Genomic DNA, 72,089 nt, shown 5'->3' with positions numbered 1-72,089 from the left:
TAGCGGGTTGTGGGTTTGTAGGGGAATAGGGTGAGAAGTAATTTATAATTAATTAAATATGTTAATTTATTTATTGATATTTATTAAAAATTAATTGTTAATTAAGTATTAATTTGTAAATAAAATATAATTGGTAATTAATTTTAATTGATTAATTGATAATATGTTAATATTAGTAATTTATTTTCTGTAGTGGGTTGTGGGTTTATAGGGGAATAGGGTGGGAAGTAATTTAATTATAATTAATTAAATATGTTAATTTATTTATTGATATTTATTTAGAATCAATTGTTAATTATTATAATTTGGTAATTAATTAAAATATAATTGGTAATTTATTGTAATTGATTAATTGATAAATATGTTACTTTTATTACATTATTTTCTGTAGTGGGTTGTGTGTTTATAGGGGAATAGCTTGGGAAGTAATTTAATTGTAAGTAATTACATTTATTTTTTAAATTTTGTGTCTAATTTGTATTTATTTTTATATTGTAAATTAATTTATTGGTAATTGGTAAATAATTAGTATTAGTAGGTAATTTTTTTTGTTGCAATTTTAATTGATTAATTAATATGTTGTATAAAATTGTAAAATATTTTAATTATTTTGTAATTGGTATTAATATTTATGTTATTTATATTTATATATGAAGTATTTACTTTCCCTACTATTGCACTCACTGGAGTGGGAATAGTAATGTTTACCCCTACGCTATCCAACGCTTTCCCTACTGTTGCACTCACTGGAGTGGGAATAGTAATTTTTATCCCTATGCTATCCAACGCTTTCCCTACTGTTGCACTCACTGGAGTGGGAATAGTAATTTTTACTCCTACCCTATCCAATGCTTTCCCTACTGTTGCACTCACTGGAGTGGGAATAGTAATTTTTACCACTACGCTATCCAACGCTTTCCCTACTGATGCACTCCCTGGAGTTGGAATAGTAATTTTTACCCCTACGCTACCCAACGCTTTCCCTACTGTTGCACTCACTGGAGTGAGAATAGTAATTTTTACCCCTACGCTATCCAACGCTTTCCCTACTGTTGCACTCTCTGGAGTTGGAATAGTAATTTTTACCCCTACGCTATCCAACGCTTTCACTACTGTTGCACTCTCTGGAGTGAGAATCGTAATTTTTACCCCTACGCTATCCAACGCTTTCCCTACTGTTACACTCACTGGAGTGGGAATAGTAATATTTACTCCTACGCTATCCAACGCTTTCCTTACTGTTGCACTCTCTGGAGTGGGAATAGTTATTTTTACCCCTACGCTATCCAATGCTTTCCCTACTGTTGCGCTCTCTGGAGTGGGAATAGTAATTTTTAACCCTACGCTATCCAATGCTTTCTCTGATGTTGCACTCACTGGAGTCGTTACAGTAAATTTAACCCATTTGCTATCCTACGTTAAAAATATTGTATATGTTTTGTAAATAATATGTATATATATATATGTATTAAAAATATCTTTTTAGGACCTCGAGCGACCGCGAGCAAGCAAAAAATTATCGCTGCACCACGCTGCGCGTGTTCGCACTGTGCTACGTGCAGTTCGCGTAGTGCGAAGTAGCGCAAACTTCGCAAACTATACGAGTGTAGCGTAGTGCTTCGCCCAGGCCTACTTAATACTCATTAAATCAGAAAGGGCTCAAGAGACATGAACGAATGCTATCCACAGGATCGGGGTTGTAACGTAATGGAAAAAGGTTATCATGAATGGGCAGGGTGGGGGTTTTTATTGTCTGCGTCGCTTGAGGTAGGAGAAGCTACTGCCCTCTCTGTTTGCATGCAGCTTCTAGCAACTCAGTCTACATTCCCTACCTCCCACCCCCCGCTGCCCACATAGAGAAACAAGCATTTACAATGCAAAGGTTTCGCTTTTGTAAAAGTTAGAGCTTTTGTCATTGCTCATGACAAATTTTCTTGTATATGTTGTTGTATAAATCTGGTGAGTAAATGGCATCTAATTGATAATGACAATAGCTTAATGTTTTTAATTGTGAGTAGTGAAGAGTTGTATTAGAGTTAGTAGTAGAGAGTGAGTATTATAGTTATTTGATGGTAGAGTAGTAGAGAGTGAGTATTAGAGAATGAGTAGTACAGTAATAGGGAGTGCTGGTGTGAGAGTAGTAGAGTGAGTATTATAAAGTTATTATAGTTGTAGAGAGTAGAGAGTGATTAGTATAGTGTGACAAGAGTATGAGAAAGTGAGTATTAGAGTGAATAGTAGTGAGTAATAGTGAGTAGTTATTGTTATTGTTAGAGAGTGCGCGTATTAGAGGAGTCGAGAGTGTGTCAGAGTATTATATTTAGACATAGAGTAATAAAGTTATTAATAGAGAGTGAGTAGTGATGTGTACAGTAGTGTAGTTATTAGGTATTTTTGTGAATAGTGTAGTGTGAGTACAGAGTAGTTGAGTTAGTAGGCAAATTTAGTGAGTTATAGAGTATGAGAGAGTTTTAGAGAGCGAGTATTAAAGTGCAAGTAGTAAAGTTTGAGTAGTTAGTGTATATTGAAGAGTGAGTAGTAAAGAGTGAATATCCGTCAAATATGGAAGATGAGCAAGGATAAGTCGAGGGTGGGAATGGAAGGGGTTCTCTTTGGGGCCCACAGGGTGAAGTAGAAGGGATGCAGACAGTCTCCGGCAATCCTGCAACTGGATGCAGATTGGATTTCCGGGGAGGCATGTAGGTGACTGCCAGCACTCACAGCCAATCACAGAGAAAGGTGGATAGCTTCATCCAATCCTTATTTAGAGCATCCTAGTGTGGCGGCAGTAATGTCAAGTGTCCACCAGACATTAAGAGCCAATCAGGGCTAGCAGACCCGTCTAGTCACATCCTGTGTCAACCATGGATGTGTGTTTTTCACAGACTTTAGGTAGAAGTCCTACAACCCCATGAGCTACCCTGGTAGACGATTTGTTCACGAGGTGACGTCGCGTGCCGGATAATGCTGTGGCTGGCTGGACCTTTCTACGGTGTACAGTGAGACAGCCCATTTCTCTAGTATGAGCCACCTAAAACAGAACTCCTGTGCCTACCAAAAATTAATTTTTCCATTCTGCAATTCCTTTGGTTCGAATTTGCGCTATAAGTGCTGATGTTCATGATTAAGTGCCGAAACCACCGGCTCAAATTAAGCGCAGACTTAAATGCTCATGGGAACCAGTAGTTCTAAAACAATTTGGGGGAATAAGAGGTGAAAAAGTGAATGGGAGAAAGAGTAGGTTTTGGGAGGAGAGATGGCTGAGATGGGGATTCTTAGAACAGGCAGGTCAGTTAAGAGGGGAAAAATAGAAATACCAAAAGGGATGGAAGCTGAGAGGTGCAAGTAGGTAGGATCTTATGTGAGGAGTACAATGTTCGAAAAATATATGTATACATTATGCTTCATGCTAGTTGCTAAGGTCAGATATGTAACATTGTAAATGCTGGCCTATCCCTATAAAGCATACTTCCCCCCTAGTTAAGTTGTCATAATTGTGGTGTCCCACCTAATGATACCTATGCCTGGAGGAGCGGGGGAGTTCTGATCTTCTTTGGGCAATTTGAGAGTGGTGCACTGTCCAATACTATATAACATGGAATTTGCTCAGACACCTGATACTGCTCCTGGGGAATTTCTGACTACTGGTAGCATGGGAATGATTCATTTTTCCAGCCTCGTACTGCTTTATAGCTGTATTCCCATCCACACTTTCAAAAAAATTGGTAGACTGGTGTAGTCATTTTTCTTAAGGTTTTTTAAGTGGGGTGTATTTTTCTGCCATTTTTGATGTGATGGGTTAGTGTTGGTGGGATTTAGTTACAAATAATGTAACTCCAGGTGCGACAGAGCTGCAAGAGAGGGGCATTGCTGAGGCAGAAATTAGGAGGTTCATTATTACTCTAAGGTTAAGTTGTTTCAGAATGGTGGCAATACTTCCGGATGGACAGACCGACTTGGGGTATCTAGGAGGTGGGAGGAAGTGGAGCTGATATGTTCAAATGCACTAGCAGATATGAACGTTTTGGAGGAAATGTGATATTAGGAGAACTAGGAGTAATGGTAGATCCTAGGCAGACAGATGTCTGAGGACTGGCTGGCAGGCAGGTCATTTAAGTAGGAAGACTGCAAGGAGCAACAGGGGTGGAAGCAGATAGCCACTGGTGGAAGCTGATAGGCACAGGTGGATGGGATGTTAGGGGAGGGGTGGAGTATTATGACAATATACGTATTAATTGGGTTTCATATTAGTCTGTAGGTGATACCACCTGGCATATGATAGTATAAACAAAGACCTATCATATTAAGGTGATGTTTTTACTAGTCCAGGTCTGATTGCATGTTGGGCGGAGTGTTATTCTCAGGTGGGAGGGTGGTAAGGAGCCAAAGGGATTGTGGCAATGGGTGGCTGGTGTTTTCAGATTCTAGAGTACCGGGTGCAGGAACACTGGGTCCAAATTTGCCAGGTACAGAAACCCACCTGGTAAAATCACATGCATTTTCCACACCTGGGCTGTTGATATGAGCACAGCTCATCTCCCACTTGACTCCCAACAACACCACAAGAGGGAAAGCATCAAATGTCCTTCCCATTTGTGCTCACATCCTGCTCCAGCCCTGACCACCTACAGCCCCCCTCTCCTATTTACCAGGTACCAGCCAGTGGTAAGCAGGAGCAGAAAAAGGCCCTGAAATAAACGTGCAGAAAAGGACCTAGTAATTCTGAGTCTTCACAGTCATTCTCCCTAAGATGGACAAAAACTCATACCAGTGCATTCAGCTAGACAGCGGGCGCTCATTAACTCCGTGGGGGCCCTCAGTACACATGAATGACTGAATGTGCGTGCAGAGGTACCGTGCACAGCAGAAAGCCTGCATGCAGCTCCTGACCTAGATTGCCGCCTCTGAAGTCTTAACGAGCAACAAGCTTTCTCACGCTGATTTGCGCTAGGGCACGTAATACCATGCCTGATAAATGAGTTATTCGGAGGTGAGAGATAAACAGCCATTTGTAAACTGATATAGGGTGATTCAATGTAAATGTTCTGCGGTTGCTTGCGCGTTCCTTTCAGCTGCGAGCACATGCACGGTGCAGCTCATATGACTAATAACGTTAGAGAGATTGTGTTCCCCGGCCGGCGGGGGAAGTAAAGTACAAGCCAGCTGTTGTGCCTTGAACGTGGTGTGCTCGCGGCTCACGCGCGTCCCGGGCCTTCGCTTGAGCAGGACTGGTAAACAACGCACGCGCATGACAACAAGCAGGGGCAGCCCAAGCCACATACCGGGCGTTCTCCCGTACAAACCGCGCTTTCTGTTCTGTAAGCCAGGCGCTTCACGCATGTCAGTGCGCGGCTGACTGAATGAATGTGGGTGACGTTGCAACCGGAGAGGCCTAGTGAAAAGCGGGCTTCAAAGCTTTTCCATAAATATGATCATATGGCATTAACCAAGTTCAAGGGATCACCAAGGGTGCTTTTAACTGCACTCACGTTGCTCGAAATAGGAAAGAAATTGGTAAAGGCTTGTGAGGTTTAAATGAGAGAATTAAAAACTTTATAGAAAAGCAACGTTCCATAGTCGTACGACCCTAACATCCTAACAACACAAAGTACCTAGCAACAAGTGCGTGATTTGATTACTTATTTTGTAAGTTTTACATAAAGTTTAACACGAGCACCAGTTACTTACATTATGCAATGCCAAATTCATTCATATTTTATTTTAGCACGAAGATTAAGCGATTTGCCCAGAATCACGTGAAGTTAGAATGTAGCATGCCGTAAATGCTGTGGCTGGCTGGACCTTTCCACGGTGTACAGTGAGAGGGCATCACAGGTCCGTAACAGAGTTAAACGGGATCTTTAAATGCGGAACTTTCAAGCCAGGCACAAACTATATTGCACCTAATGTCTGCTCACCGCTACTTCAGGCACACATTTTGAGCAGTCGGGGCAGGGCTGGAGGGAGGCGGCTGCGTGTCCTCGGCTCTGGCAGGGCAGGGAGAGGCTGCAGGAGGTTCCAGACGAGTTTGTTGAAGAAAGGAGCATTTGAAGACAGGAGGGGGCAAGAAGGCATCGGACTGAGAGGGAGGTGGAAGGGACGGGGAGAAATTGCCTCGGGCAAAACTGAAACGAGCTTGTTTTAAAGTAAAAGTAAAAGAAACAAGCCAATACGTGAACCCACCCACCCGCCCCAGCTCCTAGAAACAAATGGTGGCCGCAAACATCCTGGGGAAAAAAATAAGCCAACACCCACCGCTGCATGAGGGCGGACCGAGAAAAAATCACCGGAACGCCCACGAATCTGCTCCGAGAATTACTGGCAGATCTCTCTTCCAATGGCTAGCCTCCATTTATAGAGCTAGCCAATGGAAGAGAGAGGCGGGTGAAAGCCCCCTACTGCAAAACATAAAATTTCAACTGTGCGACACTGCTTGCGCAGTGAACGCCAGGCGAAACCTAAAAAATCCATTGTCTCTGGCCAACACTGAATTATATCTCCCTTCACATTAAAGACACAATTTGCTTTTTACAGCCGGTCTATAGCTTCTAAATTTGCACTCTAGTGACACTTACTGACAAATTTATAGTTCAGATCAGGGCATATAAATAATTTAAATAAACCCTCGGTTGTTTGATAAACCTTCTAATGCATTTGAATCACTGTTGACCTAAAGCTATTATCTCCTACATCTGTAGCAGCAACTCCAGGACAGACCGGGTGCTCTGATGCAATAGGGGAGTAGAACTGCTGAACTGGGGGGAGGTGATCTCAGGATGATGTCTTGAGCCTTGTGAGTTTGCCCTCCTTTAGAGATTAGGAAGGGAGTCATGCCTATTCCCCTAGATTACAAACCCACTAGGAACTCAATGTATCAGAAGCCAGCATATAGGGAGGAAACCAGACAATGGCCACTGGAGTAGCCAAGGCCAGCATAATGCTCCCATCTTTTGTTCTTGTCACTTTACAATATTAAGTGCCCAGGTTGACCTTGAGCAAGTGGGCAAGGACCAACAGAGAATTGGCTGAAAGGATGGTGTGCTTCCCCATTTTTAGGTCAAGCATAGGCAGCGCATGCACTGTCTCTTTGAGACATGCAGTATTCACTCTGTGGGCTTACCACTCATCCATTGCCTTTTTTTTGTCCCTTCAATTGTTATTCAAAAATGCTTGCTTGCTAGTGGTTAATCTCTCCTCTTTCGACCTCCTTTTTGTGCTTGGTTTCCTCCCTCAGAGCACTTCCCAATTACTGTTAACATCACACTTCAGTGTTCATTTGGGGGACTATTTTTTTCTTTGATTCCTGCTCATGCCACTGTTTGTCCATCTTCTGTGGTTTAGTTTCTGCATCCGCCACTTAATCTTGCTGTCCCGTTCAAATACCGAGATGAAATGACAGATGCTTCAGAAGCTGTTTTTGGAGTGCCTCTTTCATTTTCTCTGATTTCAAAGTGTGAAGCTGTTCTTCCAATCTCCTCCTGCTTCCCTACTTGTTGCTTTAGTAAGCCATGTCACCTGACCTTCAGCAGACCAACCTTACAGTAAAGTTAAGGGCAAGACTTGGGCAACACCCGTTGCATTTTCTCTGACACTTATTTATATAATGTGAACTCGAGCAACCCGAAGGTGTTGGAGCGCTTTACATGAGCGCTGCTTACATTACACAATATTTGATTAATTTTGCGGGGCATTCTTATAGAGCGCGAACTCGAATGACCCAAAGATATTGAAGCACTTTACAAAAGCACCAGTTACATTACAGAAGGTCAGGTTACATTTTTTGTTTTTAGGTGCACAAAGGTTAAGCCATACCGATGCCGCCCCTATTTATTATTTACCCTCTACCTAACAAATGGGAGTAGCATTCATCCCTCCCACCTCCTCCCATGCCACTGCGTGCCCACCCAACTGCCTCTTCCTGTCCTCCTCCTCCTCCTCTACGAACACTTATTTCAAAGCACATTCACAGCAGCTCGACAGGGACTGTTAGGCATTTTTTATTATATAATGTGAACTTGAGTGACCCGAAGGTGTGGGAGCGCTTTACATGAGCGATAGTTACAGTACATACGGTCAGATAAATTTTGGGGGGCATTTTGATAGACCCCAAACTCAACTGACTCAAAGGTTTTGGAGCACTTTGCAAAAGCGCCAATTACATTACACAAAGGGCCCTTAGCACTGACCGATTCTGTTCCGGAAGGCATACGGAGAGATAGAGCCCTCCAGAGTCGAATGGGACAGCTCTATGGAGTAGGTTTTCCAAGCAAACAATTACGATGAACGATTTGGACTGCCTTTATGATTATTTTTACCTGGATCAAAAAGGCTGCGGTAATTGGTCTTTGGGGGCCCATAGCAGGCCCCCCTTCTCCTGAGGCCCTCAAAATCATGCCTGAGGGGGTACCCATGGGTCCGCCTTTTCAGGCCATGAACAGTGCGGCAGGCACCAAAGGGTGACTTTTGCCAATGGGAGCCTGTGTACGCGTTCAGTACAAAGACTCCCATTGAAGTCAATGGGAGTCCGACCGAATCATATCTGGATGCATTCAAATGCATCGTACTTGTTCAGTTGGACTCCCCTGAATCTAGTCATATGGAAAGCGTTGCTGACACAAGTCGTTCGGTTTGATTTCTGAATGAAATCGGAATCGGGCCCAAAGTCGTGTTCAATTTTTTATTTTTAGGTGCACGTAGATTAAGTGATGCTGATGCCCTCCCTATTCATTATTACCCCTGTACAAGACAATGGGAGAATGTTGTTGTTGTTGCTATGTCCATTGCTCCTATACCCAGGGGGCTGGGACAGAGGGCGGGGCCGAGGACTTGCTGGTAAACGGATGGTGTAAGCAGTGTTTTGAATGGAAAACTGTAGAGAAGGGCGCCTGGTGAATAGAGGCCTGGGTAAGAACCAATGTGACGTCTCCACCATTGTAAAGTACGTCATTGCTTTTTTTCATAGACTGTTCAATACTCTAGCGATGAAGACGCACACAGAATGTTATATTGCTGTTGACTTGTTTTGGTTTAGTGGTGTCTTTGATTGCATAGTGGGGTGGCTGGGGTTATAGTGGGGCAGTTGAGTGTAGAATGTGAGTGGTTATGAGCACAATGGGTTAGATTAGAGTAGAAAGGGGTGGTTGACTACATCGTATTGTAGGCAACTGTTGAGTAATGTGAACTATCTGTACATTGCGGCTGGGGTTCTGATTTTCAGCAGGAGAAAGTGGTGGTGTATTTTCAAAGGGTCGCAAGAATGTTTTCTCTCACATGCTCTATGTTTAAGGAACCCCAGATCCACCTACTTATCACACTAGTAAAAATGAAAAAGGTTGGTAACATTTTGAACTTTTTTCCTATACATTTCGCAAATTTCCATAAATTTTTTGTTAAATTACGCTTTTATAACAAAATGTGGTTTGCCGGTATATTGTTTGGCTTTTTTCATACCAGTGGACACTTCGAGTAAAACAAATCTTCAAAGATAATGACATATAAGACTATAAACCACATGCTAACTGATTTTATTGCAAATATTTAAAATGAGATGTAACTGTGTATTAGTCTATTGCTGTAAATTTATTTTTCTATTTTTGATGTACTTTTATGGTTCATAAACAAACCGAAATAAAGTTAAATTGATGATGATGATAATGACAAGAGCTGTTTTGAAAATAAATCTAAGTTGGCGAGATATTTTGAATGCAAAGTAGTCTCTTTCATGTCAAACTTACGCAAAGTTTGTTTTTTCGTGTAACGTGAATTTCGGAAAGTATTTCCCCAGCGTCGGCGTTCCCATTCCAAATCAACTTTAACTCAGGGGCCATTACTTGATGATGCGTGTGCCACTGGTGGGAGCCGGTGATGAGATTAAGGTTGGAGTTCTACGAGGTGAGGTTTGGCGCCTCCACAACAGGCAACAAGAAGATTTCTGAAACATCCCCTAACGCGCCGTAGAAATATCTACAGGTCACTCATGTCACCTCATCCTCCAGATCCTCCACTCAGGGTTTCAAAACACCATACAGAAAAAATGTCTGTGATCAAGGGATGGGTCAGTCCTTAGCCAAGTTGGCCAGACCTGGCATCATGGTGCATTGTACTTTTTTCAGAAGGAATCTCCTGCTTAGTGAAAAAACACTTATTGCTACCAAGAAGAAAAGTATAGCTGTAGCCTGGGCCCTAACCAAATGTCAATGTTACGACATAGTACAGGACAGACTGCACATCACCCTATCAGGTGATTGGAATCAGTTGGGAAGACAAAGGCTACACTTCTCTGAGGAGGCTTGGTCGACACACAGGTGGAATACAACCAGCACCTCCGGTGCTAAGTGAATTGTGGAGGCTTGGAAGCGAGGGCAGAAAACACTTCTCAACTTAGACCCACCAAGGGTCTACCCCTTCTTGTGGAGGAAGGAGCTCCCCTGGCATTCCATGGGAGCTTTCATATAATTAAAGCAGGTGCTCACAGAAAGTTTATTTGCATGATGCCCCTGTATTTCAACCAGTTCATCTCGGCATCTTGGCAGGACAAGCAGGCCTTTGCAGGGTGTTAGCTTTGGGCAGCAGCTACTGGTACCTGTGTGGGAAGGCAAAGGCAGGCAACTATGGGAAAGCCCAGGACCCGTTTGTGCTTTAGGTACCAATTTTAAATGCACAATGTGCCTCATTTACAATATTGTGGCGCAAGGCAGTTCCTCAAGGTGTCTTGCTGAGCTGCCCAGCATCAAAAGAAAAGGGCAGGAATGCGCCATATCTATTAGATACGGCGCATTCCTGTCCTCTTTCACAGCGCTGGCACACACATGGCTGCCATGCCCCAACACAGACACCATTACACCATGGCGCAAGGGTTTCTGCATTGAAATCAGGTTGTGCTTGTGCAAGACTGGGCACCTTCCATCACAAAAACAACTGGTGCGCCTGCCCCGGACTGGCGTAGGGTTTTGACGCATTCCCAGATTCATGCTATGTTGTAAATCTGGGAAGGTGTCAAAAGCCTTGAATGTTGAGCAGAAACACCCACTGCAATACCCATGGCATGCCTCCTCCACTGCGTTGTCTCACAGAATATCCAAGAGGCCTTGAACAGGCATGCATGGTGGCTTATCGTGGCCTTGTAGATATGGGTAAGCCCAGTGAACCACTGAAACGTCAAGAAAAGTGACGTTCTGGCAGTGCACTGAACTTGTAAATAAGCCCCTATCTCTACGAGTCCAAGATTAGCCACACAAGGTTGCTTGCCGTGGCCCCGTAGATATGGGTAATCCCAGAGTGGCGTCGGAACGTCAGGAAAAGTGACGTTCCAGCAGTGCACCTAGCTTGTAAATATGCTCCTATGTGTCTTTGAGCTGTTTTCTTTCCAGGGAGGGGAAAATGCCATTTGTGCACATATATAGAGCGATGGACTCTCTTGGCTACCCAAAGCTAATCACAGTACTCCAAAAAAACCTATGAAATATTAGGTTTTGTCGACTGCATCAACCTTTCTTATAAGATGAGTGTTGAAAATGACCCTTTTTGCAGGGTTATGCCCTAACTTTTTGCTTCTTCCTCCTTTATTTTTCCTGACCCGTGGTTGTTGGCAATAGGACTCTGGGCACTTTACCACTGCTGATCAGTGCTAAAGTGCATATGCTCTATGTGTAAATTGTTATTGTGATTAGTTATCCATGATTGGCATATTTGTTTTACCAGGGAGTCCCTAGTAAAGTGCACTGAGTGTGCCAGGGATGGTGATTCAAATGCTACTGATTGTGCCACCCACATGAGTAGCCCTAAAATGGTGCCTCAGGCCTGCCACCGCAGTGCCTGTGTGCAGTTGCTAACTGCCATGCTGTTTGTGAATTGACTGTCTGGTTTGTGAGTGACAGGGCTGGGGGATTCCAGGAGACAGAATGAGTCCGCCTAGTGGTGAATAGAGAGATCTGCATCTAGATTGGAGGAAGGAGTTGCACCTGGGACCTGAATAGGACTGTGCCTGCCCCCCACAGTGCTGGCTCCACCCCCTGTGGTGCGTCTGATGTCTCTGCCCTGCACTGTGAAAGTAGAGAAGGAATCGTGTCAACAAAGTGCTCCAGGGCTGTGTTTCCCTCCACAATGCTGGCTCCACCTCCTGTGGGGTGTCTGATATTTCTGCTCTGCCCTGTGAAAGGAAAGAAGGAGTCATGTAAACAGAGTGCTCCAGAATTGGTTTGGACCGGTCTCAGAGCCCTACTGCACAAAGGGAACACAGACTTTTTGGGGTATAAGTACAGGACCCTAGACCACTGAATTTTAGATCATCCTGGAATCAAGACGGAACCTTTGCCAAGGAGAAAGCTGGAAGACTGAAGAGGAAGGACTGTCCTGCTGTGTGTGTGTGGGCTGACCTGCAGTTGCTTTGCTGCCAAGGGGAGGGGAAGGACTTTGCTTTGTGCTGTGTCCCCTTGCTTGAAGAGATCTCCAAGGGCCTGAGGAGAGCTGGCCTCCTGTTAAGAAGTCCCAGGAACAAAATGACTTCATCCCCAGCTTCCCCCTGAACTCTGCTGAGAGAGTTCTGCCCTTCCTAGAGTGCTTGATCCAATTGTGGGCGTCTGGAAGTTGTGCCTGCTGTTTGGGAATCTGGATAAGGAGAAACTAAAACAATCTGCAATTTTCACGCATCGCTCACTTGCGGAGCGCATCCCCGACAGAGCGAGGAAATTCCCACTGCTGCAAAGATCGAGATTGTCACAGCGCCTGCCATCGCTGGGTGAGATTATCCAGAAAAGTTCAACCGGTTAAAACTGTCCGCAATTTGGGCATCATGATGGACAGCAAGTTGAGCATGGAGGCTCAGGTGGCGAAAACGGTGTCCTGCTGCTTTGCCCTTATCAGGTTCCTTCGAAGGATCTTACCGCTACTTCCCTCTCAGGCCCGGGCTTTAGTGGTCAGGTGTACTATCTTGAGTAGACTAGATTACTGTAACGCCTTGTTGCTCGAGTCTCTGAGTCTGCTGATGGATAGACTCCAAAGAATTCAGTCCGCCGCTGCTAGGCTGGTCCTTGGCTGGCCTAGAAGATCCTCTGCCTCAGCCGTGATGGCTGAACTCCACTGGCTCCCTCTTAGGCAGAGAGTACAATTTAAATCCCTCTGCCTTGTTTTTAAAGCCCTTCATGGGTTTGGTCCTAAATCACTGCAAGCTAAATTTGTTTGGAACACTCCAACCAGAGTACTCCATTCAGCAACGGCACGTCTAGTGAGAGTACCTAGATTTAAGAAAGCTAGGGCAGGGGGTAGATCCTTTGGAGTTGCTGCTGCTAAACTCTGGAACAGTCTGCCCTTGGAGATCCGTCAAATTGAGGAACTTCTCCCCTTCAGGAAACGTGTGAAAACCTGGTTGTTTCCTAAGGTTTAACCGGGTGTTATCCTGCCCCTCCCTCTGTTTGCCACTCTCTATGGAGCCCTTAGCGCCAGGATGCCTGTAAGGTGATAGTGAGCTTTATAAATGTCTTAAATAAATAATAAATAAATAAATCTAAATAGATCGCCGCACCGCTTGCTTGCGGACTGCATCACGTCACTGCAAACATCGGCGCAGAGCTGTCGCATCGAGGGTCTGCGAGAGGAGAAGATCGACGCTGTGCCATGCATCGTCGCCGCACCTGAGATCGTTGCCGTCCCGGAGATCGTCGCATCGTGCCTGTGGGAGACGCTTCCTACCGAACCTGCGCACCGGAATCCATACAAGGTATCGCCTCCCTCCCCATACAGACAGGATTCGTTGCAACACGTCCGCTGCGTCCAGCGGGGCTGTCGCATCGCCTCTCCAGGGTCTCAGGAGTGACGCATCCCTCGCTTCCATTTGGAACTTTTATCGCATCTACAGGTACTTTGGGCCAAACGTGACGCAACTGTGGATTATTTTAACGCAAAACCTAGAACTCTTTTAAAATCATATTCTTGAACTGTGTATGTTGGATTTTTGTCGTTTTGGTCTTGTGTAGTTTAGATAAAGATACTTTATTTTTCTAAACTGGTGAGGAGTTCATTTGTGGTGTTTTCACTGTGTTACTGTGAGTGTTGGTACAAATACTTTACACATTGTCTTTGATAAGCCTGTCTGCTCGTGCCAAGCAACCAAGGGGGTGAGCAGGGGTTATCTAAAGAGTGTATCCCCCTTACCCTGACTAGAAGCAAGGGTCCCTATTTGGACAGTGGTACCTACCTCTGCCAACTAGAGACCCCAAGATCTAACAATGAGAATACCAGCTTCTGGTTACAGTGTGCCCTTTGGGGTCTTATTATTCAAACAAGAGCCAGTCTCATTATACTGTAGTCCACCCTTCAATAGTACAAGAGAAAAGGACTTATGAAGTGCCACGTTAACCAACGATGCATTTTGATGCTAAACAGCAACACTGGATAGACTTGACGCAAAATGTAAGCTTAATTAATGTAATAGATGTATCTCCAGAGCTTTCCTAAGAGAAGCATGACAAACGATGGATTTGATTCCAATGGGAAGATTGTTCCATAGTTTTGGACCAAGCAGGAAGCGAAACTTCTCCCTGACACTAGCTTTACTTATATGTGGTACAATAAAACGTAACAGGGTAATAAAACAAAGAGACACTGATGGCAAATATTGCTGAAAGTGGAGAGCAAGTAGTGATTATTTTGCCATTCTAAGCTAGATGCATGGTTCATAGAGCCTTGAAGACCACACTAAATTTAACTGGGAACAAATGAAGTGCAATGCGAGTCTGTGAAACGATTTCAGATCTTTTCAAGTCACAGATGGTCTGTAAAATGTTGAATTTGCTGCAGTTCTGATTATCCAAAGTCAGAAAGCCCTAGATAGAACATGTTGCAAGAATGCAACCTAGAAAGCAAAAAGGGTGACACCACTTGTGCAGGAAAGACAATATATTTCTTAGCAATCTAAAGCAGAAGAAACCAGATGATGTTAATATTCTAGTCGGGGTTCCAGAGATAAGTATGGCACCAATATTCCCGAGAGATTTAACCTTAGATGACGGACAGGGAAGGAGAATTCCCAGGCGATTTTGGGCAACAAGAGTCCTGCCACACCTCAGTGTTGTTCTCAACCAAAAGGATCTTGGTTTTGCTGCCGTTCAGTTGTGAGTTGCAAGACATCCACTTCTGACACTTTGTCACTTTATCAGCTGAACTGGTTACTGATTGGTCCAAAAGGATAATCAACTGAATATCATGAGCATAGGAGATGCCTGAGCAACCGAATCACCCAACAAGCTGGAACAGAGGCTGGGTACCGACATTAGACATCAGGATTATTTTAAACTCAATTTCCAGTAACTTAACTGAGCTCTGCGCTCCAGAAACAATGAATGAGGGGCTTTACGTGGAGAGAGCAGTCCTTTAAGCCTGCAGTCCATGCCTGAATGTCAGTGATCTCAGAAAGTAGACAGAGGAGGCAGGTCCTCCTCCGAGAATGTGTTAACCCTGTATAGAAGTATGTGATCTCTGGCTAGGGGGAACACAGACGGGCAGCCCACTCATATAGGTATCTCTGCGCTGCTATTTCACTGATTTGTGTTTTTTCTTTCACTTAATAATCATTCCTTGGATCTATGCGGAACATAAACAATTCATTTTTAGTAGTCAAAAAGACAGTGCTTGGTGATATATATGGGGCATATTACCAAGCAATAGCGATAATTATCGCTATTGCTTAGTTAGAGACAACATTTACCGCTGAGCTGCGGCGATTTTTACCGCAAATAAACCTTGGTATTACCAACGTTTATCGCAAATGCGATAAAAATCGCCGCAATGCATGAATATCGCTGAAAAGTCAGAGATATTCATGCATTTCCGAGCTAATGCTCTTAGCCATGTTATCCACCTCCCATTGGATAACATGGCTAAGAACTGCTCAGGGCAGGTGTTAGCATTTGGAGATATTCGCGCTTAGCACGAATATCTCCAAAAGTTGGTAATAGGAGATAGCGATGTTAGCGACTGTTTGTAGGTCGCTATCTCCTACTAGCTGTCGCTAACTGGTGTTAGCGCTTCTAGGTAATAGGGAGATAATTTTATCTCCGCTTTCTTGGCTTTTAAAGCCAAAAAAGCGGAGATAAACCCCCTTGATAATATGCCCCCTATGTTATTGCAGTCAAAGATTATGAGTTCTTAGTTTTATCACCGTTCTTCCTTTTCTTAGGGTAGTGTGCCGTCTTCACAGTGTTGGTTGAGACAGAACCCCCCGAAAGAGCCCACTAGAAAGGATCCTTTTGGGTTTGTTTTCAATTAGATTCATATAAGCTCCCGGCTCACTGCTAGCCCTGTTCAGCAGGAGTCACTGCAAGAGAAGTAGGAGCGTCTCCCTGCCCCAGCTCTCTCCAGCAGGTGTCACCGTAAGTACTGGGCTCTTTATTTCTAGGGAATGTATTTTTACAGAAGCACTCCCAAACCTGACCAGTAGATGTCACTGTTAGAACAGTAATGGGGACTCATGTGATGGAAATGTGGGCCATACGTACAAATTTTATGAATTGTGATTTCCTAAATGTCATGCTTTATGAATCACCATTAGGAAATCGCAGCCCTGATGTAAAAACACCTAGAAGTTGGAAATAGTGATTCGTGAATATTAATGAAGTAGGTCACAGTTTGTGACCCATTAGGCAATGCAGCCTTCCCAGAGATGGTGGCCTGCTGGGGTCTACAGACCACCATGTCGTTGATTGCTTTTAAATAAAGTGATCTTTTTTTTCAAATGCAGTCCGTTTTCCTTAAAGGAAAATGGGATGTGTTTAAAAGGAAAAAATTTAATATTTAAGTTTCTTTTTTTACGAGTGGGCAGTGCCACGGACCACTGCCTGCTCTTAAAGAATATATGTATCAACATTCACTAAGGAGAAGGGGTTCCACAGGGACCCCTTCCCATTTGCGAATGGTTACCACCACCATTGAAGTGTCTGGAAAAAATAAATGTTTTGCAACTGTAATCTAATCACAAAAGATTCATAAATGCCACTGCGAAAAGGTATTAGGAAGGGATACCCTAAACACGCCCCTTCCAAATAGCAACTCGCTAAGCCAAACTGATAATTGGTAACAGGTTACCAAATTACAATTTGACTTTTATACATTTTTAAAAACATTTTTGTGGCCCCAAACTGCTTGATTCTGTGAATCGGGCTGTTTGCGACTTCAAAAAAGGTTTTGTACATATGGCCCTGTGTTATTTCAACAGCACTCCAGCCATGGCCAGTAGGTGTTAATATAAGAGCAACACTTTGCACTCCTTCTCCAGGGGCTGTACTACTTCAGCAGCACTTCGAGCCCCTCCAGCAAGTGGCTCTGTATGAGCAGTTCTTGGCTCTCACTCTCAAAGGGTGTTTTTATTAAGCAACACTCCCAGCCCCGACCAGCAGGTATCATTGTGAGAACAGTACCATGGTTTCCCCCCCCCAGGGGTAAATTTACATCAGTGGTGCTATCAGACCTGGCTACATCGTGTCATTGTAACAACAGCACTTGCCCAGTCCTAGCGCTGTATTATTTGAGCAGTATTCCTGGCTTTGCACAGCAGACGTGCTGTGTCTCAGGATTCTCAGGTTTAACACTGTGTCATTGTAAGATCTGAGCGTGGCTCTAGCCTCTGAGCAGTACCGGCTCCCCTTTTCTCTAAGCAAGTCATATTCAAAGTACAGCCCAGGGACCGCCTGCGGCCCCTCTGACCTTCACTTGCAGCTCCCAGATTAACAACAGCACTAGGCTGCTGTTTACTTCAGAGAACACTAACATTCAGAAAGATGCAGGTCAGGCTGGCAGAGGAAAAGCAGTGATGCGGTGTGGGGGGAAGTCGACAGATGACGGGATAGGTAAAATCAAATAGGTGAATAAAAACACTTACCTTACGCTCGCTGCATCGCCGACACGACGATGCAGCGAACGCAAGGGAGGTGGTTTTATTTATTTATGTATTTATTTCTTTAATATTACCTGTCCTGTCAACTCCCTGCGCCCCCACCCAATACCCCCCAACCGCCCCATTGCTTTAACATGTGGCGGCCGCACCTGGAAAGATGTTAAATATATGGTAAAGATTTTATTTACAAGCCAACTGAAGTAAAGGAAAATAATCAAATAACGTATCCTGCAATCTTTAACCACCCACAAAGCCCCACACACATCCTGCTAGCATCATTGCTGATTTCCTGTGTCCAGTACGAATGGAGTCAAGGGCAATCCCACAGTAGATGAACCAAGGTTCCCTTAGCCCTGCAGCCCCTTCAAGACTGTGCACCATGGTCTGGGTTCTCTGTTTCATTGAGTGATGCATTACAGGTGGTGTGCCTCGCCCTGTAGTACATGTGCCCCCCTATTGGGATATTGTAAACAGGAAAGTGAATTTAAAGGTAGATAAACTGATGGGGAATTTTTCATGAAAAAATTACTTGGGGCAACTGCTAAGTGCCCTACAACCCCAGGCCTACACAGTCTATATGCCAGACCTTAGAATGGCTGTCCTGGCTTGTCCCCTGGAAGCATTGAAATTGTGTGCATATCAAACCTACAGTAAGTCATAGCTTCCCAGTAACTCCAGAATGGGTGCTGCCAATTGATCTCCGGACTGAAACCTTTAACATTATGCATAGCATGGAGTTGAATCAACTTGGCCCATGCCCGGTGGAACTTTGATGGAAATTTCGATGAACCTTTGACGATGCCCCCTGGGCGGATACCAAAACTGTTTGTTCTTACCTCGGTGCACGAGCAACCTTGGCCGATGCCTGGTGGCGCTGTCATATGCAGCTATAGAAGACTCTGTCCTTGGTTTCACCCCCTCGGCCATCACCTACCCAGCCGGTCATCTCACACTGTTTTCCTCGTTTCCCTGTTGTGTTTCCTTCCCTCCCCCTCCCCTCCCTCTGTGATTCTTTGATTTAATTGGTGTAACTATGTAACGTGTAACTCACTGATCCTCATGTAAAGCGCTCTTATACCTCCGGGTTTAGCCAGCGCTATATAAAACTTTTCAAATAAAAATAAAAACTAAATAATTGCTGCCCTCGGGCTCACCACGCTTTGTGGCCCATCGGAAAATGTTTGTGAGAATGTATGCTCTTAGCCGTTTTACTTCGGTAGCACTCCCATCCCTGGCCAGCAGATGTCACCATGGGAACACTACTTGACTCTTTCGTTTTACCTCCATCAGTCCGAGACATTGTCTTTCCTCTTTGTGCTGGCTCCTGGTGAAGAGCCCCCTCTCTCTGCCATCGCTAGCACTGCACTATAATATTTACCAGTGATCCTCCCCTCCCGCCCTCCCCTCCCCTGCACCCCGAGGAGCTGGCAGCCAGCTTTGAATCGTTTCACGCCCTGCTGTATATTGTTGCAATATTTTAATAAGGCTGCAGCTTGTGGGCTGGTGCCTTTATTCTGCGAAAGGGGCTCTGTGTTGCCTGGGAAACACAGGGAGGGGAGACCCCGGCGTGGGAGAACCGAGGCGAGGGGTGGGTGTGAGAGGTTCTGTGGCACATATTAGCAAGAACACAGTAAATGTGGAGGGTACATCGGACAGAACAAGCCCTGGAGGGGGGAGAAAATAAGAAGGAGAGTTTGAGGGAAAGACAAAAAGAAGGAAGGAAAAGACGTAAGGAAGATAGAGGGAGGTCGGGCATGGGAAAGGAGGAAGGGAAAATGGAGAAAGGAGTGCGGAAGGAGAAGGGGAGTTAGTTGTGAAGGGGGGTTTGAGGAGGAAGGAATGATAGAAGGTACGGAGAAATTAAGAAATGACAAGGCTGCGGGGGGGGGGAAGAAATGAAGAAAGCTGGGTTTAAAATGCAGGAGGAAGAGAGGAATGAACGAAAGATTGAGCCATTGGGGCAAGGAAGGATGAGAGGAAGTGGTGGAGGAGGGAATGGAGAAGTGAGGAGGAAAGATGTTTATAAAAAAGAAAGGCAGGCAGGAAGGAAGAAATAAAGAAAATGGGTGGCCCGGAAGAGAAAGATGGAGGGGAGAAAAAGAAGGAAGGGAGGAGGAGAGGGTTGGGTGTGAAAAGAGAAAGTGACGGAAAAGTAAGAGATTTTCGAGCTGATACAGAGTAAGAAAGAAAGGGACAGATTTATGTTGTTAATGCGCCACGTTTGCGTCACGCAACTGCGGCGTAAACTTGGCGCATCCCTACGACCAATTTACAACGTGACGCATCTAGGCAGATGCGTCACGTTGTAAAGCCCTGCGCCACATGTGGGCGTTCCGGCGCAGGTGCGCCTCGCAAAAGTGGCTGAGTGAAATCTATAAGATTTCACTCAGTCACTTACAGGCCAATGCTGCATCAAAACCCTGCGCCTGCTTGAAGCAGGCGTAAGGCTTGAGGCAGCATTGGACAAATAGGGCACCCCCGAGCCTTGCTGGAGCTGCGTCGCGCTTGCGACGCAACTCCAGCAATGCGCCACCTTTACGGCACAGATGCGTCACGCATCTGTGCCATTTTTGCACCATGGTGCGCCGCATTGTAAATGCGGCGCAGCATGGGTGGCGGAGCTGCGGCGCAAAATAACTGGTGCATCCCGGGGGATGCGCCAGTTATCATAAATCTGCCCCAAAGTATTGAAGGTGAGATTAGAGAAAGAAAGAGGTACATAGAGAACAGGAAGATGGGTCACAGTGAGTAGAGAAGTGTACACATAACGTGAGTAAATGGGAGAGGTGGAAGAAGGGAAAAGTGGAAGAGGTCGACAGAAAGGAAGACGCACAGCCAGGAAGCAAGCATGGAGAGAAGAGCGGAGGAGTAAAAGGTCGACATGTCTAGTGCACTCATGGAGTGATGTAACAGTACCTTTTTATATAGCACTTCTTTCTAGACGTCTGACATTTTTAGCATATAAATAGAGGTGGTTTGCCACCCAGTTAGGGGAACTCAATTTACTAGGTTCAGAAGGACGGAAGACTGAGTCAGGCTTGTCGGGATTCAAAATTGTGACCTGCCAATCACTGCATGTTTTGTCTGAGCAATCAAATAATTGAGCGAATCTGGCAGAAGTTATTTTGTTTATTAGAGACAAACAATTGTAAAGAGGCACAAGAATAGGAAGAGAGGGGTAGGGCTGTAGTTTGGTGTCTAATTTGCTATATGCTGCCCATTTATCATGGATATCGAGATTCTAATCCCAGATTGTAATAGAAGTAAAAAGAAGACATGTAATGTAATTATGAGCAATTCACCCTGTCCCTCCACCAGCCTCAAATGTACTATCACCACTATATGCCCCTAAAACATAGTTCACCTGCTAGTTTATTTTAATTGCAAAAAGTGCAGATAAAGAAAAGTGCAATGCCATCAGTCGGTTATACAGTAAAAAAATATTGAAGATCTGACAGCACTTCTCCAATACCAAACCTGCTTTACCTATTATGCCCACCGCTTCCTGTAGAATCCTGCAATGTCATCTTTCGAAGCCCTATTGATGGCAGATCTCACTGACATACTCAACTCCGTGAGAGACACTTCTCATGAAGATGATTTCTTACCCCTCGTCCTCCATCAAAGCTGTGGGAATGCTCTCTCAAGATAGACCATATCCACCCACCCTTAAAGAAACTTGCACTAGACCCCATGACCTTGCCCACTACTGGTCCATTACTCACCTATCATTAATTGGCAGGATCATTGAAACAGCAGTCTCCGTTCAACTCCAAGATCACATTAATGCCAACCATCTCCTGCATGACTACACAGAGGATGTTATCTTATGTCTTGTAGATGATGCCCTCATAGCTTTAGATGAAGATGGTCCCTGTCTCCTGATGGTGCTGGACTGCTCAGCTGCCTCCGACACAATCGACCATCTCACCCTCGTATGCATGCTCGAGTCAATGTTATCCACTGGCAATGTCCCTCTCTGGTTCTCCTCTTACCTTTCCAACCAACAGCAGTTTTTTCAAATGGGCACTTTCTGTTCACGACAGTTCTCCAGTATTGGGGTGTCTTTCATAGATTCACATGCCTGAATCATTCCCCGTCATCGGAGTGGGAGTCCCACGGTACATAAAAAAGCATTAATATGCAATAATATCCTTAGAACGGTAATGTGTTTTAGCCATGTTTTTTGGAGTGCACTGACAGCTGTTGATGATTGTGCCAATTGAAAGAGTGGCTGGTGCACTGTCAGCTGTTGGTGTGTGTGTGTGTTTAGTGAAAGTTGCACTGACATTGTTTGTTGTGTGCGTGGGTGTTTAGCGGCACTGATGCATGGTCGTGTTTGTTTTTGGTGAAAGCGTACATTGATGGTTGTTGGTGTTTGTGCCTGGTGAAAGCATTCATTGACGGCTGGGGTGTGTTGTTGTGTGTGTTGTTTTCTGTGTAGTGGTGAGTGTGTGGTGGTGAGTCTGTGGGGGTGAGCCTGGGGGGTGAGTGTGGTGGTGAGTGTGTTGTGGTGAGTGGTGACGAGTGTGTGCTGTTGAGAGAGTGAGGTGTGTGGTTTGTGTGTGTGTTATGTGTGTGTGGTGTATGTGTGTGTGGTGTGTGTGTGTGTGTGTGTGTGGTATGTGTGTGTGGTGTTTCCTGCACACTCACACACTGCCCATACACATTCACACACTGCTCACCCGCACACTCCCAATGTCACCCTGCATAGTCACACACTGTTTATTCTGCACACTCACACAATGTGCACCCTGCACCCTTACACACTGTCTCTGCAGTCACTCTGCACTCACTGTCACTCTACACGCACTCTGCACTCATTCACTCTGAATCTGCACTCTGATTCTGCACCCTGCACTCTGAATCTGCATTCTGAATCTGCACTCTGCATTCTGAATCTGCACTCTGAATCTGCACTCTGAATCTGCACTCTGAATCTGCACCCTCAAACTGCACTCTCAAACTGCACTCTCAAACTGCACTCTCAATCTGCACTCTCAATCTGCACTCTGAATCTGCTCAATCTGCACTCTCAATCTGCACTCTCAAACTGCACTCTCAATCTGCACTCTCAAACTGCACTCTCAATCTGCACACTGAATCTGCACTCTGAATCTGCACTCTGAATCTGCACTCTGAATCTGCACTATGAATCTCTCCCACCTTGTTAGACAGGTTCTCCGAGGCCACTTCTTCCGGCTTGAGGAATGTGCAGCCTGCTTAATAGTGTCGTGGTACTCGTAAAGGGCCTATGAGCGCCATCCATTTCTTGCCCTCGTGCTGTTTTCGCAACTTCTCAAGATTTTACCTTTGTTGCTCTGGTGTCATCACCTTTTTCTGGGAACCGTGCAGTGCACCCCTTTTAATTGCAAGCGGCACATATGAACTTCTAAGCATATCACTTTAACAGTGCACTGGTGCAAAAACTACTGTGGTTCTTTTTCAGTTTGGGTGACAGTAGAGAAAAAAGAATGTAACCAATAAGGCATATTACAGTAACATTTTGTACCGGAAATAACGATGGTAAATCTGCACTCTGAATCTGCACTCTGAAACTGCACTCTGAATCTGCACTCAGAAACTGCACTCAGAATCTGCACTGTCATCCACTTCACTTAAAACGCCATATTTCTACCGACTCAACTGGAGCACAAGTATTCAAAGCTTTGGTGAAGCCCCACATTAGGTCCTGCTCTTCAAGGCCCAGGATGTACCCTGGGTAAATAACAATATAGTCACATAAAATCTTATTAAAGTCTTAGCTCCTGATCCCTTTATAATACGAAAATATAGGCAGATGGCCTTTATTTTTCTCTCACAAAGGTAGAAACCCTAGGTAAGGCAAAAAAGAACACTGGTGATTTTACACAAATGCTTATTCAAGCACCACATCATGGAAAGTCCGGAAATTTGAAACATAAACAAAATTACTATATTTTTCTCTAAGAAAATAAAGTGCAACACATTCTTTGGCAGAACGTCTACACTTTGTACAATATAGGTGTAATTACATTGGATAAACTCCTCACATGCATTTTAATAGAATGCTGCAATCGGAGTCACACTCAACGAAGCAGTCGTAATCTACTGATTCCCTAGCGTGTTATATTACCTTCATATTGACTGGGTATCTCCTGAACCTGAGGCGACCTTGCAACCTAAGGCACAAAGGTGAGAACAAAGAAAACTACAATTCCCATGTGACATCGCGGCATCTGCCAAACTACCTGCGACGGATGGGGAAGAGGAACAAGAAGAGTGAATGCACGAGCTTGTATTGCTACTGCTCTGGTGTACCGGCGCTCGCCTGTCTCGGTGCCTGGGCAGTCTGCGGCCACGGGGCGGTGACGTGTTCCTAGCTAGAATGACAGCCGCCTGTTGGGGTCTGGTGTTGTCGTGGGTGTGTGGCACCGCGCTGGGGTGGCAGTTGGAATCCGTGCGGCTACCTCTCCTCACCCCACAGCACCATCGAGGTCCGGGCTGCGGGCAGCTGGCAGAGCCTTGGGAGGAGCAGCCGGAGTGCGGTGAGTGTAACCCGGCGAGGGGGGCACAGTAGGCGAGTGCCACGTCCTTCTAACAGCCACCACTTCCGCATACAGTGACAGCATGCCTATGACCCTGCTGCGGAAGTTCAATTCACCCACACGCTCCTAATTCTTAAGCATTTACAGTACTGTTCCAAGCAGGCGTTTGAGATTGTAGTGCCGCCGATCCAATTTGAAGTTTCTGTGTTTTGAATTGGACTCCTGTAATTTTACACAGGGTGTCAGAAGTTACCGGGTAATTAATTTGGGTCAAATAATAGGGAATTTAGGGGTTAGAATGTCCACGAAGTGCTCCCTCGAAGACCATGGCTCGATACACAGACAGTTTTGTCCAGCTCTGCATCACTAATGCCAACCAGGCGCTACAAACTGCACTGAGCACTTCATGTAGCACTGCTTTCATCACTGCATCAATTAGTAGACAGTTGCAACTTGCAAGCTTATTACAACCTGAACCACACTGAGCTTGCATTGTGCAAGGGCTGTCGGAACCAGGACGTCTTTAATTTTACTCGCTTACCAACAACCTTTCCGATTGATCACTGCGCTGGGATTAAAGATAAATAACCCCGGGCCGTAATGTAACGATACAACTGATCATGCATGCAGACGAACGCGCGCCCGACAAACGCACTGCTGAATGGGGAACGCGCTCAGCCCATCTGGATTGCATTACACGGGCACCCTGACAGCTCCTAATTAAAATTAATGGACTGCCGTGCCCGAAACCGCACAGAAAATGCCAAAAATGGCGGACGAAAATTACACATGGCCTATTGAGATAAGGCTACTAGAAAAAAGGCACCGCAAGGACCAATCAACATGCAGATAGTAAAATAATGTACTAAACAAGCTTGCGCACTGAGGAATTTTTCCAGCAGAAGTCGGAACCCCGTAAGAATAGGAGCTCGCAGCTCCACCCCACTTCTAAAGAAGTGGTGACGTCGCCGAGCCCTAAAAACTTGCTCACAACCAACCAGGAAGTAAAGTAGCCCCAGCTACCAGAGAAAAAACTTCCACACTCATGACTATCCTAGTCATTTTGTATAGTCCAAACTGCAGCCAATCAGGCGACATCACGCACCAGAATGTTCTCTCCAGAGGCTCAGGCTCTCAGATTTTCTACTGCACGTCGTGTGAAGGGAGTCTCCCAGAGCTCAGCTCAGTTCTTCTCAAGTTTCTCAGGATTTCTTTATTTTAGGATGTCTTCCTCTAAGAAATCTTTATTCAGGCCTTGTGAGTCTTGTGGTAAGCTCCAGCTTTTCTCAGAAAATCCCCACAAGAAATGCATTTACTGCCTGTACCCGGACCATCAGGTGAAGGACTGCAAGATTTGTAGGACCTTCCCTCAAAAGACCCTCAGGGACAGAGAGGGCCGCTTACTTCTGTGGCTACAGAAGCTCAAGGATCAAGAGGATCCAATATCTGAGGTAGGCAGTATTGCCTCTGGATCTACTACAGCTTCTAGGAAGAGAGCTGCTGAGGAAGTATCATCTTCTCCTGGGGCCAGGTTGTGAGGAGACAGCAACCTTCTAAGGGGTCAGAGAGGCCTACCACTTCTAAGGCTACTCCCCCTGGTAAGAGCAAACCTTTGCCATCCATGCCCCCGAGAAAATCGACCAAGATTTGACATCAGAAATCAACTTCTGAGAAGACTCTGCCTCCGAAGAAGACCCTATCGTTGACGACGCCATCGACGGTCCCTTCGTCTACAAAGTTTCCCGTCGACGTAACATGTACATCTGCGGTAACCTTTTCTTCACCTAAACCTGAAATGATAATGTTGACTGCGTCTTCTCCGTCGAGGTTGGTCTATGTCTCAGTAAGACCTATCTCGTTGACGAAGAAATCTACACCTGCCATCGGCGGTGCCCCGTCGACGTCAAAATCTAAGAAAACTCCGTCGATGATGGCATCATCGTCGACTCATCCGTCGACGGTCACTTCATCATCGTCGTCGTCGATGACCTCCTCGACGTTGACGAAGCCTGCATCGTCGATGGTCAAATCGTCGACGAAACTTCATCGTTGACGAAGACTGCATCGGCGACGAAGACTGCATCGTCGTCGAAGACTACTATATAGTCGTTGTCATCGTCGGGGCTTATGCCTCCGTCGACGCCACAACTATCTACATGTACGACAATGCAAGTTTGGTCACTATCTACAGTATTTACATCAAGGCGAAGCCTTCCCTGTTACAAAGGCGCGGTTCTGGACTAGAACCTTTATCTCCATTGCACCTGTCACCTCGTACAGTACCTTTACAGGTCCCTGAAAAATTGCTAGATTCAGAGGACAGTGATGAAGACTCTGAGTTGGATGGTAGGTTTGGAGCAGCTACAAGTCCTTTAGAACTACTCATCAAATACCAGGAAGAGGATCAATATGATCCACCTTCGCCTGAACAGGTGACGTCACATGCTCAATGATTATTAACAGCGTTTCCCGCCATCTGAGTTAGCGGATTCGGTACCACCTACATCTGTGGTTCAAGCTTCCACATAGGAATTCATGTCGCCAACACCTCGTTTGTCAGAAGCTTCTCATCAACCTGAGGAACATCAATCATCAGAAGATGAGGAGCGAGAGGAAGGTGAAGTGGATGACAGATCCTTGTTGTCGGAGTGGGATGACTATCAAATCCAGACACCTTCTCCTTTTTCTCCGGTTCCTGCTGATTCACCTCCAGTGAACATTGGGGGTTTTCACCTTCTTATGGAAAGAGCGACTCAACCTTTCCATATCTCTATGGAAACTACAAAGGAGGAATGTTTCCTCTATGACTTCAAGGACCAGCCAAGGAGACAAGTAAAGACAATTCCAATTATTGATTTCATATGGAAAGAGGGCCTTAAGGTGATGTCTACTCCTGCATCTATCCCGCCAGTATACCCACGTATAGATAAAAAATATAAGGCTCCGGAAAAGACCCCAGCTTGCCTTATAGGTCACCCCAAGACAGATTCGGGGATTGTACAAGCTGCACAAAAGAGGTCCAGAAATCCCTCATCGCTGATTACAGCCCCGCCTGATAGAGACGGCAGGCGTCTAGATTCTATTGGGGAAAAGGTATCTACGATGGCAGCGACAACGGTCCGGGCGGCCAACTCTTTGGCCATTCTGGGTCGTTACGACCGACAGATGTGGTCGGACATCTCACCATACATTAATCTGCTTCCTGAACATGCTAAATCTGAAGCTCTCAAAATACTGCAGGAAGGAGAGAGAATCTCAGCCGAGATTATAGACTGTGCAGTGGATGTGGCTTCTACGGGATTCAGGCAGATAGCAGGGGCTTCCATCTTACAGCGACAGGGCTGGCTTAAGGTGACTTCTTTTCGCCAGGAGGTGCAAGCGAAGGTGTTGGATATGCCCTTCGATGGGGAGAATTTGTTTGGCCCGCAGGTAGAAGACGCCTTGCAAACAATTAAGAAGGACACAGAAACAGCCAGATCCCTTGGCACCTTACAGTTTCGAAAGCCGCCCTTTCGGGGTGCAAGAGGACGTGGATCGTCCTCTAATAGGGGAAGTTATGGTCAACAGTCTTCCTACAGGTCTTATCAAGGGAATCAGCGCTACCAGTCCCAGTGTTACCAACCTTTTGGCCAGCGCAACACCACTTATTCCCAGAATAAGAAAAAACCTGTCTACCGCGGAAAAGATTCCAATAAGAGGCAATGAGTGTCACCACCTGCCACCGCTATTGCCACAGTTCCATGTCAAGATTGGAGGAAGAATCTCAAAGTTTTACTCAAGTTGGTCCTCAATAACATCAGACAAGTGGGTCCTAGACATTGTGACCAGGGGCCATGCTCTCGAGTTCGTAAATTTCCTCCAAATGTCCATCCAAAAGGTCCACCTCCAGCTCATCTCAAAGAGCTGTTTTCCCAAATCAATCTGATGTTACAAAAAAGAGCGATCGAAAAAGTCCCTCAAGGACAGAGAGGAACAGGATTCTATTCAAGGTTCATTCTCCTAAAGAAAAAATCCAGAGAATGGCGTTCGATCCTAGACCTTCGTTCCCTCAACAAGATTTGAAAAAGCTATTGTTTCAGATGCTATCGCTTCAGGAAATACTGCATCTTCTTTCGGCAGGAGAGTACATGGCCACCCTGGACCTTCAAGATGCGTACTTCCACGTTCCCATTTTAACCCATCACAGGAAGTTCCTGCGTTTCAGAGTGTCTGGCAGGGATTTTCAGTTCAAAGTCCTCCCCTTTGGGCTACGATCGGCACCCAGAGTGTTCACAAAGGTCTTAGCTCCGGTAGCAGCTTACCTCCGGCTGGAGGGAATTCAAATATTTCCCTACTTGGATGATTGCCTTATCAAGTCGAGTTCTTTCTCAAACACAAACATCCATGTACAACGATGACTGTCTCTCTTCCAGTCTTTGGGACTCTCTATCAATCTCAACAAGTCACGCCTTGTTCCGTCCCAAAAACAGACATTCTTGGGAGCAACCTTGGACACACAACTGGTCCGTGCTTTCATATCGGACGAAAGACAAGAAAGCATACAAAACATGGCTCAAATGTTGCTGTCAAGAAGGTCAGTTTCAGTCCGACAGTTCAAGTCTTTTCTGGGAATGGTTTCTTCTTGCATCCCATTGATTCCAAATTGCCGCCTCAGAATGAGGCCTCTGCAGGAAGAACTCAACATTCAATGGTTGCAAGTCTCGGGTTCATTCGAGGATCTCATTCAGATCACTCCTCGGATGCGGGAAGCTTTTCCCTGGTGGATCCAAGACAGAAATCTGCAGAATGGATGTGCGTTCCTTCAAGACGCACCGAGTTACACGATTACCACTGATGCATCTCTCGAAGGTTGGGGAGCACATCTTCAGGGGCTGAAGGTCAGCGGGAGATGGAGTCCTCAACAAAAGGCCTTGCACATCAACATGCTACAGCTAAGAGCCATCTTCTTAGCTCTCAAATCCTTTCGGGCAATCATTCAAGGGGCCACAGTATTGGTGCGCACAGACAACACCACAAGTATGCACTACTTAAACAAACAGGGAGGAACGAAGTCGGCTCTTCTATCTCAGGAAGCCCAAGAAATATGGACATGGGCGATACAACACAGGATCAATCTCTTGGCAGTTCATGTACCGGGAATTGCAAATGTGCTGGTGGACACCCTCAGCAGATCAACGGTGTCCACCCACGATTGGGAGCTACATCAAGCAACAACGGATCGGATCTTCCAACAGTGGGGTCATCCCGATCTAGACCTCTTTGTGACCAAGAAGAGCAGCAAATGCCTGTTCTTTGCAAGCTGGCATCCCCACAGAGAATCTCAGATCAGGGGAATATTTTTTCGATCAACTGGTCTCAAATATACGCTTCGCTTTTCCTCCGATCCCGTTGGTTCCCAGAGTTCTCTGGAAGATGAAGAGAGAACCGTGTCGCCTGATTCTCATCGCCCCCAGGTGGCCTCGCCAATACTGGTTCACCGAACTTCTTCTCCTCTCGGAGTGTGAACCAATACAGCTTCGACCAATACCGAATCTCCTCTCAATCCAGATCGGCCTCTCTGAAATTAGCAGCTTGGCACCTGAACACCTTGAATTCGCGCATCTGAATATCTCTGCGGATTGTAAGGAGGTGCTAGCTAACGCGCAAGCTCCTGCATCGATAAAAACATACAGACTGAAATGGAAAAGGTTCTGCATTTGGTGTCAATCTGCTGGGATTCACCCTTTTCAGGAAACACCGGATCAGATATTGCCTTTCTTCTAACACCTGGCAAGATCAGGTTTATTTCATGCAACTTTGAAAGTTTTTCTAGCGGCTATTTCAAGGTACAGACAAGATGGGACCACCTCTCTTTATTCTTCAAGAATAATACAACAATTCTTTAAAGGACTATTCAGAATGTTTCCTCCTGTACGTCGTTCACCTCCTTCATGACATCTTAATGTAGTGTTAGCACAGCTCATGCGCCACCCATTTGAGCCAATTCACAAGGTGGATTTCAAATTCCTTACATGGAAGGTATCTCTTCTGCTGGCATTGACTTCATCCAGAAGAGTCAGTGATGTTGAAGCCTTCACAGTCATGTTCCCGTTCTTGCAATTCACATCCAATTCTGTGATACTACGTACAAACCCAAGGTTTATGCCTAAGGTGCCTTCGGATTTTCACCTGAACGAACCAGTTATCTTAAAGATGTTTTTTCCTGATCCGCAACCTCCTGCGGAGCGGGCATTCCATACCCTTGACATCAGAAGATGTTTAAAATTCTATTTGTAAAGGACCTCGGTCATCCGCAAATCTGATCAACTGTTTGTTGCCTATGGAAAGATGCAACAAGGATAAGCAGTGTCTAAACAAACCATAGCTAGATGGATTTCAGCAGCTATTGACTTTTGCCATATACAAGCGAGAAGACCTTTACAGACCACGCCAAGAGCTCATTCTACAAGAGTTGTTTCTTCCTCGACTGCTCTCTTTGCTGGAGTTCCCCTTCAGCAGATCTGCAGAGCAGCGACCTGGTCCAGCAGACATACTTTCATCAAGCATTATTACTTGGATGCTACCAGCGAGGCTGATTCTTCAGTGGGTCAAGCGGTTCTACGCAATCTTTTCAGATAAAGTGAGCCTCTGTTTCTCTCCTCCTCTGTACTGCTTTCCAGACGCTTATTCCATGCCTATTATTGAATACATTCTCATGTGATTGCAAGTTGATTCATGCATATATGAATGTTGCCATTTTATTATGTAAATGTATATACTTGCTATGTACAAACTATGCTACAAATGGCGTCTTCCAAGCATTATTTTGGTACTGCTATCTACTCTGATTCAGGCATGTGAATCTATGAAAGACACCCCAATACTGGAGAATAACAATAGTTACTTACCTGTAATCTGTGGCTCTCCAGTAATGGCGTCTTTTATAGATTCACATGCAATCCGCCCACCTCCCCTCAGAGGCTTTAGGCTTGGGAAGTTTTAGCATCACTCCTGTGCGAGAAAATCTGAGAGCCTGAGCCTCTGGGGAGAACATTCTCGTGGGTCCTGGTGCCTGATTGGCTGCAGTTTGGACTATACAAAATGACTAGGATAGTCATGAGTGTGGAAGTTTTTTCTCTGGTAGCTGGAGCTACTTTACTTCCTGGTTGGTTGTCACCAAGTTTTTCTAAGGATATTATTGCATATTATTGCTTTTTTATGTACTGTGGGACTCCCACTCCGAAGACGGGGAATGATTCAGGCATGTGAATCTATGAAATACACCAATACTGGAGAACCACAGATTACAGGTAAATAACTATTGTTCATCCCTCTCACCCGTGGAGCTCCGCAGGTGCCCTTATTGTCTCATGTCATATGCAATCTCTACATGGAGTCGCTTGGTGACCTACTTATTGATAACATCATCAGAATTCACCAATGTGAGGATGATGCATAGCTATTTGAAAGTCTCCTCTGCTTTAGACATCCAAAGAGTCAAACATTGCCTGCACATTATTCAGACCTGGAAGCCCAGCGCCATACCAATTGAGAATTGCTGCTATTTGCCAAGAACAACAAGCAAGAAACAATATAAGCCTGACTCAATGAGATGAATCTTGATGGCTACGAGCCCCGAGCTTTCACTGAAAGCCAAGTAACATGGATTCACTGTGGACACCAACCTTACTCGCAAAGAACATACAGTCAACAAAAAAACAACAAGCATTTGCAATGCAATAGGTCTCGCATTAGGAAAGTTTGAGGTATTGGTATTAGTAAATGACAATTTTTTTATTTATGTTTTGTTTTTGAAAATAGCTAAATTAATAGCTGTGTCATTTACAATGCCAATAGTTATAACTTTCGCAAATGTGACACCTATAGCATTTGTAATGCAATATGTGTTGTATTTACGTGACTTACATGTATTGATATCACAAATACAATGGCTTTAAGTTTTTTAAAATAATTAATACTTAAATAAAAGTTATTGCAATTTATAATGGCAATAGCTTAAACTTTTGTAAATAACTTTTGTGATGATTATGTTCAGTGTATTTTATTGTGACGAAAATCCAAGAACAGAAGTGAAATTTTAACATCTTTTTGTTACATTTGTAATAAAGCTTGAAACATTGAGAGAACATATTTGAACCAGGTGTTGTTGAATGGTTGCACAGATTGATGCTGTGGTGGCGCTGAGTGATGTTATGATGGCGAACGAGTGATGCTGTGGTGTTCAGTGATGCTGTGGCGTTCAGTGGTGCTGTGGTAGCGCATAGTGATGTTGTGGTGCCCCTGAGTGATGCTGTGGTGGTGCTGAGTGATGCTGTATGTTATGCTATGTTTTGTTTTGGTATCCTATGTTTTGTTTTGTTATGCTATGCTATGTTTTGCTATCCTACGCTTTGATTTGTTATGCTATGCTATGCTGTGTTTTGTTATGCTATGTTTTGTTATGCTATGCTATGTTTTGCTATGCTATGCTTTGTTATGCTATGCTATGTTTTGTTATGCTATGCTATGTTTTGTTGTGTTTTATTATGCTATGGTTTGTTTTGCTATGTTATGTTTTGTTATGCTATGCTATGCTATGTTTTGTTGTGTTTGGTATGCTATGTTTTGCTATGCTATTATATGTTTTGTTTTCTATGCTATGTTTTGTTGTGTTTTGTTAAGCTATGCTATGTTTTGTTGTGCTTTTCTATGTTTTGTTATGCTGTGTGTTGTTGTGTTTTGTTATGCTATGTTTGCGGACGACACGCTCATTGTATCTAAAACTCAAAGTGGATTACAACGTGCTCTGGCAGTGTTCGAGGGATTTTGTTTCGACCATGGCTTGGAGGTGAATGTGGCAAAATCCAAGCTCATGGTATTTAATCCACACTCGAACTTTAGGGGGAAGTTCTATATGAGTGGACAAGCCTTGGAAAGGGTCAATGATTTTGTGTACCTGGGTATGCATATAGAAAAAGGCAGCAACATTTTTGCAAAGGTGCTGGCCATCCGACTGGCACCTATTATACCCAAAATAGTCAGCCCACACCAACATGGGTTTGTCATGGGCAGGGATACTACAGCACACATCACTATGGCGGTAACTACCTTTGATATAGCGGAAAAGGAAACCTCCCCACTCGGTATGATCATGTTAGACGCAGAAAAGGCATTTGACCGAGTGGGGTGGGAGTACTTGTGGCTAGTCATGGGTGGGTTTGGCTTTGGGGGTAAATTCCTGAATTGGGCACAATCTTTATATGATAAGCCTGAAGCCACAATCAACTATGCTGGCTTGACGTCAGCTCCTTTTTTTATTACTCGTGGAACTCGCCAAGGGTGTCCCTTATCACCTCTTTTATTTGCATTATCAATAGAGCCATTTCTCCAAGCACTACAACTTTAATCTGATATCATTCCTTTTAAATTTGGCCCTCATACACTAAAATTCGCAGCTTATGCTGACGATATTGCTATCTACTCAACTGATATCGTAAAAGCTATGCAAGGCATTAAGGTAGAAGCAACCAGATTCGGGGATGTATCCGGATATAAACTAAACATAAATAAAACCCAAATAATTGGCAACTACAAACCGGGGAGTGCAATTATTGGATTATGTCAAGCGGCCACCTATCTAGGGGTTAGGATCACTGCTCAAGTTAAGAATATAACGAAAATAAATTATGATGAATTAGTTAAAACTACTAAAGCTCTATTAAAAAAATGGCATAAACTACCCTAAATATCATAGGCAGAATTAATCTGATACGTATGATAATACTACCAAAATTCCTTTACTTATTCCGCTCTATACCTTTGGCTTTGGGTAACTTATTCTTTAGAAACCAGGAAGGTATCTTCAGTAGTTTTATATGGGGATATCATAAAGCCCGCAGATCTATGACTCTTTTAAAAGGGACTATAGAAGCAGGAGGGCTGAACTTTCCGGATTTTAAATTATACTTTTGGTCCGCTTATGTTGGACGTATGAGATACTTAATTAATTCGGAAGAATTAGACAATCAACCTTACTATTTAACGTTTATGTTTGATTAGGATGCTAAGTTTTTTCTTTGGAGGATTAACGACCCTAATTATTTTAAAAGAGTACGGTTCAAGACCGCAAGAGATTTGGTAAAAATCTGGCGCAATATACAGGCTTTTTGTAATTTGACTTTCTTTCACCCTAATTTAATTTTATGGGGAAATCCGGGCTTACCCGGGATATTTAACAATGGAGCCGCCAATATATGGCGAGCGCACGGAATAAAAACACTCGGAGACTTATATGGCGCACAAGGGTTGTTGAGCTTTGAGAGCCTTAAAACACTATATAATGTTAGGGATACTATGAGATACAAGTATATGCAAATATATGATTTCCTGATTCGAAAAATGCAGCTTCAGAGTATCTCAGAGCCCACTATTATCTGGGAGAGCCTGTACTCTCAAAAGAATAAGTCCCTAATAAGTCACTGTTATAAATGCTTTATTACATACAGAGTTAGTGATTGTAGTATCTTGGTGGAGAAATGGAGTAGGATGCTAGGGAGTAATATTAGTTCAGCAGCTATCAAGTGGAGAAGTGTGGCTCACTGGTTAGAGGAGGCAGACCTGGAAGCAGAGGTCAGCCCGGGACCAGGGTTCAATTCCCGGCTCGGCGGGGTCTTGAGTCCTAAAATGTCCATGTACTCGACAATTCTCGCTCCGGTGCCTACTCGATTCACGGGTTCACACTCTGCGACTCTGGGCAATAGCTTGCTTAATCTCCACAACGGCCCCTCGCAGCGGGATGCCTGGCTTTCACCTTGCGGATACCCTGCCGGGGTCATCTCACAGGGGAATACCAGGACGGGTTCCCTAAGCAAGCGCTTAGAAACCGCTTGGTGATTTGCGCTATATAAATTCCTGTACATTTACATTTACATCAACAGATCTTTGGGCAATATCCATAAAGTCGTACTCTCCTCAAGTTTAAGATTGCAACAAATTAAGACAACTTGCATGCTTTATCATACCCCTGAAAGAATTTCTAAATGGGCTTCTAACACTATCTATACTGATAGAACTAAATGCCCTAAATGTTCGTTGGCTGCGGCAGACTTGGTGCATATGTTGTATACTTGCCCTAAGATATCTGAATTTTGGACATCGGTCGAGAATATAATGAAATTAAAATTAGGATGTACATTTTCCCTGGATCCTGCTTTAGTTCTGCTTGATGTTAATATTGCAAACACTCCACAAAAGTCTATAATTACAATCATGCTATCATGCGCAAAACATATAATCGCCCGCCCTTGGATTTCCCCTACACCCCCACACTTCATGGAATGGTGGTCATTACTTAATGAGATTCACTGTATGGAATCTACTCTGGCTAGGATTAGAGGTAATAAGGCCTTGGTTAAATTTGATAAGATTTGGGGGTCTGTTATTTGCTGAAACAAATACTTATTCAAGGCCTTCTTAGCATATGAATATTGATTTATAATATTTGCCTGCAACATGAATTACACTTGATGTGTCTGGGTCTAATGAGAATTCATTTATTGTGATATGTTTATCCTATCCATGATCTGAAATTCTTTTTTCTTTTTCTTTTTCTCATTGCTAACTTCTTGATATGTTTGTTTTTGATTACATTTCTTTCCTGTGCTGCTAATTAAAAATGTTTAAAAAAAAAAAAAAGAAAAAGGCAGCAAATGGGATAAACATATACGTATGGTTGCCCTAAAACACCGTCAAGTCTCAGGGGTCCTGAACCTGGAACACAGGAAGTCGTCAACTAAGCCAATTAAAGCAGTGCTCCAGAACTATGAAGCAAAAGCTCTGAGCTCAGCGCTTTACGGCGCTGAGCTGTGGGGCTTTGAAAAATTGACTCCGCTATCTCTTTCTGAAAATAGATTTCTGAAACATTTTACTGGTCTTCCGCAGAGTAGACCCTTGAACTCATTAAGATACGACTTGGGAAGAAGGGCCGTTGCAGATATTGCGAGGTTACGCCCTGTTTTGTACTGGCGAAGAATTTGGACTACACCGGACTCTCACATTTTGCCGAAGGTCTCATGGATGTCATCAAATTGGATGCTTTCCATGAGATTGGCTGGCTAAAAAAACTCTGTGAGACCCTGACGGGAATGGGTATGTGAATGTTCTGGGATGAGCGGGTGGTAGCACTGTTTCCATCGAAACAGACATTAAAAGAGATATATTGGGAACAGGTGCTGTTACGTATTTGGAGTGATGTGGATTCCTCTGGAATGACAGGGCGTTTTATAGAGGCAAAAGTTATTCCTAAATTAGAACCATACTGGGATTCCATCACTAAACCTGGAGACAGGAAGCTTTACTTACAGCTTAGAGCTGGATCATTGCCACTTAAATCTCTTACTGGAAGGTGGGCTGGGGCAAGTGGGGACACTTGCCCGGCTTGCCAGAGCCATCCGGAAACAATTGCCCATTTTTTGTTCACTTGCCCTATCTATGAAGTTCCCAGACGAGTTTGGCTAACCCCAATGTGTAGAACTATGGGTACAAAAAGTAGTGCAGTACCACTAAGAATAATATGTACCAGCACTCTGCCATTAATCTCGATGGCGGTACCCAAATATCTCGGGTGGGCTTGGACTCTAAGGCAGAAGCCTATGTTGTGATCATTCGGTGTCTCTTTTTGGCTGAACATGAAGCTGGAAATGGGCTCTAAGGGTGAATTTCACATGTATGCAATTTATTTGTACCGTGATAGATTTAAAATATTTATTGTGTTCAAGGTTTTAGCATGATTTTTTAGAATGTATATATAAATCAGTTTTAACATTTGATAATGTGCAGTGCAGGAGGTAATTGTTTTTTTTTCACTGTGTGCTTTAATGAGTGTAACTCGAATAAAGCTGAAATTGACTTGACTTGCTATGCTATGTTTTGTTTTGCTATCCTATGCTTTGTTTTGTTATGTTATGCTATGTTTAGTTTTGCTATCCTATGCTTTGTTTTGTTATGCTATGCTATGTTTTGTTGTGTTTTGTTATGCTATGCTATGTTTTGCTATGCTATGCTTTGTTATGTTATGCTATGCTATGTTTTGGTGTATTTTATTCTGCTATGCTACGTTATGCTATGTTATGTTTTGGTATGCTATGTTTTGTTATGCTATGCTATGCTTTGTTATGCTATGCTATGCTAAGCTTTTTTGTGTTTTGTTATGCTATGCTATGTTGTGTTTTGTTATGCTATGCTATGTTTTGTTATGCTATGCTATGCTTTGTTTTGTTATGTTATGCTATGTTTAGTTTTGCTATCCTATGCTTTGTTTTGTTATGTTATGCTATGTTTAGTTTTGCTATCCTATGCTTTGTTTTGTTATGCTATGCTATGTTTTGTTGTGTTTTGTTATGCTATGCTATGTTTTGCTATGCTATGCTTTGTTATGCTATGCTATGTTTTGTTTTATTTTATTATGCTATGCTACGTTTTGCTATGCTATGTTTTGGTATGCTATGTTGTGTTATGCTATGCTATGCTTTGTTATGCTATGCTATGCTAAGCTTTGTTTTGTTTTGTTATGCTATGCTATGTTGTGTTTTGTTATGCTATGCTATGTTTTGTTGTGCTAAGCTATGCTTTGGTTTGTTATGTTATGCTATGTTTAGTTTTGCTATTCTATGCTTTGTTTTGTTATGCTATGCTATGTTTTGTTGTGTTTTGTTATGCTATGCTATGTTTTGTTGTGTTTTGTTATGGTATGCTATGTTTTGTTGTGTTTTGCTATGCTATGCTTTGTTATGCTATGCTATGTTTTGTTATGCTATGCTATGTTTTGTTGTGTTTTATTATGATATGCTACGTTTTGCTATGCTATGTTTTGGTATGCTATGTTTTGTTATGCAATGCTATGCTTTGTTATGCTATGCTTTGCTAAGCTTTGTTTTGTTATGCTTTGTTGTGTTTTGTTATGCTATGCTATGTTTTGTTATGCTATGCTATGTTTTGCTTTGCTTTGCCATGCTATGTTTTGTTGTGTTTTGCTATGTTTTGTAATGCTATGTTTTGTTATGCTATGCTGTTTTGTTATACTATGCTATGTTTTGTTTTGCTATGCTTTGTTATGTTATGCTATGCTTTATTTTGTTATGGTGTTTTGTTATGCTATGCTATGTTTAGTTGTGTTTAGCTATGCTATGCTATGCTTTGTTGTGTTTTGCTATGCTATGTTTTGTTTTGTTATGCTATGTTTTGTTTTGCTATCCTATGCTTTGTTTTGTTATGCTATGCTATGTTTTGCTATCCTATGCGTTTTTTTGTTATGCTATGCTATGCTGTGTTTTGTTATGCTATGCTATGTTTTGTTGTGCTATGTTGGTGAAGGTGTGTGAGGGTGTGTGAGTGTGAGTGAGGGTGAAGGGGGTGTGAGGGTGAGGGTGTGTGAGGGTGTGTGAGGGTGTGTGAGGGTGTGAGGGTGTGTGAGTGTGTGAGGGTGAGTGAGGGTGTGTGAGGGTGAGAGGTTGTGAGGGTGAGGGGGTGTGAGGATGAGGGTGTGAGGGTGTGTGAGGGTGAGGGTGTGTGAGGGTGTGTGAGGGCGAGGGGGTGTGAGGACAAGGGGGTGTGAGGGTGAGCAGGTTTGAGGGGTGTGAGGGTGTGAGGGTAAGGGGATGTGAGGGTGTGAGTGTGAGGGGGTGTGAGTGTGAGGGGGAGGGGGAGTGAGCGTGACGGTGTATGAGGGGGAGGGGGTCGGAGGGTGAGGGGGTGTGTGAGGGTGAGGGGGTGTGAGGGTGTGGGGTGTGAGTCTGAGGGCGTGTGAGGGTGAGGGTGTGTGAGGGGGAGGGTGTGGGGGTAGTGAGGGTGAGGGGTGGGGTTGTGAGGGTGAGGGGTGTGAGGGTGTGGGGGTGTGAGGGTGAGGGGGTGTGAGGGTGAGGGGGTGTGAGAGTGAGTGAGGGTGAGAGGGTGTGTGAGGGTGTGTGAGGGTGTGAGGGTGTGTGAGGTGTGAGGGTGAGTGAGGGTGTGTGAGGGTGAGAGGTTGTGAGGGTGAGGGGGTGTGAGGATGAGGGTGTGAGGGTGTGTGAGGGTGAGGGTGTGTGAGGGTGTGTGAGGGCGAGGGGGTGTGAGGGCAAGGGGGTGTAGGGTGAGCAGGTTTGAGGGGTGTGAGGGTGAGGGAATGTGAGGGTGTGAGGGGGTGTGAGTGTGAGGGGGAGTGAGCGTGAGGGTGTATGAGGGGTAGGGGGTGTGAGGGTGAGGGGGTGTGTGAGGGTGAGGGGGTGTGAGGGTGTGGGGTGTGAGTCTGAGGGGATGTGAGGGTGAGGGGGTGTGAGGGGGAGGGTGTGGGGGTAGTGAGGGTGAGGGGTGGGGTTGTGAGGGTGTGGGGGTGTGAGGGTGAGGGGGTGTGAGAGTGAGGGTGATGGGGGTGAGGGTGATGGGGGTGAGGTTGAGGGGGTTTGAGGTTGAGGGAGTGTGAGGGTGAGGGGGTGTGAGTGGTAGAGTGAGGGCAGTAGAGTGAGGCCAGTAGAGTGGTAGAGTGAGGGCGGTAGAGTGGTAGAGTGAGGGTGGTAGAGTGGTAGAGTGAGGGCGGTAGAGCAAGGGCAGAAGAGTGGTAGAGTGAGGGGGTAGAGTGAGGGCGGTAGAGTGGTAGAGTGAGGGCGGTAGTGTGGTAGAGTAAGGGCGGTAGAGTGAGGGCATGAGGGCGGTAGAGTGGTAGAGTGAGGGCGGTAGAGTGGTAGAGTGAGGGCGGTAGAGTGGTAGAGTGAGGGCAGTAGAGTTAGGGCGGTAAAGTGGAAGAGTGTTAGAGTGAGGGCAGTAGAGTGGTAGAGTGAGGGCGTGAGGGTGGTAGAGTGGTAGAATGAGGGCGGTAGAGTGAGGGCGGTAGAGTGGTAGATTGAGGGCGGCACAGTGAGGGCGGTAGAGTGGTAGAGTGAGGGCAGTAGAGTGAGGGGGTAGAGTGGTAGAGTGAGGGCGGTAGAGCGGTAGAGTGAGGGCGGTAAAGTGAAGGTGGTAGAACGGTAGAGTGAGGGTGGTAGAGTGGTTGAGTGATGGCGGTAGAGTTGTACAGTGAGGGCAGTAGATTGGTAGATTGAGGGCGGTAGAGTGACGGCAGTAGTGTCGTAGAGTGAGGGCGGTAGAGTGAGGGCAGTAGAGTGGGGGCGGTAGAGTGGTAGAGTGAGGGCAGTAGAGTGGTACAGTGAGGGCGGTAGAGTGAGGGGGTAGAGTGGTAGAGTGAGGGCCCTAGAGCGGTAGAGTGAGGGCGGTAGAGTGAGGGTGGTAAAGTGAGGGTGGTAGAACGGTAGAGTGAGAGTGGTAGAGTGAGAGTGGTAGAGTGAGGGCGGTTGAGGGAGGGCGGTAGAGTGGTAGAGTGAGGTTTTTTAAATAGTAAAAAGTTATTTGGGCTAATAATACCTATAGACCCTTAACTCATGACATTATCACCTCGGGTAAATAGTGCACTCTAAATTCTGAATACACTCGCCTATTGTCACTTGTCCTATTGGGGCACAGCACGTGTAGTTCTGGGTGGTAGGGAGGGTGCTGCGTGAGGCAGTACTGGGCATGTACAACATCCACAGAAACACCATGCCCGAACTCAAATATCTGCCAGGGGTGACGTCATGAGAGCAGGGGGCAAGGACAGATTGCATCCCAGCAGGCTGGGCTCGGTTACCTCCCAGGGTAGTGCTAGAGGGTGACATCTGTTTCCTGCCTCCCACTCGGCCATCCCGGAATCCCTGCCCCACTGCTGCCACAGTTTATTTGGAAAGAGTATGTTTGTTTAGTGAGGTGATGTTGTGTAATTGTGTGCGTGTATGTATATACCACGAGGGTGGCGTGCGGCATGTGATGTAGAAGAGGGGCGTCGACAGATTGAAGAGGGTGGAGGGCGGAGAACAACAAAGATAAAAGAAAGAGGCTGTGGGGGCAGATACAACACGAAAACGAAAGAAAGAGCGAAGGGGTCACAGAGGAGGTATACTGAGGGAAAGAAAGAAAGAAAACTATAAAAACTGAGTGAAAGGAAAGAATAGGTAAGGCAGAACTAAGACAACCAAGAAAGGGAGCACGGGGACAAAAAAACAGTGAGTTACAATGGAGAACTAAGGAGAGAGCGAGAGAGGGAACACCGGTGATGGAAACTGCTGCCACAGTTTATTTGGAAAGAGTATGTTTGTTTAGCGAGGTGATGTCGTGTGTTTGTGTGTGTGTGTGTGTATGTGTATAACACGAGGGTGGCACGCGGCATGTGATGTAGAAGAGGGGCGCCGGCATATGGAAGAGGGTGGAGGGCGGAGAACCACAAAGATAAAAGAAAGAGGCTGTGGGGGCTGATACGACACGAAAACGAAAGAAAGAGCGAAGGGGTCACAGAGTAGGTATACTGAGGGAAAGAAAGAAAGAAAGAAAACTGTGAAAACTGAGTGAACATGAACTGTACGCGATCCGCAGCTAGGTAAACTTTTCGGACAGCTTACTATAATCTCGCCTATCTATCCCTACGAGATAGAATAGGCGAGACCTAAAAATGGCCTGGTACCTGGTAAAGCAATGCTGGATGGTCCCCCAGGCTCCAGATTGGCACAGCTTCAGGGCGTCCTACATACAACAGCACATCTCCTCCAGAATATGAGAAAAAAAACTATCTCTATCACATCAGCCCCTTTCTGATGGAGCTTTTCATTGGCTCCCATTGCTGGTCCACACCATCTTCATATCTAGTTGCATCATTTGCAAATCCATCATGACCTTCACCCCTGCTTATCTTGCAGATAAGCACATCATCTCTGGCAAACCCACATCGAGAACACGAACAGACTGCAGACTAAGAAGGGTAAAATTAAAAAAACAAGGCATGGGATTTTCTGTCTATGCACCAAAGAGGGGGTACAATATCCCTGAATCCATAAGGACCGCACCAATGCTCCTCTAATTTTGGAATGCGTTGGAGTCTCAGACATTCTAAGATCCCTACATCAAAATGCATTTACAGTCCATCAACCAGCTACCCCTCCTATCACTTGTCGACTTTATGCTTATCTTTGACCGTCGACAGAACTATTCTGCTTTTGGCTAGGTTTGCACTATAGAAATATCACATACATACATTGTCTGGTCCTCAACAGGCCTTGCGCACCATACAATTCGATGCTTGTAGTGCAATAGCATTTTCTCTGTTAAGTGATATGTTGCTCTTGCAGGAGCAGTACAACATTGGTGCCACTGCATGCAGTTGCCGTGGACCGCCACCTCAAATTTGCAACTAAAGTGTTCCATACTACATCGAGTGGACAACATTGATGCTGAGGTTAGAGGGAGCACTCGTATGGTAAAATGTGTATTTCCCGTTGGACTAGGAAAATCCTTGCACCTGAGGAGGCTCCCTTGGAACAAAGTGTGTGCTCTGCCAAATAGCTCAAGTGAAATATGCAATCAGCGCAGCAGGCAGCAGAGGGCGCCGCAGCCCCCTCACACAGTTAAAAAACACAAGTTTGCGGTAAACAAACTCACACATCATCTGGCCCAGAAGGCCTCGAGCTCAGCTTTGATGGACGAATCTGTGTGTCTGCGTCCTGAAGACTTTTCTGCTTCCCTGTAATTCTAATTTGCTGATTTCTTTCTTTTCAGCAGAACGTTTTGTTGCAGTAATGAGACAGAGGGATCCAAGGAAGGGGAGCTTGAGAAAGAGGGGGAGGGGGACAGACAGAAGAGTGAGCGGGGTGTGGATGGGGGAGAGGTACATAGGTGAGGCAGGACCGTGAAATGCGATTTCATTAAAGCTGTACTGCTTTGTGCTGTGGTACATAAAAAGCACATGGACATTAGTTACTTCCATATTTCATGTGTATATGGAATTAAATAAATTCTTACATGAAAAATACAAGTGTATTGTTGGTCGCATTTAGCAGAGAGAGCAGAGGTGCGAGGAAAATGCTATTGAAAGAGAGAACTACTCTGAGGTGAGGTGAAAGGAGAAGGAGAGGAAAATAGCGAGGAGAGCAGGGAATAAGGAAAAGGCTGAGAAGGACTAGGAGAGACACGAAAGGAGAGAGTGATATGAGGTGAGAGTGAGATGGAGAGGAAAACAAATGAGGGGAAAACTGAGTAGGGGAGATGGAAGAAGCGGAAGACTAGGAGATACATAGTAAGGGGGAGTAGAGAGGTGAAGAGGTGAAAAGGAGAGAAAAGCAAAGCAGATAAAGAGGTAGAAACAAGAAGAGAAGAGGAGATGAGAGGAAGAAAACTGAGACTAAAGAAGAGGAAAAGTGAGGAAGGTGAGAAATAAGGCGAGAGAGGGAACAAGATCGGTAACAGTACCTGCTAGTTAAAGTGTTAAGAATGAGGGACAACCCCTTCGAGCGACCTTTGGCCTTGGATGGGCAGCACTGACCCTTCCCATCAGCTCCAATGTCCCCCAAATCAAAGGAACGGTGGATCAGAGCACCCCATCTCCTTTGGGCTTCTCCAAGCCTGGCTAGTGAGAGTTATTTCCCTTAGTGGGGCTTTCCAGCACACCACTTTCTTTCAGAAAATAAAAATGACAGCCTATTTATGAGAATGAAAGGCCACTATAGGATTATTGCATAACTGAAAGAATTTACGGGCGACCTGTTTATAGGTTTTACGTATAATGGTGCTTATGGCAAATATATTGTGTTCTATAATACTCTAGAAGGTTTTGGTTGCCACCCTCTTTGGCTTTAAAATCCTCATCCATTGACTTAAGGCATGGTCAATCAGCCACAGGAGTGTTTTACACTAACCTTGTATGTATTGGATTGGGAACTGATGCCTGAGAAAAGTCGACCCAGGGATATATAGGCTCCCTTTGCGATCTATGCCGCACAGCCTGCAACATGAACTGTTGCACTGTCTCTACTCTGATGCCACAGTTGGGAAATGAGATGTGGGATGGGTGAGAGCTATAATCTTGGCCAGGCTGGATTATGGAAACTCTCTGTAAATAGGGCTACCCCAGCGGCTGCTGGATAAGCTACAGGGGGTTATGAACGACGCAGCCAGGCTGATCTACAAGAAACCCAGGATGACCCACTCGTCCCCTCTGATGCAGGAGCTTCATTGGCTCCCAATTCGGCAGAGAGTAGTATTCAAAGGACTGTGTATAGTGCATAAGGCGCTGTACGGGAATGCACCAAAATACCTGAAGTCCCGACTACCCCTTTATACGCCGAGCAGGACTTTACGTTCATCAGATGCTACTCTCCTATCCCAATCCCGGTTTAAATTGGCCACGGTGGGGGGACGTGCCTTCTCCAAAACACTCCCAGCTCTGTGGAACAAACTGGCCCCAGAACTAAGGAAGGAACGCAATCTGTTAGCCTTCAGGAAAAAGTTAAAAACTGTGTTGTTTAAGCAAGCCTGGAGCAGCCACTAGGTGCACTTTTATATCAAGTATAAAGCCAAGCCCCACTATGTAACCTGGACAACCAGCGCTTAGAGACCCCGGCGGTTATAACGCGCTATACAAATTAAATAAATAAATAAATAAATAAGAGCTGGGGACACTTTGAGCTCCAACATCATATTATCTGCTGCTCTGTCGGCATATATGTTTGCCTAAACAGCAATTGTAGGGACAGTAATGTGATTGTTCACTGCAAGCGCTACTGATGACTATTGCATACTCTTACATGCTGTGAAATGGCAATGCCATTTGTGTGTAGTTAGCTCACTACGTTAAAACTAGGGGTGGGTGGACACAGCAGAGTTCAGCGGGCGGAGAAGTTGTGGCACGTCTCACTGCTCATGCTGATTTTTAGCGCCGGGAGTTTGTCCCCTGCTGTAAAATGAGTGCGAGCGGCACCACACGGCGCGCCAGAGGGCCGTCTTTCTGCCGCTCAAGTAGATTTTCTACTTTAGCAGCAGCTTTTTCACCGTGAGCAGCAGCTTTCTCAACATGTGCAGCAACCTGCCGCAACCGCCTGTGTTGAGAAACCCCTTCTGGGCTAGGGCTTGATTTTCTCGCTCACCAACATACCGTTGGTGAGCCGCGAGTGAGAAAAAACTCCGCCATGCAGAAGTTGGCAGAGTTTTTCAGAATCTTCGTACTCCAAGCAGAGTGGGCAAAACTCCTCGAACTCCGCCGGAGGAGTTGAGTTCACTGCCCACCCCAGATAAAACTCAATAAATACAAAATAAAACCAAAACATTTCTATCTATTGGTTATTTAGGTGTAGCTCTCTGCCTCCTTTGGAGGGCATAAGGTACTATTTTACAAGTGAAACATACATTATCATCGTCCTTTTATTTCCATATCTCATCCATGCACTTTATTGACAATACAATACTTTTAAATTTTATTTTGCCCTGCAGCAGGCATTTTTTATTTCTATTTTTTAGCACTTTAGATCAGGCATCAACATATTGGCTTTGTCAATGGTTGTTTTGTTACAGGCAAGGTTCAGTCTCGCACCCTCAGCTGGTAACCTTGCTGGGTCCTAGTGGGGACCCCCTCTGAAGCACCACAGGTTGCTGTGGACCTGAGATGAAGCAATTTCTTAAAGATTTGTACCACAAAACAATATAAAAAATTAGAAGTATACTTAAACATAAATTATGAAATCTTTTATTCACAAATTACAAAATATAGAAACATTGAAATGTAAATATTTTTAACAATTTCTTTATTGAGTTTTGAAAAGTGATACAGATTATTTCTGAAGAAAAATGCATCAGAACATAAACATAATATGAACCATTAACAAAAATAAGAAATAGGAAAAAGTGAAAAAAAGATAAAATATACAAAGCCAAATGTGCCAGGGCTGGGGGGTAAGGGAGAGGAATAAAGTCCAACCCACCCTTAACCTGTGGAATTGTGCATATCTCTTTGGGAACCCCACATGGGAAAGAAGAACTGCAGATATATCTGGTTGCTTATTCCTCATTAAAAACATGAGGCATCTAGAAAGTACATGCTACTTAAATATATCTCCAGAACTACCTTAAGAACTGAGACTTAGGGCCTGATTTATATATTGGTGGATAAACATACTCCATCATCAGGGTGACAGAGTATGCTTACCTCCAATATAATGGTCTGCCTGTCGAATTTAGATATGGGTGGACCTTTCGTGTAACCACAATGGAGACTACCCTGTCTCCCCCATTGTTGCACCCATCCGACAGCCCGACAGAATAAGGGCCGTCCTAGGTTGACCTGTATGTCCACCCACCTAATTTAGATGGACGGACACAGAGGTCAGTTTTCACTTCACGTCACCGCCAGGAAATCATTGACAGTAAAAGGCTGTGAAAACTGCAATTTACCCTGTTGCCACGAGTATCAAAATCAAAACCGAGCCGTTAGTCACCCATTGCCTGCCTGTTTTGCCCACCTTATGCCTGGGACTTATTCGTAAAGAGTTTAGCAGGTGCAGCATGGAAGGCTCCTCTGAGTTAATTACTCCAGATGAACCGAAGATCCTATGAAGCCCACCTCTCTTAATCAAATCCAGCACATGTTGGGCCATCCTCCAATGGGTCCAATAATGTATGAGTGTTACCTTTCCTGCCAATAAGAAATTTAATATCAATATGACTGTGAAGGTACACATATACTCTGACCTCTCCAGTGGGTCCCAGCAGGACAAAACTGATGTCTGATTGTAGTGCCACTACTGTCAGCCTTTATTATGGCCATCAATTTCACCCAGTATGGCTTGACCGCAGAGATGTCCACCACACATAGAGCAATATCCCCCTCATCCGGCATCCCCATCAGCACAACTCAGAGCCCCCGAGAATTGCCCTCAACAGGACAGGAGTCTGGTAGCAACAAGTCAGGATCTTGGATTTATGTTTATTGAGACTATTGTGGCCCTTAACTAAATGTCTTCCCACTTCTCTATCAAAGTGCGCTCTGAATTCTCCTCCAATTTCTGCATGTAGTTATGAAGGACTAGTGTGGGACATAGGACGAGGGCAGAGTTTATGCGCAAGATGTCCTTTCTCATCAAGGCTTGCAAAAATATGTGTCTCTATTTGTGTCAGTTCCCTGCATCACCCTGTGCGTTTCAGACAGCTTCCTACCCAGTGTAGCTCTTGTCATTTGTTTGGAGTCATCTCTGTGTTGGAAACAACTAAGATCTGTACATTCAGCTCTCACTTGGAGTTCTGAATCTCTCTGACCTCTGAGGACCTAATCCCCCCTATTCACGAATGTGGGGTCAGTTAAACCCGACTGATAACCTGGGTCGAGGTTAAGGCGGGTTAGCGGGGATGGGGGCGTAGATGCCTTCATCCCTCTAACCAGACCATCAAGATATGTAGTAAGAGTGTTCAGGATGGCTTAGGGCACAGGCCTGCGTGGCACAAGCAGCCATAGAATACAATGATCTGGAGTGCGGTATGCACCTCCTCTACCTTCAACCACGGCTTTAGCCTCGAATGTCCCATCCACTTAGAAGACTTAAAACACCCAGTAAGGGTTTTTTTTTTAAAAAAGAGGGTGTATATCACTACCATGTATGCTGTGTTGCCTCATATAAAGTTGACCAGGTGAGATCAAATATCCTTGGGTGTAGAATTGGGGAATGATAATGGGGGTGTCTGCGTGGCTTAGACCAAGTGAGAAAGAAAAATCATTTGGGTGGGAGGGGAGCAGTACAAAACACTGACCACTTTGCTATGTGAAAAAGGCCACTTTATTGAAACAGGAGCAAATCAAAGCTTTACCTGTCAAACCCTCTTTCAAAGCAAAAACCTAGCTATACATCAAAGTGACTAACCAATGTCCCCTGCCCTCACCCCTACGGTCCCCCAGACATGCCCACCTGGTAGCAATCTCATTAAATTGAAGTGCATTACAAACTTTTCAATTTTATATTCATCCTACAGTCTATGACTACATGCATGAACCTGTAAGTAACCAAACCTTGTAAAAGGAACCTTAAACTACCTGCTTACCCTCCCTTGCACCTGAATCACCAACTGCTAAAACCAACCAAACCGCTGCTAAACTTTCCATGTCCCCGACACCCAGAAATAGGAAGTCTGCTAACTTTTACTGCCCCCACCCTCCCAAGATAACCCTTTTAAGCCAAGTCCTTCATCGCCTGATATTCAGTGCCCTGGACAAAACCTCCCTCATCTCCAACAAATACAAATTCATGCCAATGCGAGACAGTTGCCCTTAATCACCTCCCCAGAAAATCCCTGGCCTCAAAGTTGATGTCTGAATAGCAAATACGCCCAATTCCAGACTCCTCACAAAACGGGACATCTCCTGGTTGACCTTTCTGCTTGCTCTGTCAGTTGTCACAGGCTTGCACGCCCCCCTCCAATTCCTCCTTGGTATAAACTCGGTCCACAATATAAAGCAACCTGTCCAATTCACTTTGATGTGTAATAAATTCATCTTCATGGTCCTCATCAGTGCTATCCCCTTTTTCCCTGACAAGATCGTTCTCCCCTAAATGTAAATGTATTGCAACTCATATAGCGCACGTATCACCCGAAGGCATCAAGGCGCTTACCTTGGGAACCCCTCCTGGCTTTTTCCCTGTGAGATAAGCCCTACTGGGCATCCCCAAGGTGAAAGCCAGGCATCCTGCAGCGTGGGACCCCATGATTAGAGTGGGCACCGAGGCGAGAATTATCGAGTCCGTGGACATTTTTGGGCTCAGGACCCTGCCGCGTCGGGAATTGAACCCTGGTCCCGGGCCAGACCTCTGCATCAGGGTCTGCCGCTCTAATCAGTGAGCCACACTCCTCCACACTCCTCCACTGTATGATCAATACATCCAGGCACCTACGGCCCTGTAGCAACCCATTTAAGCACAGCAACAGCTCCCTCCAGCCCATGCTCCCTCTGCCTTTCCAAGTGATTGTAAATAGATTTTTGTAAAAAATCCTAATTAACACCAAACCACTTTGACGACCTTGTATCTCTGCCCACCTTACGAAGGAGTGTCCTGCCACCCATATGGTAATGTCCTCTGATGCTGGGCCCGCCACAGAACCCAAAAAGAAACAAAACAGCAGTATATATTTTACAAGGCCTGCCGAGCCGCGCTTCCCTCATCGCCCAAAACCCACACATAGCACCTGTAACACTCTGAGGACCAACGTCTCAATTGCACCATGGCTTTGCATTCCTAACCTCTGTTCCATGCCTCCGATGCTGCATCAGTGCGGAAGGGGTGGATACCATATTCTGTAGGCATGTCACCTAAGCAGGTAAAAGCCTTACGAAACACCGATAACAGCTGAAAAGCAGTAACTTCTGGCCTAGACTTGTGCCGAAACACCAAATCTGAATCCACTCCACAACAGAGCACCCATTTCGCACCTCCCTGCCACTGGACAAAGCCCTATAGACCTTACAGCATGCACAATTATCCTTCTAACCTGTGATCTTTGATCTATTTTGGAGCTGCGCAGCAAAATCTCCCACCAGCTCTCCCTCTTGGACATATCCTCCGACTGAAGTACTCCTCGACCCCAGCCCCCCAGCAACTCTAACACCCTGAAAAGGGCTGAAAAACATCCAAGACATAAGGGCTGATAACAATCACACCTCTGAAATGTACCTGCATACCCCCGGAAGCCGCTGTAAAACTTTGCCCATTAGATTCCATGTTAGAGTCCCCATGATCCGAGTCAAGCTACCCTGTTCCAGAGTTCATCCTTCCAACTTCCTGCACCCCAATTCTCCTGCCGATGGGGCATATCCCCACAATTTTCCCAATGAAAGCGATTAAACCTAATTTCCTTGTGATTGTAATACGCAACAAACCCTTTTCTATTAAATCCAATATAAACTGGTGTAACGGCCGGATTCTCGGACCAGATAGGATCAGCTCCTCAGAGCACCACCAACCCAGCCGGAACGTAATCACCTCCCTCCTCAGGACGTATTTACAATAGGTATCTATACCTTGTACCTAAGGATGGGGAATTAGCAATATACATGCATAGGTTTTCTACAATATCACACTCACACCAGTTAGTCTCGCGGCAACTTGGGCCCAGACTAGTCTACCCTAGGGCAGTTCTGATTGGCTACCATTACACACTGATCACAGTTAGTGCCCGCCCGACAAGCCGCAATCCTGCGTGTCTAGACACCAGTCTCCTCCCTGGTGTTCTCTCACTTACATTCCGAGCCGCAATCCTGCGGATCTAGGCACCAATATCCTCCCTGGTGTTCTCATTACTTACATCCCAAGCCACAATCCTGCGGGTATCGGCACCAGTTTCCCGCCTGGTGTTCTCATTAACGCCGCTTACCAACGACGATCACTTTCCTATGAATACCCTTGGAAGGAACCTTTCATTGGCTACTAGGGATATGATACTACAATATTATAGATCACACAACAGTTTACCGAATTGGATGATGTACAATCTATTCTCCTCCTCAAGGGGCCTCTCTCTCCCTCATTGCTCAGTCACTACTTACCTGACCGGGAATTACATCCGTTCATGAAAACAATGCCTGACTAGAAGAACAGGTTACCCTGATTGAACAAGAATGCGAGGCACATGCTGGTTCACTAACAACTGGGGTACTTTATTACAATGATCATAAAAACACAGTACTATACTATAACATATATCCTGCAAAGGAAAGTGAAAGATTAGAATGTGCACACTATAAGACATAGACTGACGTCACCTGATTAATATGAAGTCTGGAGTCAGCAGTCATCTAGGTTCCCTTCTCGTCTGTGCCTTGGCTCGTCTTAAGGTCACACTTCAGCAGTCACGGGTACACGTCTGCACCGCTATGCTCTGTCGTCTCTGCTTCTCTCCAAGTCACTGGGACCTTCCTTTCGTTAGCTGCTTTCTCTCTGGCTGTTCTGCGCTACTCCTCTCTCCTCTCAATCACGGACCATCTTCACTTCTCAGCTTCGATCTTATAACTCAGTTTCAGCCACCCTGGTATTCGTTCTCTCAACTAACTGCTTCACTCGGAATGCTCTGATCTTAAAGGTCAGAGCTCACCAGCTGCTCCAGCTAAAATCACTTCAATCTTTCTAAGAGAGTATCAGCTTCTCGGTCTTTCTCGGACTTCAAAATGGCGACTGTCTGCCTGGAAATAATTAATGGCATTGATGCTAACGGCTAGCTGCCGCCTACAGACTGACTGATTCACTGCCTCATGCTTTCACTAATATGGAAGCTTGTTCCTTCATGGAAAGTTACGGCCAGTAACCTGCCGCCCACCAAATTCTTGTACCTCCCCGTACCAAGGACACGTTCCCATCGGCCGGCCTGATGTTGTGTCTTCGGAATGGAGAAAAATACAGTCTTTCGATAAGGGCCAGCCTGAGCCGGTTCTCTCCAAGCGAACAACACTTCGTAACTAAAACATTACACTTGACCTAGAAGCATCTCAAGCTGCCGGGGCAGAAAGCAAGATGGAGTCTCTCCCGTTTGAGGCCTACAAGGCCCGAAATAAGCATAACTCCATAGAAGGTATACTAACACTCTTGCAAAAGGACGGATTATCACTAATACTAATGAATCTATCCCCTAACATAAGTTTATACGCCCTGATCTAAGGAAAAGGGTACGAAAATGCATTACTGTGCCCTATGAATAGGCCCTGTCTATGGTTCTAATCCTTGCACTAGAATGATAATAGACTGGAGTCACCTCCAATCATCTTCTCTCACAGGAAGGCTGAAAAAGTCGGTCAGAACACTTCACCCTTGACTTCAGTCTATTAATCATTCGTTAAATGGAACTCACATCTGTGAAAGAATAATAGGAAACAAAACTAACTGATCTATTCCTTGTGCCGAATCTACAGTATTGGAGTAGGGAAGGAATACACTGAATAAAGCAGCAAATTGCCACTAAAATACTAATAGCAATCATAATACCCCCTAATATCTGTCGTAAGGAATGTAAGTCAGGTAACCAATTGAAGAGCCAGTCAAACCAGCCCTGGTCAATGTGTTTTCTAACCTCTTCAGTCAAGTCATGAAGTTTGTCAATATGAGCCTGAATGGATTTAGTATTATCTGACAAATTAAAACAGCAAAGGCCCTCAAAGTCAGAACAGTCATGTCCATGTTTGAGCAAAAGATAATCGATAGCAACACGGTTTTGTAAAATAGCTCTACGTTCACCCTGGGCATCTAATAACATATCAGATAAAATGGTGGCAGTGTGATTAATCGACTTGACCATCCAGCAGGCCATTTTCCCTATAGATTTAGCTTTATAGACAGCCAATGCTGGGACACCAATAATTGAAATAGCTAAATTAAGGTATTCAGACTTGGAATAGAGATGTAAGGAAGAATCACATTCCTCATGCAACATCATAGCATCACGAACTACACGGGAATAGGTATTAGGATGTGAAGAAAACATTAATAAACTCAGTCTAGTGATGGCACATGGACCTCCGGAAATATTTGCGGGAATATAGGGCCAAGAAGGAAAAGAGCCAACCAGAAGGTAACAACATTGTACGATAATGGCTAGGGGCAACCACTATACTTTTAAAGGTCATATTATTTTTAACAGAAGTACATGACTTTGGAGGTCTCCGGGAGCACAAAGTTCGTTCATGAGCTGAAAAAGAAGTTGCTGCCTTAAGCTTCAACAGTATACATTCAGTAATTGCATTGGGATCACAAGTAAGAAAGAAACACAGGTCACCCTGGGTGATATTATATGTAGTGATTTGGGAATGAATCGGGGGCGTTGAGTCTGAAAGGATAGTACATAAAGGACAGTACTCATGTGGGGCAAAATCACCAAGAATTAAATTGGGTCGGGCATTTGATATGTTAAAAATATGCGTTAAAGTTTCCAGTGATGCAGGGACAGCAACCAAACAGGTCGCTAGAATGTCAGTCACTGAAAGCATCGGTGTCAGGCAAAAATGTGGAGAATTGGTAACTCGCTTAGCTAAAGTAGTCCAAAAGTTTGACGATGAATCCCACGCAGCAAAGGAACACGGTACTCGGGTTCTCGGATCAACCAAAGTCTGTGGGTTCCCTCCTTTTCCGACGTAGCAGACCAAAAGGAGTCCAACGCCGGCACATCCTGCAGCAACAGTCCAGAGAGTGATCTGAAAGAAAATCAAATACAGGCATTATTCATTCTCGTAAATAACATTTGTTAGCCGGGACAGCTTCCCAGCTATCTTTCCCTGGTCTCATTACTAAAATGGTATTGTCATGACCGGTTGCAATGATTTCAGCTTGTTCAGGGGGATTTTTAGGCGATTGCACCCATATTCTCGCTCCCGGATTATCCGTAGAGCCAAAGCCTTTCTGTCCTCGCACAGTTAGCAACGTTGGGGCGGTGCCTTTCTGAATCTCACCACTGAAAACAGGCATAATTAGCAATTGAGCAACTCGGTCAGTCTTTTGAATCGATAAATCAACCTCACTGCTGTTCAGCAGGAGAACCTTAATCTCTCCCTGATAATCGCTGTCAATTACTCCTCCAAGTACTTGAATGCCTTTTAAGGCCAAGCCCGATCTAGGGGCGATCAGTCCAAAATTTCCAGTTGGTATACAGACACCAACACCAGTTTCAATGATGACTCGATCTCTACTCTTAATCACAGTGTCATTCATGGCATGCAGGTCCAAGCCTGCGGAACCTGGGGTTGCTCTGCATGGAGCCAGGGCTCCGGGGGAAATTTCCCAGTACATACAGTGTTGCCAATGGAGTTGGGTTTTGCATCAACAGTTGGGGGAAACAAACGCATTAAAGGAGATTCAGCATTCAAAGAGGGATGATTGTTCAAAATTAACAGTGCTTGGAACAAATAATCTCTCCAATTCTTATATTTATTGTCAGTCAATTTTCGTAATTGTTCTTTTAGCAAACCATTCATTCTTTCAATAAGGCCTGATGCCTGTGGATAATATGGTATATGAAACACCCATTCAATGTTATTTTCCACACAAAATTCCTGTACCAATCTTCCACAAAAGTGGGATGCATTGTCAGATTGAATTTGAAATGGAACACCATAATAGAGCATAATCAATTCCAATGTTTTAATGGTATTCACTTGGGTAGCTTGTTTACAAGGAAAGGCCACTAGAAGACCACTATAGGTATCGACAATTGTACAAACATATTGGCAATTTTTACTCATAGGGAGTGGACCAATATAGTCAATCTGCCAAATTTGAGCAGGCAATTTTCCTCGATGTAAATGGCCTCTAACAATTTGTGGTACTTTTCTTCGTCTAGAATGTTGACAGATGGGACAATGCAGAATGGTATCTTTAATGAGATCTAAGGGAATATAAATTCCTCGATCAGCGGCCCACCTGCTAGTGGCTCTTTCTCCAAAATGTCCTGCTTTCTGGTGGGCCCATTTCGCCAATCCCGCCAAATCAGAATCTTGCATGTCCACCACTGCCTCAGCAATTTTAGATTTCTCATCTGTAATATTGTGAAAGAATTTGTCAAGGGAGTCTATTGGTGTATGAGCATCCACATGAAAGATTGTCACAGTACTCTGTGGGAGCATTTCCCAAATTTCTTGCCATAATTCTTTTCCCCACAGTTCTTTTGAATGCAATTCCCAATTATGAGAATGCCAAGTTGGTAACCAAACCGCCAGTCCATTAGCAGTGGACCAGGAATCAGTAAAAATATGACATGTGCCAGGTAATTCCTGCTTCAAAACTTGGTAAACTGCATATAATTCAGCGAATTGACTACTCTTTCCTTCACCGGTTGTACTCAGCAACTTTTGTGTGATCAGATTATAGGACACTGCCTTCCAATGCCTTTTCTCTCCTATGAACTTTGCTGAACCGTCCGTAAACCACACATGTTTTCTGTCCTCCACGGACAAATCATCAAATGGCTTACCCCACTTAACAGGAGATTCCTGTACTACAGGTACAGAGCAGTCACTTCCAGTCTCCATCGATGGCGCCTGCGCCACTTGCTCATGTAAAGATGCTACACCTTTCGGACCCACACGTGCCCTATCCTGAATGTACCACTTCCATTTAATCACACTCGCTTCTTGAGCATGTCCAATTCGATGAGTTTTCGGCGAACTCAAAACCCACTGTATAATAGGAATTTCAGGTCTCAAAATCACATCATGACCTAAAGTCAATTGCTCGGTATCCACCAGAGCACAATAGCACGCAAGCAACTGTTTCTCAAAGGGTGTATAACGCTCACCAGCCTCAGGTAATTTTTTGGTCCAAAAACCTAGTGGTACTTTTTGTCTGTCTTATTTTTGCCACAAACTCCAATTTGCATAAAGACCTTGCACAGACACATTCAAATCCACATCACCTTCGCACACAGGCCACAGATCCAAAGCGTACTGAATCGCTTCTTTTGCTAGCTTGAACGCAGCTTGCTGTGGTTCGCCCCATTCAAACACATTCTTTTTACGAGTAACTCGATATAAAGGGGCCAATATCTGACTCAAATGTGGAATATGCTGACGCCAAAAGCCAAACAAGCCAATGAAGCTCTGGGCTTCCTTCCTGTTTCTTGGGACTGCAAAATCTAAAACTTTTTGTTTAACCTGTGGAATCACCTCTCTGTGACCCTCATGCCAATTGATGCCTAAAAACTTTACACTTTGGGATGGACCTTGTAACTTATCGGGATTAATTTCCCAACCTTTCTCACGTAAGCACTCAAGGGTTTGATCTAATTGGGTCTGAACTTGATCTTGTGTTTCACCTTGAATCAAAATGTCATCAATATAATGGCACATCTGAATTTGCGGATGTACAGATACTTCGGACAAATGTTCCGCCACCTGCCGGTGACAGATCGTAGGACTATGTACATAGCCTTGGGGAAGACTTCTAAACGTCATTTGACGCCCATTCCATGTAAAACTGAATTGTTCCTGACACTCGGGGGCAATCGGAATTGAAAAGAAAGCATTAGCAATATCAATGGACGCATACCATGTACCTGGATGCTTTTGGATTCTTTCAATTAAAGTAATATTATCCAGTACTGCAACAGTCAAAGGGGGTGTATGTTTGTTCAGCTCGCGATAATCAACAGTCATGCGCCAAGAATTATCACTTTTGCGCACGGGCCAAACAGGATTATTCCAAGCGGAAGTAACCGGAGTTATAACTCCTGCGTCAACCAAATCTTGAATAGTGGCACTAATCTCTTCATGGCCACCTGGGATACGATATTGCTTCTGAGAAACAACTTTTGTAGCCTGAGGGATTTTTATAGGGGGCATTCTTAAACGACCAACCCGTACGGGTCTGGACGATATATAATGTTTAGTTCCAAATTGATAACAGCCGTCATCTAAATGCAAAATCATTCCTCTTAGAATGTCAATTCCAATTATATACTCCAAAAGTGGTACAACTAATACAGAATATTCTTTTCGGGGAATTCTGCCTATTCTCATTTCAAGTGTAGTTTGCACTGCAGGAGTTTCCTTTCCACCTAAACCAGTAATTGTGAAAAATTGGCCTTTGAATTTCTTTGATTTTCCATGAATAAGAGTGGCCTCCGCTCCTGTATCTACCAATGCTCGGGCCCTTTGGATATTACGATGTTTCCAAAAAATTTCAATATCTACATAGGGTCTATTGTCTTTGTGAGCCCACCTGCGTACTGGAGCTTGACCTATTTCCTAGTCATTCTTACTGCGTTCTGTCAACCAAGACAAATCAGGGTAAATGCTCTCATGTTTTTTGGGTATTAAAACATCATGTTCATATCCATCTCCATTACGAAATGGATTCCTGTCATCTGTATGGTACTGTGAATTACGATCGGAAAGTCTGTATCGATCCTCCCTTCTCCTCAACTCAGGGGACTGATCCCTTTCATCTCTATATCTGGTGTAGACACAATCATCTCTCCACCTTTCTTTTTCCCCCTCTCGCCCCCTCTCCTTCTTATAACGAGGGGACACATCACGCTCATACCGCCGTTCACCACAACGATCAGAATCTGCACGACGCCTGTCGTCACCACTGTCGTCAGTACAACCACGATCACAATCATTCTTACGCACACGACGGGCACCCTCCTTACGATCCAAACCACGCTTGCGAAACATCTCCCATAGGCGATTATTAGGCTCACCATCAATGTCCTCCTTTTTCACACCGTCATTCAAAAGTGCAAGAAACATATAACGTCTAGAGAATTTATAATCCCCAGCAGTACGATCCTCCGGTCGAGACTGTCTCTCAGGTTTGAACCAATCACCCAATTCACCAAGCTGACGGACAGATTCAAGCACCATGGAAAGAGCATTGCCAGTTTGATTAATTAACAAAGTCATCATAACCTGCTTATAAGCAACAGGGGAAGAACGGATAATGCGATTACGCACAGAAGATGTTAATAAGCCATCCAACAACCTGTCAGCAGTACTGAGAAAAATCGCAGTTTTCATCACCTCCTCTTTCAATCGCTGCGCCGCATCGCGCAAAGTATACCACGGCTTGTCATTCACAGGCCAATCAGATTCAGTAGGATATTTATGGTTACAGCCATCAGTCGCTAACTGGAGTAGACTAATTTGGCCAGCACCACTAAAATTTCGAAAATGATCTTGTACAGTAGAATCGGAACTCAAAGAGCAAAATTTCAAGGCATCTCCTGCATCTAACATGATACCTGCAGCGCCCAATTCATAAAGGCGCACCATCCACGTAAGCAAAGCCTCACCAGGCCATTGCCGAAATCGTTGTAAAATGTCACTAACTTCCTGTTGAGTAAAATCTTCCAAGCTATCCAAAGCAACACCATTCGGGTTACCAGGAGCCTGTTGTAAATTGCGTCGGAAAACTGGATGCGCAGAAACCTCCGGACGAGCATCCGAAGAAGCCCGATCCATAGATTTAGAGGAACAATCAGGACGAGAAACGTCATTAGAATGGGAAGAGCGACCACGGTCGCCGGAATCATCATTTGTGTCACAAGAAGTAGATTTACAGTCACGTCCGGAGCGAGAAGACTCGCGTCGGTCAGATTCCTCAGCCGAGGAACCAGAATCATTTGAGTCCCAGATATTACCATCCCATTCGTCGGGGTTCCAATCCAGTCCGGCTTTTGCCACGACTAGACGCACTTTCCTTTTACAAACACGACCGCGACGATGCCTATATTTGTATTTCGCAATGCGAACAGCAGCCCTTTCGGCAATGGTCTGATAAGTTTCAAGTTTGTCGGCAAGCAACTTATTTTGACAACACAAAAGAGTATGCGCATTTTGCACTTCAACAAACTTTTCCTCCATATCCACAAATCGTTGCTGTAATTTGACAAATTTCTCATGTAAAATTCTGTACGCAGTCAAAACAATCCAACCTCTGCGTCCTAAAATAGGAAGCTCTTCACCCTTCAGTACTGGTGCCTTCTGTAAGCAAGAAACCACATCAGCCGGCTCCGCCAGCTCCAAACAAGAAGTCCAATTCTCACTCAAACCAGTAGAGTCGGCCCACTCACGGGCCAAGACCTCGTAAGGCGTCGATTCCCAGCCGGGAATCTCAATAGGCAATTTGAAAGCAGATTTCAACTTACGCGAAAACATTTCGACACACCAAAAGAAATATACAACTATGAACAAATAATATACAAAAGAAAACTACATACGAGCCGAGCGCAAACTAACAAGATAACAACAATACAGCGCACACAGGCTTCGTAAACAGTTCGTGACGCCAGATGTAACGGCCGGATTCTCGGACCAGATAGGATCAGCTCCTCAGAGCACCACCAACCCAGCCGGAACGTAATCACCTCCCTCCTCAGGACGTATTTACAATAGGTATCTATACCTTGTACCTAAGGATGGGGAATTAGCAATATACATGCATAGGTTTTCTACAATATCACACTCACACCAGTTAGTCTCGCAGCAACTTGGGCCCAGACTAGTCTACCCTAGGGCAGTTCTGATTGGCTACCATTACACACTGATCACAGTCAGTGCCCGCCCGACAAGCCGCAATCCTGCGTGTCTAGACACCAGTCTCCTCCCTGGTGTTCTCTCACTTACATTCCGAGCCGCAATCCTGCGGATCTAGGCACCAGTATCCTCCCTGGTGTTCTCATTATTTACATCCCAAGCCGCAATCCTGCGGGTATCGGCACCAGTTTCCCGCCTGGTGTTCTCATTAACGCCGCTTACCAACGACGATCACTTTCCTATGAATACCCTTGGAAGGAACCTTTCATTGGCTACTAGGGATATGATACTACAATATTATAGATCACACAACAGTTTACCGAATTGGATGATGTACAATCTATTCTCCTCCTCAAGGGGCCCCTCTCTCCCTCCTTGCTCAGTCACTACTTACCTGACCGGGAATAACATCCGTTCATGAAAACAATGCCTGACTAGAAGAACAGGTTACCCTGATCGAACAAGAATACGAGGCACATGCTGGTTCACTAAGAACTGGGGTACTTTATTACAATGATCATAAAAACACAGTACTATACTATAACATATATCCTGCAAAGGAAAGTGAAAGATTAGAATGTGCACACTATAAGACATAGACTGATGTCACCTGATTAATATGAAGTCTGGAGTCAGCAGTCATCTAGGTTCCCTTCTCGTCTGTGCCTTGGCTCGTCTTAAGGTCACACTTCAGCAGTCACGGGTACACGTCTGCACCGCTATGCTCTGTCGTCTCTGCTTCTCTCCAAGTCACTGGGACCTTCCTTTCGTTAGCTGCTTTCTCTCTGGCTGTTCTGCGCTACTCCTCTCTCCTCTCAATCACGGACCATCTTCACTTCTCAGCTTCGATCTTATAACTCAGTTTCAGCCACCCTGGTATTCGTTCTCTCGACTAACTGCTTCACTCGGAATGCTCTGATCTTAAAGGTCAGAGCTCACCAGCTGCTCCAGCTAAAATCACTTCAATCTTTCTAAGAGAGTATCAGCTTCTCGGTCTTTCTCGGACTTCAAAATGGCGACTGTCTGCATGGAAATAATTAATGGCATTGATGCTAACGGCTAGCTGCCGCCCTCAGACTGACTGATTCACTGCCTCATGCTTTCACTAATATGGAAGCTTGTTCCTTCATGGAAAGTTACGGCCAGTAACCTGCCGCCCACCAAATTCTTGTACCTCCCCGTACCAAGGACACGTTCCCAGCCGGCCGGCCTGATGTTGTGTCTTCGGAATGGAGAAAAATACAGTCTTTCGATAAGGGCCAGCCTGAGCCAGTTCTCTCCAAGCGAACAACACTTCGTAACTAAAACATTACACTTGACCTAGAAGCATCTCAAGCTGCCGGGGCAGAAAGCAAGATGGAGTCTCTCCCGTTTGAGGCCTACAAGGCCCGAAATAAGCATAACTCCATAGAAGGTATACTGACACTCTTGCAAAAGGACGGATTATCACTAATACTAATGAATCTATCCCCTAACATAAGTTTATAAGCCCTGATCTAAGGAAAAGGGTACGAAAATGCATTACTGTGCCCTATGAATAGGCCCTGTCTATGGTTCTAATCCTTGCACTAGAATGATAATAGACTGGAGTCACCTCCAATCATCTTCTCTCACAGGAAGGCTGAAAAAGTCGGTCAGAACAACTGGATAACTTCCTGTTCCCATATTCAACCCTCGTCCTACCGACCTACCGACACGCTCCTGATACCAAAAAGTCCATCCAGGCCTGACTGTAAGCTCTCCTCATTGACTCCGCAAGGGACCTGCCCACCAGTTGTACCATCGGGCATTGCCTACCAACCACAACTTCTTTGGTAGGGGTGTCAAGTCTCTGTCGGCATCCTTGGCCAACCCATGGAATCTCCCCAAATGTGAATGAGAAAAAGCATCCGCAATGTCATTGTCCACACCCGGCACGTGCTCTGCCCAGAAAGAAATGCCATGTCACTAGCAAACTAACATAAAAACCCACAGCAATTTCAACACCTGTGCATCCCTGTTTGATTGCCTATTGACCACATGTACAACAGAAATGTTGTCTACTCTGAACAGCACCTGTATGTGTGCCAACTCCTCTTTCCACAATGTCACTGCTACTACCAATAGGAGCCGTTCCAAAAAGGCAATGCTTCCGCCCTCATTTCTTCTTTTTTCCTGCCATGGCTCTGCGCACCCTCTCTCCTGCCAGTAAAGTCCAAAACCCAGACCGCCTGCCACATCCCAGTGTAAGTCATCCTGCCTTGCCAAGGTAATCCTCTTAAAGGACTACAAGAAAAAACACCACATTTAAAGATCCTCCTTCACCCCGCTGAAAGCCTTACATGATGATGTGGTAAAGAGAACCGGAAAGGGCCAGCCCCACCCTCCTGCAAAAAGTCCTGCCGTTCTTTACTACCCTGCATGAAAAGTGGAGATGACCAAGCAGCACCTGACCCTCCCTTACCTTCACCATTTCCCTAGATAGCATGCAAGCCAACAGCCTGAGCATCTTGCCCTTTTTGTCATGTTGCAACCGTACCTCTATCTGGACTGAATCAATCTCAATTCCCAAAAATTAAAATACCGTTATCCAGTATTTGGGTGTCTTTCATAGATTCACATGCCTGAATCATTCCCCGTCGTCGAGACGGGAGCCTCCGGTACATAAAAAAGTAATGTCCTAAGACATACATAAAGAGAATAGGTCTAAGGGTCTAACCTTAGTAACCTATCTAGGTCCTTATGCAGGAAGGACCAAATAGAGTAGGCTCCAGGGTCCCACCTTGGTAGCCTATCTGTGTCCTTTTGTAAAAAAAAAGGACCAAAACAAAAGGAACAACCAATCAGCTACTACCTCCCTCTAGAACCTTCCTGTGAGGAGCCTCAGTCTCTCAGATTTTCTACCGCACGTTGTGCTAGGGAGTCTCCACCTGAGTTCTCCTCAGGAATATCGTATTTTCTCCAAACTTCACAGTTTTTTCGACTTTCTACTATGGCTGACGTCAAGAAAAGAGCACTTTTCCGTCCCTGTGCCTCCTGTGGTAAACTAAGGCTCCACGTGGACGACGAACATGAGGAATGCCTGTATTGCCTCTACCCTCACCACAAGACCATCGACTGCAAGATTTGCCGTAAGTTCTCCGTCAAAACCCAGAAAGACCGGGAAGGGAGACTTCTTATCTGGCTGAACAGGCTCAAAGACAAACCGACCGACCTCATTTCCGAGGGTGGGAGCATGTCGGTCGCCTCACAACTTTCCCTGAAGAGGCCTAGGGCTTCCTCGCCTGGCCACTCAGCGACCCCTCCTAAGAGGTCTAAAAAGGCTTCAGAGGGCAAGCCTGCCGTATCTAGCAAGGACCTTCCTGTCCCTAGGAAGCAACCACTGCTTACGGTGACGACGGCGCAATCGGCGACCACCTCATCGCCTAAAACCGTCTCAACATCGACGACGACGGTATCGACGACGATGGCATCGTCGGCGTCCTCCTCATCGACGACTCTAACCTACTCGTCGTCAGCAGGACGACCGATTTCATCCTCCGCACCGTCGACGACAAGACCGTCGACGAGGACATCGACGACGGCACCGTCGACGAGGGCGTCGACGACAGCACCGTCGACGAAGACGTCGACGACGACACCGTCGACGAAAGTCACACCGTCGACGAAGCCGTCGACGAGGGACACTCCGTCGACGAAGGGCGCTCCGTCGACGGCGGCGCCGACGACGAAGCAGTCGACGAAGGAAACGCTGCTTAAAGCTCCGTCGACGAGAGGGTCGTCGACGGATGCACCGTCGACGAAGACTATACCGACGGCTACTGGTACCTGGAAAGAATCCGAGCTCTTGTCACACGCAATGGACGCTCAGACTTCCCATGTCTCCATTAGGATCACCAAAAGGCAGATCACTCCGGAGATGACCTCACCTAGTAAGGTCCAACAGCTGACACCATCCTGCTTCTTACAGGACCAGGAGCCGGAGGAGGAGGAGGAGTTTACCCAAGCCACTAGTCCTTCCGACCTAATTGTCAAGTGCCAGAGTACGGACGAAGAGCAGGAGGTTGAGGAATCGACCCCTCCAGTAGTGCCTACCCAAGTCCACACCCAGGTGACCCCAATGGTGTGCTTGCCGGCCTCATTGGTTGCAGACTTGAGCTTTCTCGTCCAAGACTACAAACTGCGGTTTCCGCAGAAAGCCACCCCTACTGTCCCACCAACCCCGCAGCCATCTGTGCCCGTTCCTGCACAAGGGACAAGACCTAGGCCCCCTCCACTGGTCCTTCCTAGGACACAGGACCCTGCTCAAGACCCTATCTCGTCCGAGGAAGAGGACAGAGAACATGAAGAAGGGGAAGTCCGAGATGATGATACGGACGTGGATGCGGACCAGGACTATGTTACTCACTCTCCAGCCTCTCCGGAGCCACAATCTTCTGAGTCTCCACCTGCTGATATTGGAGGTTTCCATAACCTCATGGAAAGGGCTGCCAAAAGGTTCCATATGTCAATGGAATCTCAGGAAACTGAATGTTTCCTCTATGACTTTAAAGAACCAACTAAGAAAACTACTAGATCGATTCCGATCATTGATTATCTACTCAAACAGGGCAAGCAGCTCATGCAATCTCCAGCTTCCCTACAGGTAATCGTACCCAAACTGGATAAAAAGTACAGAGCTACGTCTTCAGCTCCAGCATGCCTCACGGGTCACCCCAAGGCGGACTCTGTGGTCACCCAGGCGGCGCAGAAGAACTCGCGTAACCCTGCATCACCTTTATCGACACCACCAGATAAAGAAGGCAGGAAGTTAGATGCAGTTGGGAAACGCTTTTCCACTACCTCTGCGACAACGGTGAAAATTGCCAATTCCATCGCCCTTCTTGGGCGTTACAACCGCCAACTCTGGGCGGACATCGCGCCCTACATTGCCGACCTGCCGGAAGATGCTAAAGCGGAGGCACACTCGCTCCTCCTTGAGGGCCAAACATCGGCCTCAGAACTGATAGACTGCGCCATTGACGTGGCCATGACTGGATTCAGACAGCTGGCGGGAGCCGCTGTCCTGCGACGCCAAGGCTGGCTTAAAGCCACCTCTTTCAGACAGGAGGTCCAGACCAAGATCTTAGATATGCCCTATGATGGCGATCACCTATTCGGCGAGAAGATTGACGAAGCCCTCACTGCAATTAAAAAGGACACTGACACAGCCAGAGCCCTGGGCACTCTGCAATCTCGCACTCAGTCCTTTCGTGCCAACAGGGGGAGGGGACAATCCTCCTATAGAGGATCTTATCAAAACAAGTCCTCTTACTCTTACTCTCAGGGTAAAACGCAATTTCAACAGCGCCAAAACCAGTCGGGACGTCAGTCCTCCTTCAATAAATCGTCCTACAGAGGGAAAGGACAGAAGAGACCAGCAGGCAATCGACAATGACTTTTCCAATTGGCCAGCCCCTCCACCATCGCTTCCCTTGCGACTTGGAGGGAAGCTTTCCTTTTACCTTCAAAACTGGCGGCAAATAACGACAGACCGGTGGGTTCTACAACTCCTTCAATTCGGCCACTCTCTAGAATTCCTCTCAAACCCTCCTCAGACACCACCTGTCAAGCGTCCTCACAGACACCTGCGGCTGCTTCGGCAAGAACTAACATCCATGCTCCAGAAAGGCGCGATAGAAAAAGTTCCACACGCCCAGATGGGGGAGGGCTTCTATTCCCACTTCTTCCTCATCCACAAGAAGGGGAAGAAATGGCGTCCAATTCTCGACTTAAGAGCCCTCAACGTGTTTCTCAAGAAGCAATCGTTTCGAATGGTCACGCTACAGGAGATCCTGGGACTCCTGGAAAAAGGCGATTACATGACATCACTCGACCTACAGGACGCCTATTACCACATCCCTATCCTCAAGGGTCACAGAAAGTTCCTAAGGTTTGCAGTCGCAGGGATACACTACCAATTCCGCGTACTCCCCTTCGGCCTCAAATCTGCTCCAAGGATCTTTACGAAATGCCTTTCTCCGGTCGCAGCCTATCTCCGCCAGCAGGGACACCAGGTCTTCCCTTACCTGGACGACTGGCTGGTAAAAGCTCCGTCGAGAGCAGCCGCAGCTGCATCTTCCAGCGCCTGTCTGCATCTTTTCCGCCGCCTTGGACTGACCCTCAACAGGGAAAAGTCATCCCTGACACCAGCTCGAGTCATCACCTTCCTAGGAGCTACCCTGGACACGGATTGCACGAAGGCCTTTCCATCACAGGAGAGAAAGTCGAAACTCATCTCCTTGGCCAAGTCAGTGGCATCCAAACAGTCTCTGACCGTCCGCCTCTTCAAATCGCTCCTTGGCATGATGTCGTCATGTATCCTTCTCATCCCTCACTGCCGCCTAAAAATGCGCCCCCTTCAGGAAGAACTGTCAAAACAATGGACACAAGCGAAGGGATCCTTCGAGGACCGCTTACGAGTCACTCAACATCTAATCAACAGTCTACAATGGTGGACTTCAGACAAACACCTGTCGCAAGGACTACCGTTCCTGCTTCCGGCGCAACCACATATCATCACCACGGATGCATCCTTGGAGGGCTGGGGTGCAGTCCTACAAGAACTGCAGACCAACGGAAAATGGTCGCCACAGGAGTCCAAGCTCCACATCAACATTCTAGAGCTACGGGCGGTCTTCCTGGCGCTCCAATCGTTCCTCCCGCGCATCAGAAACTCCCCAGTGCTAGTCAGGACGGACAACACCACGACTATGCACTACCTGAACAAACAGGGTGGGACGCGCTCGCTATCTCTCTCTCGAGAATCTCAGAGAGTTTGGAACTGGCTTCTACAACATGGCATCACCCTCAAAGCCGAATACGTTCCAGGCAAGGACAATGTCCTGGCGGACGCCCTCAGCAGAGAACAGTCCCTATCCCACGAATGGGAGTTAGACGAGAGTGCATTGAACCACATCTTCACGAAGTGGGGGACACCACAGATAGACCTCTTCGCCACCAGGGAGAACGCCAGATGCCCAAGCTTCGCAAGCAGGCTTCCCCAACCAGGAACTCTAGGGAATGCATTTTCAATAGCTTGGCAGAACGTGTTTGCTTACGCCTTTCCGCCATTCCCACTGATACCCAGAGTAATCAGGAAAATGAAATCGGAGCCCTGCACTCTAATCCTCATCGCCCCATCCTGGCCGAGGCAGCACTGGTACACGGAGCTCCACCGTCTATCCGTCCACCCACCTCTTCGTCTTCACAGTCACCCAACCCTGCTCACGATGTCTCACGGGCAGGTTCTCCACCCGAACCTGGGCCCTCTGAAATTGTCAGCCTGGCTCCTGACTACCGTGAGTTCAGCCATCTAAACATCCCACAAGAGTGCAAAGATGTCCTGTCCAACGCCAGAGCTAACAGCACAAAAAAGACCTATACTCTCAAGTGGAAACGCTTCTGCATCTGGTGTGAAAAGGAGGGTCTACACCCCTTCCGGGTCACTCCCCAACAACTCCTGCCATACCTTCTACACCTGGCGCACTCAGGCCTGGCCCATGCGTCCATCAAGGTCCACTTGGCAGCGATTTCTAGGTTCACTCGAACTTCTAGGGGCCCCTCTCTGTGGGCGGACAGACTCATTAAGCAATTTCTGAAAGGCCTCTTTAGGTCCTTCCCTAGACCAAAACCTGTCCCTCCAACGTGGCAGCTCAACATAGTTCTTCACCAGCTGATGAAACATCCCTTCGAACCTATCCACAAGTCTGACATAAAATTCCTGTCGTGGAAGACAGCCCTCCTACTTGCTCTGACCTCGGCCAGAAGAGTAGGCGAGCTACAGGCCCTTTCCGTCCAGGACCCATTCCTTCAATTCAAGGAGGACAGAGTCATCCTGCGTACCAACCCACGTTTCATACCCAAAGTCCCTTCGGACTTCCATCTTAATGAGCCGGTGGTTCTTAAATCATTCTTTCCGAACCCATCTACCCCGGCTGAGAGATCACTGCACTCTTTAGACCTTCAAAGATGCCTAAAATTCTATCTTGACAGAACAAGACAATTCAGGAAGTCATCCCAACTCTTTGTCGCATTCAGCAGGCCTAGGAAAGGCATGCCCTTAACTAAACAGAGCATATCACGATGGATCTCCTCAGCCATAACTCTCTGCCACGAGAAGGCAGGAAGACCTCTGGACTCACGGGCCAAAGCCCACTCCACCAGAGCCATGTCTACGTCTGCGGCACTATTTGCTGGAGTGCCACTCCTAGACATATGTAGAGCGGCGACCTGGAAGTCCCCGCATACCTTCACCAGGCACTACTGCTTGGACGCTGAGCTGACGAAAGACGCAGCAGTGGGCAGAGCAGTGCTTCGCCATCTATTCCAGTGAGGTGAGCCCTCCTACTTCCCACCATCCTTGACTGGTATGCACATTTCTTTGTTACTAGATTCTGCATGACATTGTATGCTGTTGTTTTTTTCCTACAGTCACAAATGTTCATTTCTTGCAGTAATATACTGTCTGTATCTTCACAGAATGTGCATATTGTATTGCTTGCTACTCTGATTCAGGCATGTGAATCTATGAAAGACACCCAAATACTGGATAAGAAATGCGTTACTTACCTGTAACTGCAGTTATCCAGTATTAGTGTCTTTCATAGATTCACATGCACCCTCCCGCCTCCCCTGGAAGGACTCACCTCTCTCTACAGGTTTACACCTATCCAACTTGGTGCGTACGAAAATCTGAGAGACTGAGGCTCCTCACAGGAAGGTTCTAGAGGGAGGTAGTAGCTGATTGGTTGTTCCTTTTGTTTTGGTCCTTTTTTTTTACAAAAGGACACAGATAGGCTACCAAGGTGGGACCCTGGAGCCTACTCTATTTGGTCCTTCCTGCATAAGGACCTAGATAGGTTACTAAGGTTAGACCCTTAGACCTATTCTCTTTATGTATGTCTTAGGACATTACTTTTTTATGTACCGGAGGCTCCCGTCTCGACGACGGGGAATGATTCAGGCATGTGAATCTATGAAAGACACTAATACTGGATAACTGCAGTTACAGGTAAGTAACGCATTTCTTGCTGGCCCCACAGTTTTTTCTGGTGCCAAAGGTACACCTAGGTGACTCATGAGCTTTTGGAATCTTACTAGGAGAGCCCGGCAGTCCATGGTGCAGGGTTCCCACACCAAAAAGAAATCATCAAGGTAATATATTACCAGTTGATGGCACGTATGCCATGTAAACAGCCACTGCAAAAATGAGCTGAAGCACTCTAACAAAGAACATGAGATGGAGCACTCCATTGGAAATGATTTATCCACACCCCAACGTCCTTCAAATTGAATACTCAATAGCTGGAAATTTGCAGGATGGAACAGAAGCATCCGAAAAGGTAACTTCACATTGCATTTTGCCATCAATGCCCCCGGGCCTGCAATCACCACCAGTAATGTGGCCACACCCACCAAGGAATATGACATAGAGGCCACATCCTCTGCAATGAAGTCATTCACTGACCCTCCTTCTGGCCAGGACAAATGCTGAATTAGATGGAACTGCCTACGATTTTCTTGGGCACCAACCCTATTGGAGAGACAATGAGGTCCTCCAATGGCCAGATATGGAAGGGACCTGCCATCCTGCCTTCCAAAACCTCTGTATCCAATTTGTCCTGCACCACCTGTTTGTGTTGTCTTGCTGACTACAAATTATCATCCCAACGCCACACCCACAGACCTGCATATCCAAAACAAACGGCCATCTGAAACTGTCCCGTAGCAACCTCACCTCATCTGTATGCCCATAAAACCCCAGTCAGTACTGTCGAGTTTAACCAGGGTACAAGCTTTTAGCTCTAGATCACTGTGCCCCCCTCCCTCCTCTGTGACCAGAAAACTGCTGCTGCTGATGGAACCCCTGGCCGCCACTGTGTTGCTGTCATTGGCTTGTACCCTGTCCCTGATATGATCTAGCTGCCCAGAAACAATTGATAAGGGGATGTTGACCTACACATTTGGAGCACTTGTGGTGAAACTTGCAGTATTCCAGATTGCACATCCCTTTCGGGTAGTCCCAGCATGTGCCTACCATCCCCACCTGGCTTTTACCTGTGAACACCACCCCTCCTCAGGTGGGGTGACCGTGAAAGGACCGAAACACTATTTGCAAACTACTAGCTTTGAAAATTGTCTTGCCCAGCTTCACAGCACCCAATGTGTGCTGCCAAAGATCAGAGTCCAATTCCTCTAATTTTGCCTCAAGGTCCTAGCCCAAATGTGCCCATTATTCCTCATCGTACTGGGCCCAAGCACATCCACCTCCTGTTATTTGGGTCTTCCAGATCACGCCCGTATATGTAAACATGAACAAGCAATGCTCTGGATATTTTTCACAGTAAACACACAAATTAAAAATGCTGCGCTCCAATTCTTATTCGTGAGGCGGACTTTTTAGCCACTTCACCAGCTCATATTCTTCCTCTTTTGAACATTCCTTAGAGCGCATCTGCATATGAAGCAACTTAAGCATTTCAACATACTCCTCATTCCAAATTCGCTCCTTAGGGGCTAACATCAGGTGAGCCCCAAATGTCTTCATAATGCCCATTTATGGTAACCTCTTTATCTTAAGCTCTTTGCCCTCTGGTCCAACCTTCTGCTCCCGCTTGCCCATGGATCCCTCCCCTGTACATGTCCCCCTCACCACTACATGCCCCCATACTTTCCACTGCACCTACTTGCCTTCTGCACTTCCCCTTTTACATTAGGGTCCACACCAACATCCACTACACATCTCCCTTTTCATAGCTGCTTCCGTGCCTCCCCTGGCACATCACCTGCATCCATATCTGTGGATAGAATTATTAGGTCCCTTCCCAGGGCCCTAACCTTACCTGGGTGCAAGGACGGTAACCGTAGTACTGCCTGCCACCTCGCATGGGGTCTTTGCGCCTCCGTCACCTTATACGCCCATCCCATGCTGGCATGAAAAACACTTGACATCACATTAGTTGCCCCCCCCCTACTTCCTATCATGCCTGGTACCCTCAAACTGCAGCTCGCCTTCCTCAAGGCTCTCCACATCATAATCCAAAACTGTGACCCCAGCAGGTCTAACGCACGTCTCCAACTGGGGCCCGCACACACATCCTGTTTATGCACTGACACATAATGAGAATAGGATGACGTATGGCATGCAGGGGGGGCTGCTACTCTACTATCAGCCACACTGCCTGCACTGGAGTCCATCGGCGACCTTCCAGTCGTTCGAGCCAATGAGGTCATCCTGGACCTCTTGTATCAGCTACGTAGGGATACCTTGACGATGTCCAGCGAACTGCACTGGGCCCAGCCATCTCTTCCTTTCAGTGCTTTTGAGCCGCCCCAGCTCTACTGAGTCCAGGACATTGAGCCGCTTCTGAGACTGTAAATAGGAAGACAGTACTGGTGTGCTGTGGACCAGGACCTGAACCTGCCACGTTGCCTCAGCTACACCCTTCTTTCCGCCAGACCATCTAGGAACCTCTTCCACCTCAGGGGAATTGACATCCTGCTCCCCCTCAACCGCCGCTTTCTCCTGCCTCCCCCACACTCGTCCCCCCTAAATGTTACTTTGTCACATGTCATCCTCCTTGTTCCCATCGTCCTCACTCCACTCTAGAATGGCTGCTGCTAGAGCAGACACAGGGTCTTTAGCGGTCCCCGTCAATTGCCCTTGCAGGTCAGTCATTATCTGCCCCCCTCATATATCTGCCCGAGCCCTCACCCCCCCAAAGCTCACCTACATCCTGGTGTGGCAGAGCCCAGCAGGGGGCCCTCTGTAGTGACCTCCTTATTTCTAAGTACGCAACTAAATGGGTTACCAAATCCCCACCCCTGCCTCAACCTCCTCCCACTGGGACACCCCAGCCTGCCTCCCCGGCCTCTCCTCCCACACCAGCCCTGCTTTTGATTGCGCTCACCGCATAAGCACTGTGCGGAAGAGCCTGTGTCATTGCGGGCCGGTTCCTGTGCCCAGTCTGCTGCCTAAAATGCCACCAGCGCACTTGAGCCTAAAATCGTGGCAGGGAGCCCAAAGGGGGACCCTATTCATAAATTGGGCTATATTAGGCTACACACAAAGCCATAAACAAAATGGCAGTTCTGGACTGCTCCACCCTCCTAATCTGCCCGGCGGCAGACCTCCATGTGGTTGGCAGCCTCCAAACCCCCTTTTACACTATTAATGCAAACCAGAGTTCACGGCGACCCCAAAGTTAGAATGTTGAAAGCATAGAGGGCAGAGCAGCCCCTAGAAATATTTTGACGCCAAGATACTGTATGGGACCCACTGTATATTGAGAGCCCTCGCACAATAAATCTGGTTGAGATGTATGGGCAGGGTCAGCCCCCTCATTCCCAGTGATTAGGAGTAACACATTTTAAATTCAGACACTTTCGAGAAAAGCTTACACTTCGCAACCAGCGCTGATTCTGTTAGGAAGTACAAAATGTAATCTGGGGATAAAACAGCATTATATGACCCTGAAGTCCTCAGCTCCCTTTAACACCTGATTACTAGATCTTAAAATAATTGTTGTCTGTTCTCATTGGACCCATATATTGAGACAATGATGAGATTCACATCCTGTAAGGTGCAGTGTGTTCCCACTAACCTATCCTCCCAACCTCTTGTAACTGATTCCAATTTAAATTGTAGGTACTTGCCTTGCTACGTGGCCTCCCTTCATCTTATTTGCAGCATTGGAGGAAATTGCTGCATACAGCATGATTTAAGTCTATAAGCATCTAGGCAGAGGATGTGAGATTCCTGCAACAGGGTGATTTAACAGTCCTTATCATGAAGTAATTTTAATACTGT

Source organism: Lissotriton vulgaris, chromosome 1_1 (assembly GCF_964263255.1).
Source record: "Lissotriton vulgaris chromosome 1_1, aLisVul1.2, whole genome shotgun sequence".
NCBI lineage: Eukaryota > Metazoa > Chordata > Amphibia > Caudata > Salamandridae > Lissotriton > Lissotriton vulgaris.
Note: the sequence above shows the minus strand (reverse complement) of the source record.